General features: G+C 46.7%; 3 protein-coding genes across 3 annotated transcripts; 2 read left to right on the top strand and 1 right to left on the bottom strand.

Annotated features, from left to right (window-relative positions):
* Positions 1–11,358: 11,358 nt before the first annotated feature.
* On the bottom strand, positions 11,359–33,549 carry C15H20orf96 (chromosome 15 C20orf96 homolog). The gene is made up of 11 exons (XM_068986801.1): positions 33,515–33,549; positions 30,700–30,748; positions 30,118–30,235; positions 20,639–20,751; positions 18,215–18,373; positions 17,625–17,724; positions 16,439–16,596; positions 16,257–16,358; positions 15,973–16,059; positions 15,166–15,284; positions 11,359–11,419 (listed from the first exon to the last, which is right to left on the bottom strand). The coding sequence occupies exons 1-11, from the start codon at positions 33,547–33,549 to the stop codon at positions 11,359–11,361; spliced, it is 1,101 nt and encodes a 366-aa protein (XP_068842902.1).
* Positions 33,550–39,523: 5,974 nt separating this feature from the next.
* Positions 39,524–42,015, top strand: ZCCHC3 (zinc finger CCHC-type containing 3). The gene has a single exon (XM_068987701.1). It carries the CDS (start codon positions 39,524–39,526, stop codon positions 40,736–40,738), a length of 1,215 nt encoding a protein of 404 aa, XP_068843802.1. The 3' UTR covers positions 40,739–42,015.
* Positions 42,016–60,390: 18,375 nt separating this feature from the next.
* On the top strand, positions 60,391–62,486 carry SOX12 (SRY-box transcription factor 12). Its single transcript, XM_068987778.1, has 2 exons — positions 60,391–61,393; positions 62,433–62,486. Exon 1 carries the CDS (start codon positions 60,391–60,393, stop codon positions 61,333–61,335), a length of 945 nt encoding a protein of 314 aa, XP_068843879.1. The 3' UTR covers positions 61,336–61,393; positions 62,433–62,486.
* The last annotated feature ends 8,791 nt before the right edge of the window (positions 62,487–71,277 follow it).

Below are 71,277 nucleotides of genomic sequence, written 5' to 3'. Positions count from 1 at the left end.
TGAGAAATACAAGTTGTACTGAAGATGCCATGGGGAGATGTGGGAGAAATTTTGCATCACCCCTACCCAACAAAATTTCATAACAATTCCCTTTCAAGTTTCTTGGTTTGTTTGCTTGTTTTTTTTTTTTTTCAAGTTCTTTTTAGCCACTGACATCTCGGCCCATGGACCCTAGGTCTTGAAGTCACTCTACTTCTCCACTCAGTACCCCCACCCGATCAGATTCTCCCCTTCTTTTGCCATTTTGCCCTCTCTCTGCTTCTCCTAGTCACATCCTTATATTCATAACTAGATCAGCAAACAATAACCTTTCATAGCATTTAATCTTTTTAGAAAATAGCATGCATTATAAATACATTATCATATAAATGCATTTCTGATAGCAAGAGGCCCTAAAGTGATATAAAGATATGGAATTACGAATAGTGTTTTTTATTGATTACTTATATGTATAACTTTTCTACAGTAAACACATTAACAGGAAAAAGTAATATTCTAACAGAGGCACAATAATTATAAAGCATACCACAACTCAGATTGGCCACATGTCCTCCAGTTTTCTACCCATTCCCCTACTCTGTCTTGGATTCCTGAGGATGATGAAACGGAGTGCGTGTATCCATGCTAAGTAGCCAGGCTCCTCTGCCAAGGGGATTCTCCAGGCAAGAATCCTGAAATGGGTTGCCATAGCCTCCTCCAGGGTATCCTCCTGACCCAGGGATTGAACCCACCTCTTCTGTGGCTCCTCCATTGCAGGCGGATTCTTTACCACTGAGCCAGGGAAGCCCCCATGAAACGGAGTTATTTACTGCCATATCAATAAACAAGGAGGATGTCATAGCCATCCGCGATTCAGGCTCTCCAAAAGTGAATTTCTGAGCCCAGAGGGCACCCAGGGAGAACAATGCCATCTATCTGGCAGCCATTAGCCATTCCCCATGGTGACTGTAAGCACTGGCCCTAGATAGCTGAGATGCATATGAAAGGAATGATATCAGCAAGCTTAAATTATTGCATTTTCCCATATGTTAAAATCTTTAACTTGTTCAGTCACTCAGTCGTGTCTGACTCTGCAATCCCATGGGCTGCAGCACAACAGGCTTCCCTGTCCTTCACTATCTCCTGGTGTTAGCTCAAATTCATGTCTACTGAGTTGGTAATGCCATCCAACCATCCCATCTTCTGTCATCCCCTTCTCCTGCCTTCAATCTTTCCCAGCATCAGAGTCTTTTCCAGTGAATCAGTTCTTTGCATCAAGTGGCTAAAGTATTGGAACTTCAGCATCAGTCCTTCCAATGGATATTCAGGGTTGATTTTCTTTAGCATTGACTGGTTTGATCTCCTTGCTGTCCGAGGGACTCTCAAGAGTCTTCTCCAGCACCACAGTTCAAAAACAGTTCTTCAGCACTCAGCCTTCTTTATTGTCCAGCTCTCATATCCGTGCATGACAACTAGAAAATCCATAGCTTTGACTATATGGACCTTTGTCAGCAAAGTGATGTCTCTGCTTTTGAATACCCTGTCTAGGTTTGTCATAATTTTTCTCCCAAGGGGCAAGCGTGTTTTAATTTCATGGCTGCAGTCACCATCCACAGTGATTTTGGAGCCCAAGAAAATAAAATCTGCCACTGTTTCCATTTTTTCCTCATCTATTTGCCATGAAGTGATGGGACCGGATGCCATGATCTTAGTTTTATTAACGTTGACTTTTAAGTCATCTTTTCCACTCTCCTCTTTCACCTTCATCAAGAGGCTCTTTAGTTCCTCTTCACTTTCTACCATTAAAGGGGTATTATCTGCATATCTGAGATTGTTGATATTTCTTCCGGCAATCTTGATTCCAGCTTGTGAGTTATTCAATCCAGCATTTCCGGTGATATACTCTGCCGTTCCCTCCTATCACGCCCTTGTAGTTGGCGACAGGTTCATTTTATTGGGCCTGTACCGCCATCTGCTGGCGATATTCAGTATATACACGCCATGGTCAACACACGGGTTTATTGTGGGGATAATCTGATATTCACCACTGCTCCGGGGCCCCTCTAATTTCCACATGTGCCTTAAACTAGATTCAGATCAAAGCTCACAATGCACTTTACAAGATACACAGAGATGGGCCTTTAAACAGGAAACTTCTGGAACTTCGCTGATGGTCCAGTGATCAAGACTGTTCCCAATGCAGGGTGCCTGAGTTTGATCCCTGGTCAGGGAATTAGGTCTCTCACATGCCACAACTAAGACCCAGTGCAGCCAAATAAATAAATAATTTTAAAAAACAAACAAACAGGAAACTTCCTGTTGTCCAATTAGCTGGCCCCACTGAGTACCAGAATAGGCTTTTCAAACAACCCCTACTAAAACTTAAAAACAGTGCCTGGTCATCTAATATTTTAGCATCTGGTTCATGCCTGCCCACAATTCTCACCTGTTAAATTCTCCCCCTTCGGAGACACCCAGCAAAACTCTCAGAAGACACCCCCAATGGTCTGTTCTTGTCGTCAAAGGTGATACCTAGGCTTTTTCCCCTCCCCTGGTTCCTCATACACATCCTCTCTCGCTCCTGCCACCTTCCAATACTCCAGGAAAGGATGATGGACAGACAACAGGGTGGGATTCTTTCATTATGGAGTGCTCCACCTCCCCCCACCCACAGCCCCAAGTATGCTGATTTGGAATCCTAATCAGCTTAAGGCAGAAGCTTTGCCTAAATTCAGGATACAAGGGCCAACTCAAGCTAGTAATAACTATGAACTTCAACAGGAAGAGGAGGTAATTGTACTCAGCCCCACAGACAATATGGTATGGCTAGTGGTTAGGAGGCAGAATAACCTAAAACTGACGCATGTGAAAAACACCCTCAAATAATATGGTCTGGAAACTCCCCACAAGTGGTGTCACTCGGGATGTACTCGTGCTGAGCCCAGGGTGACTGCCCTGGCCCCTGGCCCCTTCCCATGCACCTGACCACAGTTAAGATCTCCAGGGGATCTTCTCAACCCAGGGACTGAACCCAGGTCTCCCACATTGCAAATGGATTCTTTACCGGCTGAGCCACAAGTGAAGCCCAAGAATACTGGAGTGAGTAGTCTATCCGTTCTCCAGCAGATCTTTCTGACCCAGGAATTGAACCGAGGCCTCCTGCATTGCAGGTAGATTCCTTACCAACTGAGCTATCAAGGAAGCCCCACCCCACCCCCAGTCAAACAGGGACACTAACCTATGGAGTAAATGTTAATGGATCTGCGACCACCCCCACCTCTGCCCAACAAGGCTCTATGTCTCAAGGTTGTTCAGAGGCCAATTTCCCATTATAACTACACTCTGGACTCAACCAGGCCCTAATGGCCTCAATTCAGGGTGTCTCCCCTCTTTCACCTGAGCAGATGAGAGGACATTGCCTCTCCACAGGATTTCACCTAAGGTGGCATCACCCCTTCAGAAGACTCCAAGGGAGACAGCATTGCCTAGGACACCACCATGAGCTGGAACCCTAATTTCAAACTTGGCACAGAACGGACCCTGCCTCACATGGGCCCCATGCAAGCTCTGTCTTTCCTCTTGTTGGGTTTGCTCACCAGATGACACCCTGGAACCACTGCAGCACTGAGACCGCCCCAGCATTGTTCTCAACCAATCTAGGCGGGTCTCACATCTCTGATGATGGTGAATGGCCCCCAACACACCCCAGCATAAACACATTCAGTTAAGACAGGCAGAGTCCAGGCAGAGCTGGCCACCAGCCCTGCTGCCTCAGATCAGTAGTGAAACTTTGATGCACTGGACCAGTGTATTTAAGCTTTGGCTTCTGCACTTAGCCTCTGAATATGTGTCTGCCTACCCACCCAGAGTAAGCTAACCTCTTCTGTGCAAAATCCTGAATTTTCTGATGGACCCCTCCGTGAACACAGCAGTCCCTAGGCAGAGAGGCAAATGGACGAAGCAGACCCACTCGGGCTGATGACTCCCTGCTAGAGAGCTTTACACAAACCTGTTTCATAAATCTACCCCACAGGATCTGAGGGCTTTTAAACGTTTGGAGGCAGAGGTAGATTCTCTAGATCAGGGGTCCCCAACCCCTGGGCAACTGATCCATATTGAATGCGGACAGTGTGGGGGGGCGGGGGGCGGTATACAGCAGGAGGCAAGCGACAGGCAATTGTATTCATAATCTCTTCAATGCTCACACTACCTCCTGAGTCTGCCTCCTGTAGGATCAGCAGCATTAGAGTCTCATATGTGTGAACTGTGCTTACGAGGGATCTAGGTTGTGTGCTCCTTATGAGCACATAATGCCTGGTGATCTGAGGTGGAGCCAAGGTCATGATGCTAGTGCTGGGGAGCAGCTGCAAAGTAAACGTAATGTGCTTGAATCATCCAGAAACATCATCCGTGGAAAAACCGTCTTCCACGAAACCAAGCTTTCATTCCAAAAAGGCCGGGGACTGCTGTTCTGAATAATCTAGATCAACCCCACCCTTTGAAGAGCAAATCAGTGGCGACCCTCTCCTGGGTGGATGATTTCCAAAAATTAAAAATTTCCACAACTTTTGCCCCTCTACCCTCCATTCTTTGCAGGCTATCAAGGACCGCTTGACTGTCAACCACTGCCCTGCCCCCGCATGGCCTCCCCAAAACACTCCAGCTTCTCCTCCTTCCCCTTCTTCCATTTTTAAGGACTCTGTGATGATACAAGCCTAGAGGATTATTCCCAGGCCTAGAAAGCAGTTGAATTTTGAAATCGCTTGTGACCAGTGACTCCTTTTTTCATTTTCTCCCTTTTGAATGAGAAAGTCTGTAACTCTTATCTAATGTCTACCCCACCACTGCATTTTGTGAGCAAATAACTTGTTTTTTTAGTTTCACGGGTTCACAGATGGGAAGGAATTGTGTCCAGGGATGAATAAAGTCTTTTCAGAGCCTCCCTTTACCTGGTTTAAATGATATTTAGGACTTTTGAACTAATGGGTTTTAGATGAGATGCTTTTCCTTTGAGTTGATGCAATAACAGGATGACTTTGGGAAGTGGTGAATGTATACTTTGCCTGTAGGACAGACATGAATCTTTGGGGTAGGAGGAATAATAACCCCCTAAAGTGAAAGTCACTCAGTCATGTCCGACTCTTTGAGACCCCATGGACTATACAGTCCATGGAATTCTCTAGGCCAGAATACTAGAGTGGGTAGCCTTTCCCTCCTCCAGGGGATCTTCCCCAACCAGGGATCAAACCCAAGTCTCCCGCAGCGCAGGTGGATTCTTTGCCAGCTGAGCCAAAAATAGCCCCTTAAAGACGTCCACATACTATCCCCAGAATCTGGGAGTGAGTTATGCTACATGGCAAAGAAGAATTATGATTGCAGATAAAGCCAAGCTTGCCAATGACCTTATAATGGAGAGATTACTCTGCATTATCCTGGTGGGCCTGGTGTCATCATAGAGTCCTTAAAAGTAGAAGAAAGGGCAGAAGAGGAGGCCAGAGTGATGTGATGGGCGAAGGACTCAACCTGCTGTTACTGGTTTTGAAGATGGAGGAAGGACCCACAAGCCAAGGAACACAGGTGGACTCTAGAAACTGGAAGAGGTAAGAAAATAGATTCTCCTCTAGTGCCTCTAGTAAAGAAGACAGCCCTGATGACCCCTAGATTTTACCCTTCTGAGATTTGTGTCAGACTTCAGACCTACAGATAGGTCAGATAATAAATTTGTGCTGCCTTATTTAAGATTGCAACAATCTGTTACAACAGCAACAGAAAACTAATGCCAGGAGCTCAGTCCCTGGCTCTACAGGGAGAAAAGCATGACCGTCTAGTTTACAGTTCAGCACACATCCAACTCCCCTTACCCTCCCGTGGGTAGGTGAAGGGAGGCGGTGGGGGAGAGATCTACCTCCCTCCCTAAGCCATTTGGGCCCTGGACCTGCGACCTCCTTTGCCCAGTGAAATGCTCGAACATTCGAAAGCAGAGGTCTTAAGTGAAGACCTGACTCATTTGCTCCCGGGATCCTCCTTGAGAAAAGCACACCCGAGATCGAGTATCCTGATCCACAGTCTGGAGCCAAACCCAGCTGACCCACAACCTGAAGCAGAGCTGCCCAACCAGCCCAGCTGGGTTCGGCCAAAGTGCAGTCGACCTGAGGCCCTTGAGTAGAGGCTAAACTTTCATTGCCGCAGTCCACTGAGTTCTGCAGGTGCTTCTCATGCAGCCGTGCTAATGGGGACAAAGCTGACTAACAGAGAGTTCTAGACAAGACACACAATCGGTCCTTTTATTGATAAGGGCAGTCCTGGTGTGTATCTGTGTGCACATGTGCACATGAGGATCCACCCATGTGAAGCTCTGAAAAGTGAGAGAACATCCACATAGACCTGTGCACGTATGGGGTCACTCTCTGTCACAACTGGAGGCACCACAGCTGTGCGTGACGCCAGGGAACCCATGTGGTCAGTCGTCCTTTCTTGGTTTTCCCCCTCAAAACTCATTCATCCCCTCACTACAAAGAATCTAGCTTCTGGCCAAAACCTTATGCCTGACTTTTTTAAAGTATTTTTTTTGATTGAAGTATAGTTGATTTACAATGTTGTATTAGTATCTGGTGTACAGCCAAATGAGATATATATATGCATGCATATATATGTGTATGTGTATATATATATATATATGATATTTATAGATATCAGGTTCTTTTCCATCAAACGTTGCTAGGAGATATTGAATATAGTTCCCTGTACTATAGGGTAGGTCTTTGTCGTTCATCTATTTTTATACAGAGTGTGCGTGTGTGCGTGTGTGTGTGTGTGTGTGCTGTCGCCTCAGTCGTGTCCGACTCTTTGGGACCCCATGACTGTAGCCCACCAGGCTCCTCTGTCCATGGGATTCTCCAGGCAAGAGTACTGGAGGGAGTTTCCATGCCCCCCTCCAGGGGATGTTCCTGACCCAGGGATCTAACCTACTTTTCTTATGTCTCTAGCATTGGCAGGTGGGTTTTTTACCACTAGCACCACCCGGGAAAGCCTACAGTGTGTGTGTGTGTGTGTGTGTGTGTGTGTGTGTGTGTGTGTGTGTGTGACAGTGTGTGTGTGTTACCACTAGCACCACCAGGGAAAGCCTACAGTGTGTGACAGTGTGTGTGTGTGTGTGTGTGTGTGACAGTGTGTGTGTGTGTTACCACTAGCACCACCAGGGAAAGCCTACAGTGTGTGTGTGTGTGTGTGTGTGTGTGTGTTACCACTAGCACCACCAGGGAAAGCCTACAGTGTGTGTGTGTGACAGTGTGTGTGTGACAGTGTGTGTGTGTGACAGTGTGTGTGACAGTGTGTGACAGTGTGTGACAGTATGTGTGACAGTGTGTGTGTGACTGTGTGTGTGTGTTACCACTAGCACCACCAAGGAAAGCTTACAGTGTGTGTGTGTAACAGTGTGTGTGTGTGTCAGTGTGTGTGTTACCACTAGCACCACCAGGGAAAGCCTACAGTGTGTGTGTGTGTGTGTGTGTGTGTGTGTGTTACCACTAGCACCACCAGGGAAAGCCTACAGTGTGTGTGTGTGACAGTGTGTGTGTGTTACCACTAGCACCACCAAGGAAAGCCTACAGTGTGTGTGTGTAACAGTGTGTGTGTGTGTGACAGTGTGTGTGTTACCACTAGCACCACCAGGGAAAGCCCACAGTGTGTGTGTGTAACAGTGTGTGTGTGTGTGACAGTGTGTGTGTTACCACTAGCACCACCAGGGAAAGCCTACAGTGTGTGTGTGACAGTGTGTGTGTGTGTGTGTGACAGTGTGTGTGTGTTACCACTAGCACCACCAGGGAAAGCCTACAGTGTGTGTGTGTGTGTGTGTTACCACTAGCACCACCAGGGAAAGCCTACAGTGTGTGTGTGTGTGTTACCACTAGCACCACCAGGGAAAGCCTACAGTGTGTGTGTGTGACAGTGTGTGTGTGACAGTGTGTGTGAGTGTGTGTGTGACAGTGTGTGTGTGTTACCACTAGCACCACCAGGGAAAGCCCACAGTGTGTGTGTGTAACAGTGTGTGTGTGTGTGACAGTGTGTGTGTTACCACTAGCACCACCAGGGAAAGCCCACAGTGTGTGTGTAACAGTGTGTGTGTGTGTGACAGTGTGTGTGTTACCACTAGCACCACCAGGGAAAGCCCACAGTGTGTGTGTGTGTGTGTTACCACTAGCACCACCAGGGAAAGCCTACAGTGTGTGTGTGTGACAGAGTGTATGTGTTACCACTAGCACCACCAAGGAAAGCCTACAGTGTGTGTGTGAGACAGTGTGTGTGTGTGTGACAGTGTGTGTGTTACCACTAGCATCACCAGGGAAAGCCTACAGTGTGTGTGTGTGACAGTGTGTGTGTGTGTGTGTGTGAGACAGTGTATGTGTGTTACCACTAGCACCACCAGGGAAAGCCCACAGTGTGTGTGTGTGTGTGTGTGTGCACATGCATATGTATGTGTGTATGTTCAGTCACTCCTGTGTGTGTGTGTGTGTGTGCACATGCATATCTATGTATGTATGTTTAGTCACTTCGGTCCTGTCCAACTCTGTGACCTATGGACTGTAGCCCACCAGGCTCCTCTGTCCATGGAGTTTTCCAGGCAAGAATACTGGAGTGGGTTACCATGCCCTCCTCCAGGAGGTCTTCCCAACCCAGGGACTGAATCCTCGTCTCCTGCACTGCAGGCCGATTCTTTATGCTGAGCCACCATGGAAGCCCCATAGAGAAGTGTATACCTGTAACTTCTCAGGCACAACCACAGGCCGTTACAAAGGCTCTCCCCAGCAGGGAGGAAGTCTGCCTGCCCCCACACACCAGCGTGGTGCCGCTGCAGCACACGCAGTCTCTGAGGGGTCACAGCCAAGAACTCAAGCCCCTGGCCCATCCTACACTCTTAGCCCAGCTTCCTTCAGAGACCTTCAGCAAGGGACGGGGTAGCCTTTGCCCAAGGCCCTCCTCAGGTCCCTCCCCCTTATCAGGGGTAGAGGAGAAACCCTGAAGACACTTGTCTCCACTCTGACTCAGGACTCAGGACCTTCCTGCTCCTAGCCCTCCCTACACTCCCTTCCCCACTCCACCCACCCCCACCCCAATCCACAGCTCCGGGCCCCAGGTTCACAGGCCCCCAGCAGTGAGAACACCCTGGTACTGACCCACCCCACCCAATGGCGCCATTCATCCCAAGCAGAAAACTCAAGGGAACGATGCCAGAGCTTCTCCAGTTTAGCAGCCTCTTCCTTATGCTACAGAAGTGAGCAATTGAAGCTGGACCGTTACTTTCATTTGGACCCTTTTTTTTGGGCTATGCTGGGTCTTCACTGCTGCGCACGGGCTTCTCACTGTGGTGGCTTCTCGTGTTGTGAAGCATGGGGCTCTAGGCATGTGGGCTTCAGTAGCTGCGGCTGACCGGCTTAGTCTCCCCCCAGCATATGGGATCTTCCCAGACCAGGGATCGAACCTGTGTCCACTGCACTGGCAGGAGGATTCTTAACCACTAGACCACCAGGGAAGTCCTGGACTTAATTGGCTCCTATGACACCTGGTGGCTCTGCTCTCTCCAGCCCGGCTGAGCTCCTGACAGTGCACTGATTAAAAGTGAACTGCCTCTACCACCTTCAGCCTGGTGACCTCAAAAAAGCCACTGAACAGCTTTATGCTTTGGGTTCTTCCTCTGTAAAAATGAAAATGCTCACAATACCCACCTCCTAGGGCTGTTCTTGTGACGATATGATAAGCTGACAGATGTAAGAAGTTCCAGCTAAGCATTTGCTATGATGATGTTCAACACTGTCCATTTCTGTTTGGAGATCCATGAGCTTCTGGGGGCACCTGTTGGCTTAGCCTGGGTCATGTGCCCACCCCATCCACGCCTTCCCCTGCTCCAGGGGGTCTAGACTAAACTAGCAGGTGTTCACCTCCTAGGCTGATTCCTGGTGGGCTTGTGATCTGATCCAGTCATAATGAATCTTAAAGACATTGGCTGAAAATTCTGGGATACAGACACTCTCTTTTTCTAGCAGGACATGAACAAAGAATCATAACCCCCTAGGAGATGCTGGCAGCCATTCTGGGACCACAAGGAGTGCCGACCTTAGCAAAGGGAAACACGTGGAAAACAAAGGAGAAAAAAGGAAACCAGGTCCTTGGTGTCATCACTTGATTTCTGGTTAAAGCCTCACCTCATCTAGAAATATGTACCTGAGCCCTTCACTGTTTAGGCCAATTTGACTTGGGTGTTCTGTCGCCTGTAACCCCAAATCTCCCAACACACAGAGTGGATCTGTGAGTAGTCAGAGGCTCTTGGGAGTAGGAGGTAGACTAGGTCCCCAGGGAGGCCAACTCTGAGACAGCACAGGGTACAAGCTTTGATTACTGCGTGTCCTGGGGATCAGCTGAGGGAGAGAAGAGAGGGCTAGGCAGGGCTGGGAAGACAAGGAAGTTCAGCTACAGTGCAGACCCAGGGGCTGTTTCCGCAACCCTCCAGGGAGCTGTGGAGCCAGAGGTGCCTTTGGTGTTTGCACATTGAGCATCATTAGAACTGGGAAGGGGCCGGGGCTCTCTCCACCTCACACAAACACCGATGGGACTGGCAGCTGGAGGATACCTGCCAATGCCCCTCCCAGTAACCCCAGCAACAAGCCCTTGCTTGAAGGGGGTCCAAACATCACCCCTCTAAGTCTACCTTGGAAGCCTATGTGATGGGGAATGGTGCCCTACCGGGCACCCGAGGTGGTGTTCATGTCCACGTACAGTGAGAATACAGGCGGTGGACAGACAGACGACTGGACTGTAAGAGCGATGGACAGCAGCAGTGAAGATTCAGCAAGTTCCGAGGGGTATCAAACTCCAGGCGTCCCCTCTCCACCTGGGCACTGGTCTCAAAAGATCTGGGCACAAATCAGGGGGAAAACTGGGCTCCCACTGCACCAGGGAGGGGGCGGCTGGAGCCACAGAACCATGGAGCCTCAGGCAGGGGGTCCCTCCAGCACTTGATGAGAAGTTCTGAGCCCCAGATGCAGGCAGCACAGTCATCCACCTCTTAAGACAAAATCTATTCCTACCATGCCTTAGGAAGCCCCAGGCACTGGCAAAGACCAGGGAAAGCCCAACTTTATTGGTAAAAAGGACTCGCCTAGGAATTCCTACCTGGCCCAAGTAGCAGCTCTGAAAGAATGAGGGGCAGGAGAGGAAAGAAGAAAGGAAGGGAGAGAGGGAAAAAAAGGGGGGAAAGAGGGAGGGAGTGAGGAGGGAAGGAACTGCAGACCAGCACTGAATGGGGACGTGGCCTTAGGGGAGAACTCAAGGCTCCAGGGAGGGGGAAGAGACCGGGGAAGGAGGGTTGGCCCCCAGCCCCGCCATCTAGAAGGGCAGCGGCTCTTCCACAGGGATGTTGAGGACGACGTCCATGTCGGGGGTGCACCTGTAGGGAAGAGCAAAGCGGGGGTGTAAGAGGCCAGGCACTAGAGCTGCAGGTAGGGGAGCATGGCCTCAGGGGAACCCTGCTCTTTAGAACACTTGTACTGGGGAGCCCCATTCCGAAACAACCTGTGCGCGCGCACACACGCACATCAAAATGAAACAGGAATTGGTTTGGCAGGACTCGTGTTCCGCTACAGAGGTCTGAGGTGAACGGGGAGCAGGAGCTCAGCTCTCAAGCGCTGGGGCCCTTCAGGATGAGCGCTCCCTCTGGAGTCAGAATGACGGTTTTGGAAGCCTGGCTCTGTGTCGCCTCAAACACTGCTTTTCCTCTCTGAGCCTCCCGCCTTCACTGGGGACAGACCCCAGGCAAGCCTCTGTTTCCTCACCTGGCAAATGGGGAGGGTCTGGAAGAAATGAAGATGAAGCCGATACGGCCAAAACATAACAAATTCTAAATCTAGACGGGTAACTGGGTACTCCTCATAGTATTCTCTCAATTGTTCTATACATTGGAAATCGCTCAAAGTAAAAAAAAAAAAAAAAAAGCATCTCTGCACTGTTGTTCAGTCACTCAGTCACAGTTCAAAAGTGTCAATTCTTCGGCACTCAGCCTTCTTTAAGGTCCAACTCTCACATCCATACCTGACTACTGGAAAAACCATAGCTTTCACTATATGAACCTTTCTCGGCAAAGTGATATCTCTGCTTTTGAATATGCTGTCTAGGTTTGTCATAGCTTTTCTTCCAGGGAGCAAGCATCTTTTAATTTCATGGATGCAGTCACTGTCTGCAGTGATTCTGGAGCTCAAGAAGATAAAATGTCACTGTTTTCATTGTTTCCCCATCTATCTGCCAAGAAGTGATGGGACTGGATGCCATGATCTTTATTTTCTGAATGCTGAGTTTTAAGCCAGCTTTTTTACTCTCCTCTTTCACCTTCATCAAGAGGCTCTTTAGTTCCTCTTTACTTTCTGCCATAAGGGTGGTGTCATCTACCTATCTGAGGTTATTCCAGCTTGCACTGGCATTGCCAAAATTTCCATTTCCAGCCAAAGTCTGTCTTCCGAGATCTACACTTATACCCTCAGCTCCCTACCTGTCAGCTCCACGCTCAGGTCTCCATAACTTAGACTCAGTGTCCACATCAACTGCTGATTGACCTACATATGCATCCTTCACCCCTAGTCCCAGTCTTCCCTCTCTCTGGGTTTGGTACCACTACCCACCCTGTTACAAAAGCTAGGAACCCAAGGGTCATTCTTGACACCTCCCTGTACTGTGCTTCCCATATCCAAATATCACCAAGTCCTACAGATTTACCTTCTTAAATATTTCTCCACTCCGTCCATCTCTCTTCTCTCTTCTGCCACCCATCTTGGCCAAGTCACTCCCAACCACCCCCTCCACACACAACTGCGATCACAACCAACTGGACTTCCAACACGGCCTGTCCAATATCTTCTCCATATTCTTTTCAAAGTGTCTTTTCTTGGAATGCAAATCTGATGTCATCACTGAGCTTGAAAAGTCTTTACTTAGGCCTTCCCTGGTGGCCCAGTGGTTAAGACTCCACACATCCACTGCAGGGAGCACAGGTTTGATCCCTGGTTGGAGAACTAAGATCCTGTATGCCAAGTAGTATGGGCAAAAAAAAAGTTCTTTGCTTTCAGGATCAAATATCTTTGGTCTACAGGGCCCTGCATGGAAGGGTGGGCCTGTCATTACTCTCCCCATCACTCTGCAGTCCAACCTCACTCAGCTCCCCATAAACACCAACTTCCCTCCTACCACACATCTACAGCCTCACTGCTCAGCCTGTGGTCCAGGGATCGGCACCTCAGCCTCTCCCAGGAGCTTCTTAGAAATGTAGACTCTTGAGCCCCATTCCAGGCCTATTGATTCAAAATCTGCTTTTCAACAAGATCTCCAGGTGATTCCAGTGCATGTTTTGGATGGAAAAGTTCTACTTAACAGCGTGCCATTCCCATATTCTAGGAGGAGACAGCTTCTTCCCACTCCTGGCGTCTCCCTGCCCATGGAAGGGCATCAATGGGCATACTGTCATCAATGGGCATACATCATCAATGGGCATACTGCTCCTGGCTTCTCTCCATCTCTTTACTCACTCTGCCCGGGAAGGAGGTATAACAACCAGAACAGCGTCTAGAGAGAGGAATGGGACCTGGGTAGCCCTGCTGCATTCTCTCTCAGTAATGAGCAGCCTGCAAGGACTACAGTCTCCTTTGCTTCCATGCAGCTGACCACGGAACTCCATTTGCCTAATTCTGGGTTAGTATTCAGAAGCAAACATGCCTGGAGATATAAGCTACATTCTCTAAAATCAGCTCTATCAGATAAAAATGAGAGTCTGGCCCATGTCACCCTTTCCCCTTTCATTCTTATTTCAGTGTGTCCAGAGCTCAGGTAGGGACAATGGAGCCTACTTAGCACATCTCGAGATGCCAACACCACTACCTAGAAATGCTCTTCCTTCAGTTTCCCCTTCAGCCCCCTTCGCCCAGTGAACTTCTAGGAATAATCCTTCAGACTTTAGTTTAAAAACGTCACATTCTCAGGACTTCCCTGGTGGTCCAGTGGTGAAGAATCTGCCTTCCAATACAGGGGATGCAGGTTCGATCCCTGGTCTGGGAACTAAGATCCCACATGCTGTGGGGCAACTAAGCCCACGCGCCACAACTAGGGAAGCCTGTGCACCACAATGGAGACTCAGCACAGTCAAAAAAAAAAAAAAGGTCACATTTTTAGGGAGACCTCTTTGCCACTCCAGACACCTCTCTGTCCAGGCCACGCTCTCCTGTCACCACATCCACACCTCTTCTTTAGCAGCTCTCATCTCAGCTACAACATTTATCTGTGGCTCATTATCAATTATGTCTGGTCCTGTCCTCGGCTCTGTGGTGGCAGAGCCAAGGACTGCTTGCCCTCACATGCCTGGTGCTCCATAGGCCCGTCGTAGATCTGACAGCACTTTTTAAGGAAATTTAAGAGAAGGATGGCATCACGGACTCGATGGACGTGAGTCCGAGTGAACTCCGGGAGATGGTGATGGACAGGGAGGCCTGGCGTGCTGTGATTCATGGGGTCGCAAAGAGTCGGACACGACTGAGCGACTGAACTGAACTGAAGAGAAGAATGAAGAGGTAGGGGAGGAAGAAGGGAAGGGAGAGGAAGAGAAGGAAACAGACACAGCTTAGGAGAAGGACAATAATTGGCAGATGGCAGGAACTGCCCCACCTGGAGAGGCATGGCCTGGTGGGATCCCCACGCTCAAACAGGGAGGGCCTGCCCTCTAGGAGGTCGGGTAGGGAATTGATTTTGGAAGGAAGTTCTTCCTCTGGGTCCCAGAAGTCTGCCCCACAGAGAGAACACTGTTCTCTCCTCGCAGGGTGCCTTCCAGGCTATTCTTCCCTGGAGCTAACCACCCTACTCAACACCGTCTTCCTGAACAGCCTGGGAGCTCAGGGGTGCACCCACTTGGTTGAGACACGGAATCTGGAACTGGAAGGGTCCAGGGAGATTACCTAACTCAGCCTGCTACATGCAGATGGACACTCAGGCCAAGAGATAGCAAAAGGTCACAGCTGCCACATGGTCAGTGGCAAACACCCAGTCTCCTGCACCCCTGCACAGGTCCTGCCTTCTCCCCTAGGCTGCTCCCAAGAACAGAGAGATTGCTCAAGCCCAGAGCATGTCTAGTGCAAGAGGTGCTGCTCAAGGACCACCTACTTGGATCTCCGAAGTAGAACGTCCGCAAACACGATCTCTCGGGGTTCCCAGATCTGAAATTCCAGCTGTTCCATCTCAGCCCTTAATCTGGGTATTTCCTCCTCAAAACGGTCTATAAACTGAGGGAAGCAGGTGAAAGTGAGAAACCAAACATCTCCCAACCAATAGAAGAAAAGGACAAATTGCGTGAATAAGGACATCTAGGGAAATGGCCTGGGCTTTGTCATTGGGACTTCTGGACTTCAAAGCGGGGCTCTCTCCTTGCAGGGCAGGGCTGGCTCATAAGTTACTGACAAGGTTTGATGGTGCTGAAAAAGGTGAGGGAGACAGGCTGCAAGGGGGTGGCAGTGCTCGACAGTGAGAATTAGTGGGAGCCAGTGGAGGTGATGAAGGTCATTCACGCAGACAACTGACGAAGGTGCAAGATAACAAAAATTACCGTGAGAGGGTGGTGATCATGGAATTCATTAACATGGTCTTGAGTGATGGTCAATGTCGAGAATGAAGAGGTGAAGACAAGGAGTGGGTAGTGATAGTAAAGTGATGGTTGTTTGGGTGAAGCTTGGTGATGCTGCCAATGGGTCACGGCTGGTGGTGTTGGTTAATGAGGCAAGGCCTAGTCCAGGACAAACTCTCTTCTCAGATGGAAGACGAGTGACATTAATGGCACAGCCAAGCAGGAAGACTAACACCAGAGACCTTGTGAGCCCCAGATCAGGACAAGCCTGACCCCGCCCAGGCTCCTGGGGACCACCCACTCCTCCTGCTCTCGCACAGGGGGGACCACCACCATCGCCACCCACTCACTTCTTGGAACTTGTCCATGTATTTCAGTATAACCTGGGTATTCCAAGTCTTCTGCAGGAGAGTCTCCTGATTGGCACGCTGGATTTTCTGTGGAAGAAGGAAAATCTTCTTCTGGCCCCCTAGAAGGGGCCCCCTAGAAGTCTGGCCCCCTAGACTGGCCCCAGTGTCTACCCCTGCCCTGGGTAGCAGATGGGCATGTGGTGGGCCTGAGGGCAGAGGACAGGGTTAAGAAAGCAGGGCTGGGGGCAGGACCTGGATACCTGCCGCAGTGGCTGGCTACTCACCACCACCAAAGACCTCAGAAGGTTTTTTTTCTTATTCTGAATCTGGTTGGACATAGACGCCAGGACCATCCTGCACATCTCACTGAGTTCATCTAGCTCGTCCTAGGGGTCGGCAGGAAGGTGTTGGCCACCAATCCTGCCTCGCACAAGGTCAGGTGAGGCAAAACCAGGGGCTCACCTACCAACTGGCTGTCCTTCACCTGCTGCAGCTGGCGCACGAGGTTGGCCACCTGTACCAACTTGATGGGGTACTCGTGGTCCTTGTATGTGCTCACGAAGCTCACCTGCTCACGGACCTTCTTGATCTGGGCATCCAGCTGCTCCACCTGCTGCTCCAGGTCTGACGAGATCAGGAGGGACAGAAGGCAGGATCGTCCCTCAAGGACAGCTCCAGGGCCACCCGAGAAGCAAAGCTCTCCTTAGCCAGTGGATTGGGGTCTGGGTCTACGGCTGTACCACCCTGAACGCTCCTGATCTCATCAGGTTGGGGTCTGGGCTGAAACGAGCCCAAACACAGCTGGGAGGTGATGGATGGGTAAGCCCCCAGAAAGAGCTTTGCCTTCACAGGAGAAGAAGCAACAACCTACCCAAAAGAGGAAACAAACTATCCCAGTGCCCAATCCTCGGCACAAAGCCGAGGAGATGGGGAGATGGGGTGACAGGGCAGGATTAAGACAGCCTATCCTGGGACTTCCCTGGTGGTCCAGTGGTTCAGAATCTGCAAGGATGAGGGTTTGATCCCTGGTCGGGGAACTAAAATCCCACATGCTGTAGAGCAACTAAGCCCACACACCACAACTAGAGAAGCCTCCTAACTGCAACTACTGAGCCCTGTGCACTCCAGAGTCTGCGCTCTGCAACTAGAAAAAGCCCACGAGCTGCAACAAAGACCCTGTGCAGCCAAAAAAACGGCAGTCTATCCTGCCACCCTCCACAGAGGGGATCCCAAGTGTCTGAAGCTGCCTGACACACCAGGGGGAAAAAAACCACAGGCTCAACAAATCTGTGACCAGTGACCTGCCTAGCCACCAACTCCCGGAGGAACCTTGGCAGGAAACAGACAGGCTGGGATTGGATGCTGGCTCCTAGCTGTATAACTTTCAGCAGGCTACTTCACTTCCGTTAGCCTCAGTTTCCTCATCCGTAAAATGAAAGAAAAGAAAAACTTCCCTGCCTCATAGGGAGTTGTAAGGACTTAAAGTATGCCCGTAAAAACAAAGCACATAGGGCCTGCAAATGCTAAGTGATGAGTAAGCTGTCGCTGTCCATCTTAGCAGTCGGCTTGTGCCTCAGAAGCGAGGTGGTGGGCCTGATGGCTTCCCCTAGAGAACCAAGTGAGGGTCAACTAATCCGCGGAGATATTCTTACTGTGGATCTTGGATTCCTCCTTCTCCTCCCATTCCTGGAGCTCACACTTCATCTGGTGCAGCTTCTTCTTGTTGGAGTACTCCAAGATGTCAGTGATGGTCTGTGGAAGTTGGGGGCGGGGGGGGGGTGGTTAGCTCACCACCACCACCACCCCACCACCCTCGCTTCCACTGGTGCTGCCAAAGGAAGGACTGTCAGAGAATTCAGTACTTCCTCAGAGGAGTCCCCAGACCCAACCCCACACTGGGGCCCACACCTCCTGTGTGCCAGGTGCAACTCCGTTGTGCCCCACTTGTATGGGGCTCAGAGGTTGACTCAGAGCCTTCCAGCTAACTAGTGCTGAACTGGGATGAGCCCCCACCCTACCCCCAGTCTGATTCCAAGGCCCAGGTAGGGGTGCGGGGGGCGGGGAGAGCGGAGTGTGTAAAAGATGCTATCTTCCAGACGGAGGAAGGAGCTTATGCAACCGGCCGGGAGAGGCCGGGAGAAAGCAGGAGAGGGCGCCCGAGGGCTCGGCAGGGGCGGTGTCGCTGGCTGGACGGCTGCTCAGGGCGGAGGCGGGGCTGCGGGGCCAAGGCTGGGAGAATCACCGTGTAGACGTCCTGCTGCTGCAGCAACATGCGCACTTTCAGGGCCGCGCCGTCCTCTGTGTCCTGGATGGTCTTGATCAGTTCCCCAGAGAGCTTGGTGAGGAAGTCCTCGTGGTCGCAGAGCTCCTGGTACGAGGTTCGCCGGTTCCGGAGCATTGTCTGCGGGCGGAGAGACAAGGAAAGGAGGCGGCGGTGCGCGGGGCCGGCCGGCACCTCCGGGAGCCCAGGGACCACGTCCCTCCCGCCGCAATCCGCCCCCTTGTGGCCCCGACTGATAAATGCCACCCGAGCTGGGCGGCTGTTCTCTATTGTCTGTGGGTCAGAGCACCTTGAATTATTTCATCCTTTCTGAAACACCCATTTTCCCATAATTTCATACTCTGGGGTGGAGCTGTATCTTACAGCTGGTGGCGTGTTACAGTCTAGTTGAAAAATATTTAATTAGTGAGTTATTAAGATAAAGGTGCGCCTTATTACCAGTGGCTTCTTAGAATCAGTGAACCTATGTGTGTGTCTTAGTCGCTGAGTTGTATCTGACTCTTTGCGACGCAAAGGACTTGTAGCCTGCCAGGGTCCTCCGTCCATGGGATTCTCCAGACAAGAATACCGGAGTCGGTTGCCATTCCCTTCTCCAGGGGAACTTCCTGACCCAGGGATGGAATCATGGTCTCCCGCATCGCAGGCGAATTCTTTACCCTGAGTCACCAGGGAAACCCTCTTTGCATTGAAAGAAGTCTTAACCGCTGGACCACTAAGCAAGTCCCAACATATTTTTATTTTCTTCTTTCTTTTCTGTCTTCCCAACTAGAATTTTACAGCCAGGAGGGCAGGGGCTTTGGTTGTCTTGTCACAGCTGTATCTCCAGCACACACACAGAACAGTGCCTAGAGCTCCATAAGGGTGGGCTAAATCAACTGACGAGTAAATATTCTTTGGAGGTTTTTTAATTTGTTATGCGTCTCCGCACTAAAGTATAAGCTCCATCATAGCACAGATTCTGGGATCATGTTCATGGCTATCTCCCCAGCACCCAGCTTGGTGCCTGACACATCGCTGGCCCTCTGAGGAGTTGTTGCTTGAATAAAAAACTGTCCTGAAGCTGACGGCCAGAGACAGAATCCTACTCCAACCCCAAGAACAAACCAACAGGGTCGGTTCTGCGTTCTTGCACTGTTTCCCCCTTGTCCCCACAGCCCATTCTGCACATGGCAACGGCAGCCCCGGGACTCCTATGAACCTCAGGGCCTTTGCAGTTCAGTTCTTCTGCCTGGAGCATTCCTGCCTCAGATGTCACCACCTTGACAGCCTTCCCTAACCACCCTCCTAAAATGGTCATGGCTACCCCCTCCTCTGTGCCCCTTCAGCCCCCTAACCTTATTTTATACTTCACAGCTCTTATCTTCACTACACATATCATATTTTTATCTATCTTGTTTGTTATCTGTCTCCCCTAGTAGACTGGGAGCTCCCTAAGGTCAGAGGCCACATCACTGGTGAATTCCCACACTTAGAACAGGGTCTGGGACACAGTAGATGCTCAAATATTTGTTGACTAAACAAATGAATGATTATAAGAGTATTAGGAACTGGTTAGGTTTTAGAGCCAGTTATCTAGGTTCATGTTTCATACCAAACAAAAACACATAACCCTTCTAAAGTCAGGATAAAAATAACACCAGAAATATGAGTTTCTCCCTTAAGAATACTGGGCTGCCTCTAATAACTCATTTTTGCAAAATTGAAGATTAAAGGGAAAAAATGATTTCAAGGCAAATACATTTCTCCCTATTTCTTTATCAGTCTTTGCTCATTGAGCTATTAAAAACTTTCCTGAAGAAGTTAGGAACTCTTCTATAATATTTTGTAGTAGTTATAGTATTTGGTATGTTACTTTCTGCTATGGACACTAATGCCCCCACTTCTTCTAGTTCATTTCAAGTACTTTGAAACATTGTTCAGAAGCCATAATAAACAACAGATTTTGAGAAAATGAATGATCAAAAGTTCTGTCAGTTGATGTGAAAAGTTTTAATAGGAAGCTCCTAAGTCTTGCTTCAAGATGCACTGTATTTCATGAAAGGTTAATTTCCCGGAGTTTTTAAATGAACAAGCCACTAGATTGTATTCCTAATGCAGTGAAATAATATGATTCCAATCATTTCCCTGAATCTAAAACACAAAGGCAAATCTTTGCCTAACTGGCTTTGACCCCTGGTATTGCATTTTCTAACTGTGTGATCTGCCGCAAGTCCTTTATCTCCATGCACCTCAGTTTTCCCTTCTGTAAAATAGGGCTGATGATAAGCATGCCCATGGGGTTGCTGTGAGAGCAAGACTGCAGACAGGCACCCACGAAGCGCTCAGGGCACGTTTGCTGTCACCATCCCCCACCCCCGCCCCCGCGCCTGTGGGAGATGCTCATACCCTCATTAGTCGGATTGTGGCCTGTGTCTTCCCAGAGTCCAGCTTTCCTCTGCGCAGCTCTACTGGATTCCTCGGCTGGCTTGTCATCCACAAGGTAGGCTTGGATTGCCACCCTAGGGCATGGGAAAGGACAGAGATAGAGTCAGGAGAAAGAGAGAGTCAGACAGCCCAGGCCCCAAATGCATCCACTCATGGCCTTATAGTGTATGACAGTGAGACAGAGGCCAAAGCTTACATCCATCCATAAGCTCCCAGGCCCCGCTCAGGTCCTTGTTATAAAGGACAGCAAAGCCCAGGGAACTTCCACATACCACACAGACTGTGCGGCTGAACAGAGGGGCAGTGAGGGGTGGCAGCGGGAGATGGCCAGACACCCTCATCTCTCCCATCAAGCTGGCCAATGGTAAGCTCAGAAGGGAAAGAGGTTAAAAGCAATAACTAATGAGCTAGATAGCCTGGGTTTGAATCTGGCAGCTCACACGACCTCTCTGCCCCTCACTTCCCCATTACTGTATAATACAAGAATCATCATCATGACTACCTCACAGGATTGTCATGAAGACTAAATAAGAAGTTACTGTCCTTTAAAGTGTTTGGAATAACGCTTAACACATATTCAGTGCAAATATAAATTACCAGTTGTCACTGTTATTACCAGTGACCTGAGAACTGGGATCAGGACCACAGCATCAGATAAAGATAGGAGCCAAGCAAAACACTGTCTCTGAAATACCTGTAAAACCTGTGGTCCTGCCAGATATGAAGTATACGAAAATAATTCAGAGCAGAAGACTCTCAGAAGGCATGTTCCAAGAATCCCTGATTCCTCTTGGCATGTCCTGCACTGGCGTGAGGCAAATCACACAAACCATCACAGATGCTGCCCTCAAAGGCCCTGTTAGAGGTGCAACTCAGTTCATCTTGAAAAATATTATTTCTTTAATGGATTGATATCCATAATTTAGTATTAAGTATAGAGGTGACAAAGCAAATTAGAGTAATTTTGAGTTAAAGTTATGAATTATCTCATATTTACTTGAAACTGTTTGAGAGATGGAGTGATTAATACATTACTCTTGAAATTCTAATTTTTTTGTATTTATATTTATTTATTTGGCTGCACCAGGTCTTAGTTGCAGCATGTGGGATCTTTGATCTTTGTTGCGGCGTGCAGGATCTTCAGTTGTGGCATGTGGGATCTAGTTCCCTGGCCAGGGATGGAACTTGGGCCCCTTACATTCAGTCTTAGCCACTGGACCACCAAGAGAAGTCCCTTGTGATTCTAATTCAAAATACATAAATGAGATTTTGATTTAGATTTAAGTTGCAAGGTTTAATACAATCTTATTAAATGTATATAAATTACCACAACTTTTAAGAGAACATAAGATTACTCACATTTAGAAGTTTATTTATAAGATATACAAGAATTACATTACATGCCCAATGGTTTTGTTAATCAGAACAAGTGAACTTTTTGAAAGTGAAAATGTATATATTAAATTTTAAATGTAGCTTAAACAATTTAAGGGAATTTAATTAACCAAGTTCCAAAAACTCCTTTATGAGGGTTTTTAAAAATTATAACATTTGTAGGTTGAACTTAAATACTTAGGAAGATTTGTCGGTTTAATAACGAGTATTTCTTTTCATTAGCGGTGGTAGCCCTGATTTATCTTTTTTTAATTAAACTTTTAATTTTGAAGTAAATTCAGATTACATGCAGTTTTAAGAAATAATACAAAGAAATCTTATATTTCCTCAACTGTTACTCCCAGTGGTAACATCTTATAAAACTAAGCACAGTATCACAACCAGGACACTGAAAGCCAGCATGTTACAGAACAGTTCCACAAACACAAAGGATTGCTCCTGGGGCCTTGTATTGCCATACTCATTTCCCTCTCCTTCCATCCTCCTCCCACTGCTGGCAATCATGAATCTGTTCTCCATTTCTACAGTTCTGTCATTCCCAGAATGTTATACAAATGGAATCTAACAATATGATGCTTCTAAGATTGGCTTTTCTCACTCAGAGTAATTCACTGGAGATTCATCGAAGTTAGTGAATGTATCAAAAGTTCTTTCCTTTTCCTTCTGAATAGTATTATGTGGTATGGAATGGATGCACCATAGTTTCTTTAACTACTCACTCATTAAAGGACATCTGGATTGTTTCCAGTTTGAGGGTATTATGAATCAGGCTACAGTGAAATTGTCATGCACTGGTTTTTGTGTGACCGTAAGTTTTCATGTCTCTGGAATAAATGCCCAACAGTTTGGTTTTTGTGTGACCGTAAGTTTTCACTTCTCTGGAATAAATGCCCAAGAGTGCAACTGTTGGATCATTATGGGAAATGTGTGCTTGGTTTCATTAGAAACAAATGACCCAATCTCTTGTTGTTGCCAACACTTGGCATTATAACTATTTTTCATTTGGGTCATTCTGATAGATGTTCAGTGACACCCCATTTTGGTTTAATTTGCATAGTCCTAGTGGATAATGATTGGAGAAGGAAATGGCAACCCACTCCAGTGTTCTTGCCTGGAGAATCCCAGGGATGGGGGAGCCTGGTGGGCTGCCACCTATGGGGTCGCACAGAGTCGGACATGACTGAAGCGACTTAGCAGCAGCAGCAGCAGCAGCGGATAATGATGTTGAACATCTTTTCCTGTGCTTATTTACCAGATGTATTTCCTCTTCTGGTGAAATGTCTCTTCAAGTCTTTTGCCTTTAACTCTTTAACTGAATTGTTTTTCTGTTGAGTTTGAGGATTGCCAATATATTCTACAAAGCAGTCCTTTGTCAGGTATGTGGTTTGCAAACATTTTATCCAAGTACATAGCTTCATACTTAATCTCTGTTAAGACTATGAAAAGAACAGAAGCCATACATTTTTATGAAATCCTACCTGTCCATTTATTCCATTTTTCTTTTATGAATCCACTGTTGGTACGAAAACAAAGAACTCTTCACTTGCCATGAGTCCCAAAGATTTTTCTCTCATGTTTTTTTCTAAAAGTTTTACTGTTTTACATTTAATTTTTATTTCATTTTAAATTTACATTTTGGGTTAATTTTTGTATAAGTTGTGAGACTTCAATAGAAGTTCATTTTTTCATCTGTGGATGTCCATCCGCTCTAGCACCATTTGTGGAAAAGGCTTTCTTTTCTCCACTGTTTTTGCACCTTTGTCAAAAATTGCTTGGGTATTTGTGTGGCTGTTTCTGGTTTTTTATTCTGTTCTATTGATCTATGTGTTTCTCTATCAATATGATGCTGTTTTGATTACTATAACCAAGTAGTAGGCATTAATATCAGGTAAAGTGATTCTTCCAATGTTGTTCACTTTAAATTGTCTTATCTATCCTAGGACCTTGCTTTTCTGTATAAATTTTAGAATAAACCTGTCTATGTCTACAAAAAAGTTTGCTGGGATTTTGACTGGAATTGCATTAAACATGAATCAGTCTGAGAACTGACATCTTTACGATGTTGAGTCTTCTAATCCATGAACACAGTATGTTTCTCCATTTACTTAGGTCTTCTTTGATTCTTACATCAGCATTATATAGATTTCAGCTTACAGATCCTATACGTGTTAAGTTTATGCCTAAATATTTCATTTTCTTTGGTGTGACTAAATGTATTGCATTTTTTATTTTGATTTCTACATATTTATTATTAGTACATAGAAATGTGATGGGTTTTCGTGTGTTGTGCTAATATCTTGCAACCTTGGTCAACTCATTACTTCTAGTTTCTTTTTAGATATAGTAGATTCCTTAAGATTTTTTACGTAGACAGTCATGTCATCTATAAATAAGAACAGTCAAATAATTCTATCTGATTCATCTCAGTGTTGGTGTCTGTCTTTTCCCATTCATGTTGTGATTTTTCTCATTCTTGGTATGACGGGTGATTCTGATTGTATCTTGGATGTTTTAGATACTGCTCTGGATCCTATTTCATCTTCTTTTTAGCAGACAATCTCCTGTTGAAATTCAGCATGAAGGCCAGATGATGGTGTATGCTCCCCATTCTAGCAGCTCACTTTCTTCTTTACAGGTTTCAGAGCCCCTCTCTGTTGTGTAGTGTCCAGAGATTTTTAGTTGCAAAAGGGAGGACCAGGAAGGAATGGGGCTACTCCATCTTGGTGGAATCAGCAGGTTTATCTTTTTTTAATACTCAAAAGCTACCCTCAAGGACATGACTTTCCACAAGACATGCTACCAACCCAAGCTTCAGTGTCCTCATTTGTAAAATGGTGATGACACCATTTCCAGAAGTGAATGAGATCATGCATACGTGCTCAGTTGCTCAGTTGTGTCTGGCTCTTTGCAACCCCAGAGACTGTAGCCCACCAGGCTTCTCTGTCCATGGGATTTCCCAGGCAAGAATGTTGAAGTGGGTTGCCAATGCCTCATCCAGAGGATGTTCCTGACCCAGGGACTGAACCCTGGTCATTTGTGTCTCCTGCATTGTAGGCGGATTCTTTACCACTGAGCCACCAGGGAAGCCCATGAATGAGATCATGACCTCCTTCAATTATAAGTGTATTTTTTTTTCTTTTCAGCTGCACTTTGCTGTGACTCGTGGGCTCTCTAGTTGCAGCACAGCAGATTTAGTTGCCCCAAGGCATTGGGACCTTAGTTCCCCCACCAGGGATCAAACCCAAGTCCCCTGCATTGGAAGCAGATTCTTTACCACTGGACCACCATGGAAGTCCCTACAAGTGTATTTAAAGTTTTGTGTAATTACATGTGTGAGGTTGGGACTATGAACTCTACACGGCTAGAAACCAATCTTTCTCCTAAGTCAACAACACAGCCCAATGCTCTGTACACCGGGGGCTCAGCAAATGGCTGCTGTTAAATGGACGTATGAATGAATGAGTGAGTGAATGAATGGATGAATGAACAAATAAGGCCTCTACAATAGAGCCTGATGCAAAATGAGTCCTCAGCAAATGCTAACTGTTGTTATTTACATAGATTACACTTGAATAAGGCAGAAATCTTTGTGCCCATTTCCACAGGGAAGGAAACTGAGGCTGGGATCAGTAACTTAAATAGAATTGCTAGCAAGAAGGGACACTGGAACACCAGCTTAGGTCTACATTTCTCCAGTGGTTGACTCTGGGTCCTGGAGCCAAACTGCCAAATATCACAGCCTGGCTGTGCCCCCTCCTACCTGTGTGACCTTGGGAGTTGCACCTGTCTGTGCTTCAGGTTCCTCATCTGTAAGAGGAGGTGATAACATCAGCACCCACCTCATAGGGCTATTGCGAAGATTAAATGAAGTGATATGCGTAAATTGCTCAGATGGTATCTAGCACATATGTCCTTGGCATATGTTAATTGCTCTTGTTCTGGTTGTGGTTGTATCTATTACATACCTCACTGCTTTCCCAGTGAAAGGAAAGGGCAAGCGTTTCCTTGTAGATGCTGTTTGAATAGGGTCTAGGGCCAAAGACAAAAATTCTGTCACCATCACAATGTCGTGTGCTCATCACTTTACATCAGTGACTCTCAACAGCCCAACAGGGGTATTTACATATACTGCTGGGGGAATCTGTGGTGCACATAAATACTAAGGGTCCAACATCTCCCAGACAGGACAACCCCATAGAACATAAAATTCTCCTATCTTGTTTAACTTTTCTAAGTCCTACTAGATACTGACATAGGTAAAATCCGATTATGATCTGATCCCAGAACCTGATTTTGTTTTACATGTAACTAGAAAAATGGAAAAAAGCAAAAACAATGGCAGATTTTATTTTCCTGGGCTCCAAAATCACTGCAGACAGTGACTGCAGCCAAGAAATTAAAAGATGCTTGCTCCCTGGAAGGAAAGCTATGACAAACCTAGACAGCATATTAAAAAGTAGAGACATCACTTTGCCCACAAAGGGTCATATAGTCAAAGCTATGGTTTTTCCAGTAGTCATGTACAGATGTGAGAGATGGACCAGAAAGAAGGCTGAGCGCCAAAGAATTGATGCTTTCGAATTGTGGTGCTATTGAAGACTACCAATAGTCCCTTGGATTGCAAGGAGATCAAACCAGTCAGTCCTAAAGGAAATCAACCCTGAATACTCACTGGAAGGACTGATGCTGAAGCTGAAGCTCCAATACTATAGCCACCTGATGCAAAGAGCCAAATTACTGGAAAAGACCCTGATGCTGGGAAAGATTGAGGGCAGGAGGAGAAGGGGGTGACAGAAGATGAGATGGTTGGATGGCATCACCGGCTCAATGGACATGAGTTTGAGCAAACTCTGGGAGATGGTGAAGCACAGGGAAGCCTGGTGCTGCAGTCCATGGGGTCACAAAGAGTCATTCACAACTTAGCAACTAAACAACAACATAATGCTGAATTTTCCAACGAAGCAGCTACAATCAGGGGAAGATTGTGCCTTGTTTTGTTTAGAACTTTAGTAAGAGATGACACAACTTTGGAAATCGGGTTGCAATGAAAAATCCCCCTTGGTATTTGAGTCCCCAATTTCCATCGTGTCTCAGTCAGCATTTGCAACTGTTACATTCACCATGACGCCGCATCTATGAGTAAGCTTCTGATGACTTGCTCATGTCTTCCAGTGGGCTCCATCCTGAACATTTACATACTGAAACCTATGCTATTTAAATATAAATAACTTGCCTTTTCCTTTACTTTACAGTTCCCTTCAGTTCAGTTCAGTCGCTCAGTCGTGTCTGACTCTTTGCCACCCCCTGGACTGCAGCATGCCAGGCTTCCCTGTCCATCACCAACTCCCAGAGCTTGCTCAAACTCATGTCCATCAAGTTGGTGATGCCATCCAACCATCTCATCCTTTGTCGTCCCTTTCTCCTCCTGCTGTCAATCTTTCCCAGCACCAGGGTCTTTTCCAGTGACCCAGTTCTTCGCATCAGGTAGCCAAAGTATTGGAGTTTCAGCTTCAGCATCAGCCCTTCCAGTGAACATTCAGGACTGATTTCCTTTAGGATGGACTGGCTGAATCTCCTAGCAGTCGAGGGACTCTCAAGGGTCTTCTCCAACACCACAGTTGAAAAGCATCAACTTTTCAGCACTCAGCTTTCTTTATAGTCCAACTCTCACATCCATACATGACTACTGGAAAAACCATAGATTGACTATGGGCCTTTGTTGGCAAAGTAATGTCTCTGCTTTTCAATATGCTACCTAGGTTGGTCATAGCTTTTCTTCCAAGGATTAAGCGTCTTTGAATTTCACGGCTTCAGTCACCATCTGCAGTCATTTTTGAGCCCCCTAAAATAAAGTGTGTCACTGTTTCCATTGTTTCCTCATGTATTTGCCATGCAGTGATGGGACCGGTGCCATGATCTTAGTTTTCTGAATGTTGAGCTTTAAGCCAACTTTTTCACTCTCCACTTTCACTTTCATCAAAAGGCTCTTTGGTTCTTCTTCACTTTCTGCCATAAGGGTGGTATCATCTGCATATCTGAGGTTACTGATATTTCTCCCGGCAATCTTGATTCCAGCTTGTGCTTCATGCAACCCAGCATTTCGCATGATGTACTCTGCATGTAAGTTAAATAAGCAGGATGACAATATACAGCATTGATGTACTCCTTTTCTGATTTGGAACCAGTCTGTTAGTCTGTGTCCAGTTTTAATTGTTGCTTCTTGATCTGCATACAGATTTCTCAGGAGGCAGGTCAGGTGGTCTGGTATTCCCATCTCTTTAACAATTTTCCACATTTTGTTGTGATCCATAGTCAAAGGCTTTGGCATAGTCAATAAAGCAGAAGTAGATGTTTTTCTGGAACTCTCTTGCGTTTTCGATGATCCAAGAGATGCTGGCATTTGATCTCTGGTTCCTCTGCCTTTTCTAAATCCAGCTTGAATATCTGGAAGTTCACTGTTCATGTACTGTTGAAACCTGGCGTGGAGAATTTTGAGTATTACTTTGCTAGCTTGTGAGATGAGTGCAATTGTGCGGTAGTTTCAGCATTCTTTGGCATTGCCTTTCTTTGAGATTGGAATGAAAACTGACCTTTTCCAGTCCTGTGGCCACTGCTGAGTTTTCCAAAGTTGCTGGCATGTTGAGTGCAGCACTTTCACAGCATCATCTTTCACGATTTGAAATCGCTCAACTGGAATTCCATCACCTCCACTAGCTTTGTTCATAGTGATGCTTCCTAAGGCCCACTTGACTTCGCATTCCAGGATGTCTGGCTCTAGGTGAGTGATCACACCGTCGTGGTTATATGGGTCGTGAAGATCTTTTTTGTATAGTTCTTCTGGGTATTCTTACCACCTCTTAATATCTTCTGCTTCTGTTAGGTCCATACCATTTCTGTCCTTTATTGTGCTCATCTTTGCATGAAATGTTTCCTTGGTATCTCTAATTTTCTTGAAGAGATCTCTGGTCTTTCCCATTCTATTGTTTTCCTCTATTTCTTTGCACTGATCACTGAGGAAGTCTTTCTTATCTCTCCTTGCTATTCTTTGGAACTCTGCATTCAAGTGGGTATATCTTTCATTTTCTCCTTTGCCTTTAGCGTCTCTTCTTTTCTCAGCTATTTGTTAGGCCTCCTCAGACAACCATTTTGCCTTTTTGCATTTCTTTTTCTTGCTATTTTCATTTCTTTTTGTATTTTTTCTTTACTTTACAGTTAGGGCATTATATTAACTTTTAAATTATATATAGGTAGATTATATTATCTGTGAAGTTTATTTCAGGATACTAAAGGAATATTACAAAATATGTGTCATTAAAAGGAGTGCTGAGTCTCATAAGGTTGAATAACAATGGGCTTTACATGGATCTTCTCATTTAATTCTCACAACAATCATATCAGGTAAGTATTAGTGTCCTCATTTTAAAAATGAGGAAACAGAAACTTAGAGAGATGAATGACTTTCCCAAGAGAGTAAATGAGAGAACCAAGATCTGAATCCATATCTGCCTAAGCCAAGGCCTCAGAACTCCCCTGGAAGGCATGACAGTAATGTGGCAGAGATTATCCCAAGTTCACCAGACTGTTTTCTTTTCCTAGCTGGACGACATTTCCCATCTTTCCTTAGGGTTAAGGGTGGGCATGTGGCTGAGTTAAGGACACTGGAATATGAGTGGGCGTGATATGTGTCCCTTCAAGTCTAGGCCCTGAAAAAGAACTGTCCACAAGATCATCCATATTCTTGCTCTCTTTCTTCTTTCTGCTGGATGCAAAAGGACCCAACAGAGGACTTCAGGACCTTACAAGATGTCCTAGTCACAAGGTGATGGAGCCTAGATCCCAGAATGATCATGTGAAAAAGATTATCCCCTTCCCCCAGATCCACAAATGTACTTTGACATAAATGAGAAACAAACATCTATATTAATAGTTCAAATCTAGGGACTGTTATAGCAGTTAGCCTGCCCTGATGCTGTCACCAAGGGCCAAGAACCTCTACCCCATCCTGCCCCCACCTTCTTCTCCAGCGCCCAAGGACCTCTGCCCACCTGGCTGGACGGTAGACCAGGTCTTCCTTTTGCTTTTCTTAGTGCCCACAGTCTGTGGGATTGGAGGCAGAGTAGATGGTTTGGCTCTCTGTTTGGACCGCTGCCATGGAACATAATCCTACCAGACACAACACAAATCAGTCACACAGTTCATGGGCTCAAATCCCAGCTTCACCCCTTACTGATATCTGTAACCTTGACCAAGCGGGTTTACCTGTCTGAGCCTCAATTTTCTCATCTGTAAACTGGACCGAATTTAAAAACCGACCTCCATAGGTTGGTACAAACATTCCAAAAGATATTTGTAAAGCATGTGGTAAGTGCTCCCTAAATGTTATCAAGTTTGCATCAGCCAGCCAGAATTTACTAAGCATATCCAGGCGAGGAGGTGCTAAGAACTGTGAGAAACAGAAGGCATGGAAAAGACCCGATAGGAAAGCAGATATGCAATCAGAGATAAAGAATACAGCAGCATAATATATCCTTACCTCCTGATAAGACGGTGAGAAAACTGAGGTTCTGAGGCACGCCCCGGGTCAGCAAGCCCCACCCCCACACCGACCCTAGCCCTCTTGGACTCACCGGAACCTGGAACTGGGGGACTGTGGAGCCGATCCCAGAGTGGCTGCGTCTGCAGAGTGTTGGGGCGGGAAAATACTCCCATTAGTCCCAACCCATGAGGATGCAAGCAGCAAGCGTGAAACTGGGATGGGGTCTCGAACCCGAAACCTCAGTCACTAAGGACAGAAGCCTAGCGGGAGCCGGAGCACACTCAAGAGAGGCGAGTCTAGGGGAGATATGGGCGGGGAAGAGGGCGGGGTCAAAAGAGCGGGACGACACCCGGAGAGGATCCAGCCAGCGCTAGGTTGGGGGCCACGCATGCGCACTCCACCGCCCTCCTTACACTTTTCACATACTTTGGAAAGTCGCGCGCCATTTGGGAGAATGGAAGAAGAGTCCCGAGGCTTTGGGGCCCCGGGACTGGGGGATTTGGGGGGATGCCTGTTTCTTCGGCTTCTCCAACTTCCTTGTCTCAGCGTGGATCGCGCAGTAACCAAGGCCACTCAAACTTTCCAGAGAGACCTGATGCTTTCTCTCTTGTCTCGGTCTCCAAGGAAACGGACGCAGACTACCGAGCGCCTAGAGGGACCAATATCGCACTGGAAAAAGTAGCTCTCTCCACATTCCACGCATCGCGGTTTCAAATTCCCCTCAGCTGGCCCCGCCTATCATGCTAAAGAATTATGTCATATTCCTCCTCTCAACAAACCTCCATCAAGTCCTTCTCCATTGTTACTCTTGGCTAATTACGTTGCTTCCTGTTTCACCGGGAAAATCATGGGAATCAGTAAACTCAGGTTCACATCACCTCATTCACCCACCCACATGCCTCCCTCCTGAGACTCTGTAAACTGCCTGCTGACCTCGATTCCTACTGTTGTGCACTGAAATCTGTCCGTCCTCATTTTCTCTAGGACTTTCCCCCAGGAATTTCCCCCATTTTCTCCATCACCCTCTTCTCTGTATTATTCTCACTGCTTTACCAACATATTTTAATTTCTTCTGTTAAAAGCGAACAGTTCCCATCCAGCTACCCTCCCATTTCTGCTTCACTTTAAAGCAAAACTTCTAAAGAGGTTTGCCTACTGTTTCCCATTCCTTTTTGCCTCTTCAATCAGGCTTTCTCCCCCTCTCCACTGAAACTGCCACTGTCAGCACTGCCAGTGAGCTCCATTTTGCTAAACTTCTCTGTATACATCTTCCTCAGCCTATCTGCAGCATTTGACACAATGGATCACTCCCTCCTTGACACACTTTCTTAACATGGTGTCCTGGAAACCACTCTCTAGAGCTGCTTCCCACCTCATTTTCTTCTCTTTTCCTGGTTTCTCTTTTTCTCCCTTTACTCCCAGGTTGCCCCAGGACTCGGACTCAGCCCTCTCTTTTTTTCTATCCATTCGTGCTCCCTTTCAGTCTTGTGACTTCAGATGCCATCTTTCCCCAGATGCCTCCTAAACTCACATCTCCAGCCTCTCCATCTTCGTCCAGTCACATACATCCAACTGCCTACTCAGCATCTCCATTTGGGTACCTGAGAGGCAACTAACACTCAATATTTCTCCAGAACCAACTCGAAGTGGCAGGACACCCTCTTCCTGGAGTCTTTTTTTTTTTTTTTTTTTTTGCCACACGCAGGAAGGCTTGTGGCCTATAGTGAAAGTGCGGAGCTCTAACCACTGAACTGCCAGGGAATTCCCCTGGAGTCATTCTTAACTCATCTTTTGACTCATCTCTCATCCCACATCCAAATCTGTCAGCAATACCTTCAAAGTAATGTAGAGTCCGACTGCTTACTCCCACCACCACCCATACAAACAAACACCCCACTTTCCCCCTCACTCCAAGACTACAAGTACCAGCTCCCCCCCTTACCCCACTCCAGTTCTCTCTCCACACCTCAGTTTTGCTAGACAGAGCACAGATTTAAAAGTGCATTCCTGTTTTAAAAAATAATTTGGAAGGAGAAAATAATTTGAACGCAAGGCTTGATGATCCAGCAATTAAGAACCTGCCTTGCAATGCAGGAGATGTGGGTTCGCTCCCTGGTCAGGTAACTAAGATCCCACATGCCAAGGAGCAACTAGAGAACGCACAAGCTGCAACTAGAGAAGCCTACGTGCAGCAACTACTGAATCCTGCATGCTCTGGGGCCTGCATAACGCAACTAAAGACTCCATGCACCACAACAAAAGATCCTGCATTTTGTAACTAAGACCCAACATAGCCAAAATAAATAAATAAAATAAATAAAATTGTTTAAACCTATCATTCTATATGTTTAAAAATCTATTTTAAAAAAAGAGAGAGAACACTAGGCCAGCCAGAGCTCCCAACCTTCTCCCCCTCTTAAAAATCAAAGGAAAATGTTTTAAATAGCACTGCACCCTGTGGTCGACAGAAGAGACTGCTATGGCAAAAAGCACACAATATTGTAAATTAACTACACTTCAATAAATAAATAATAAAGAAAACATAAATAAAAATAAAGATCTCATTTCCCAACCTCCCTTGTAGCTACATGAGGCCATGTGATTAGGTTTTGGCAAATGTGAGCAGAAGAAACGTGCAGTTTTTGGTCATGTCCTTAAAAGGAAAGGAGACTAGATAAACATGGAGACAGAAGGCACTGGGATCACAGAGCTGTCCTGCCAGCTGGAGGCTCTAGTATCCACTGATGACTGGCTTTTCCTGGTTAAAGGTGGAATTCTCCTTGGTACTGATGCTGCAATAGGAATGCTAGCTGGATTTGTTACAACATTATCCTTGGCTAGGAGACAAAGTCCTAAATGGCTCAACAAGGCCACGCATTCTTACTGGAGTGTAGGTATTCCCTTACCTTTCGAGCCCTGGGGTGGGGCTCACTTTATGCATGGTGTGGGGTTGCTGTGATCAGCTTCACATCTGGAAAACTTTGGGAGTTCACAATACATTGTACCAGACATTTAGATATAGCAGATTATTTCATCTTCACAATAACTTTGAAGCAGATGAAAGACTTTCGAAGTAAAATGCAATCAGTATTTCCAACAATTCCCAGGAACTCTTTTTTAAAAAAATATTTGTCAGCACTGGGTCTTAGGGTCTTAGTTGCAGCATGTGGGTTTAGTTCCCTGACCAAGGATGGAACCTGGGCCCCTTGCATTGGGAGTGCAGAGTTCTAGCCATTGGACCACTAGAGAAGTCCCTCTGAAGAACTCCTGGATTGACTGTTGAGTGGGAGGAAGCATTGAAATGCAGATGAGATGAACATGGTGGATAAAGTCCAGAATAACTGTTATGGGAAGGGCTGTCTTTGGAGAAGCCACAAGAGCAGAGGGACTCAGTTGATTTCTCCTCAGGAACACACGCAGATTGCTGACTGACTTATGGGAGAGATGGCACTCAGTGTCCTCACAGGAGGCTGACAGTCATTTCTGTGTGCTGTACTTTACAGCTGATTTGGTTATGTTCATGTGTGTGTGTGTTGGAGGGAGGGCAAAGTCTTCCCAAAGCTAGGAAGACTGTTTAAAAAAAGTTATATGGATAACTTCTCTATGTGGAGAAAATCCCAGAGGAAATACTTTTAGGACTACAAGAAACAGTTGAAACCAAGTTTCTTACCTGAAAAAAATTATACTAAGCTATAATGGAAAGTCTTCAGAAACAGACTCCAAACAGCAATAGTAACTCAATGTGCCTAAATAAATAAATTTCAACAGCCTTTCTTGTCAGTAGGTGGCTATCAGAACTTAAAGGACTTTCTGGTGTTAGGCAGACTCCAAAATGATGGGGTTAATAGGTAATCCTGTCCATCAGGCAGTGGGTGTGGCTTTGGTCTCCTGAAGGCAGTCTTTGATTTTTACTTGCTAGTCATTTACCCCAAAACCTCTCACCTTAAGGCCCTGTATATTCTTAGACAAGAAGCCAGTAACACATTATGATACCTTGAAAGGATAATCATGCTAAAATAATAATAAATTGGTTCTGGGTCCCTAAACATTGACGGTTTATAGTTTTATCTCAGTTGTCAAGATAAAAATAGCCCAATTATCACCTATCTTAACAAATGATTTTAACCAGAAAGTCATCTGAGTATTGAGTCTCAATATTGATGAGCACCACCTCCCTGATGGAAAGAGCTACTGGTCTATTCTTATAAACACTCTTCGTTCTTTCCTGTCCTCCTAGATCTCTCCTAGAAAGCAAACAAATATCTGCTTTTGCTGGAGATTAACTTTTTTTAAGAAAACTACATTCATATGTCAATATGCCCAGAAAAATAACTTTTGATTGAATATTATTGTGTAATTTTTTTATGATTGCTTAGGCTCTAATTAGCTATCAGATTTAATAAAGTACATTTGAAATCTATCTCACAATGAAACCTTTCAGTTTTAAGAAAAAATTTTTAATGAAATGTCAAGTGCGTAATGTAACAGTTTTCTCTGGACCACGTTACCCTGTTAAAATTGCTGCAGTGTTAATTAATTAAACAATGTTAATAAGCACCTGGGAAAATAAAGAGCCTCAGCTTGTGTGCTGATAGAACCATGAATGTAAGTTGTCGGTAAACAGTAACCTTGATGTAGGCATCGTTATCTCCATTTCACAGACATGTGGCAGAAGTATACAAGAGAATAACCATATAAGCTTTGGAGCTTATATAGTTGATGGGGGCACAGATTTTGACAATCGAAAAAACAGAACTATGTTAAACAACATGGAACTGAACATTATTTTTCATACAAAGGTAAAAGCACATTATATTTCCTTCCTGACCACTTACCCACTTGCTTCCAGAGAAATAAGCTTCATCTGAATTATTACATCTGATTGATGATTGTCATTTATAACTTTATTGCTACTCCTGTCAGGCATTCCTTTGGAAAAGGAGTATGGATTCATTCCATATTCTGGAGATTATAAGATAAAGTTAAGCATGTATCTGCTGATACTTTTTAAGATGACCTGTTCTGTTTTGTTTGATCTGTCTTTATACTTCAGTCGCTCAGTCTTGTCCAACCGTGATCCCATGGACTGCAGCACTCCAGGCCTCCCTGTGTTTATACTTAGAAGTGTCTCTTAATAGTAGGCTTCCCTGGTGGTTCAGATGGTAAAGAATCTCCCTGCAATGCAGGAAACCATGTTCGGTGCCTGGGTGGGAAAGATCCCCTGGAGAAGGAAATGGCAACCCACTCCAGTATTCTTGCCTGGAGAATTCCATGGACAGAGGAACCTGGCAGGGGACAGTCCATGGAATCACAAAGAGTTGGACACAACTGAGCGACTATCACTCACTCAAACTACTACAAGCTTTGTGACACTGGGCAATTCACTTCCATGACTGAGCCTACTTTCCTCATCTGTGCATAGGAACAGTAATTCTAAGTCACAGATTTTTTTTCTCTCTTGTTCTCCAAAACCTGCTTCTTTTTTCAAAGGCCATCTCAAATCACACCTCCCCCACAGTCTCCTAACTAGCCTTTTAATAATAGTACAAATTCCAAAATTCTGTCCGTTAAAATCCAGACTGAGATACCAAACTTACCAATTCTACTAACCCTCTCTGGCGATAATCTGCCAGGAATGAGTAAGGGCTGCCCTCTTCAGATGCCCTTGGTGCCCATCTGGACTGTTTTGCTCACAGGATACCTGCCCGGCCCCACAGCTTCTGGTTCAGCGATCTCTACCGTCTTCAGCGATCTCTGACTATAGACTTGGTCTACAGTCAGACCAAGCTGACTACTGGACAGTGCTGAGGGGAATGGTTGACAGTTTTTTTAATAAATTCAGTGAGAAATCAATATAAATGTTTAGCCTTTTATCCAATTCACAGTGCTGATAGTGATCATCAAGAAAAAAACCTAAAAATGACCAAAAGAGAATAGAGAAAACTTGGATCTGCAAAAGTTGACGAGAAAAAAGGCACTGATGGAAAGTGCCTTTACCCATACCAGCAAAATCTTATGACAGAAGAAGATACAGTTAGTAAAACTGAGAAGTAGCCAGACCCCAGTCCACAGATCAAATCTTTTCAAAATACAAACAGATCTCTCAGTAGTCAGAAACAAAACAAAAATGCCCAGTATATCTTGATTCCGTGAGGGGTCCTGTCTAGTGCAGTAAAACAAGAAAAAAGTGTTAAGATCTGAACAGAAAGATGTTCGTTATTTACAGACAATATAACTGTCAACAAAGAAAAGGAAATTGATTCTAAAAGCCATTGGGAACCTTAAGATTTCAGTATTGTTGGCAGATATGAGTTCAATACAAAAAAATTCAAATGTGTTCCCTTTAAACCCCAACATCAAATATGTGATCTCTAAAGATACCATTGACAATAGCAACCAAGGTGCCTTGGAATAAATCCCTCCCAAAATTATACAAGATCTTTATGAAGAAAACCATAAATTGCTATTGAAATTCATAAAATAAGACTTACATAAATGAGGAATCCCAGAGGGTCATAAATGGGGAGACTCAGTATTATAATATGGTAATTCTGTATAAATGCAATGTAAACCCAATTAAAATTCCCAAAAGTGGTTTCCTGGAATTTACTAAGCTGGTTCTAAAATTTATACAGAGGATCCAAATATAGCTGAGACAACCTCAAAGAAAAAAGAGAAGAAAGAATGTTTGCCATTTAAAAAAAGAAACTAGAGTTAGGCTTCACTTTAAAAACAGGAAGATCTGGCCACAGTGGGAGCAGTAATTAGCTGGAGTTGACTATCAGCTGCCCCTTCAGATAGACTATGCGCCCTCCAGCTCCCCCATTTCTTTATTTAAAGTACCTGCCTTGTAGATAAATTATTGTGTGCTAGTTACCTGGGGTGGGGAGTTAGGGTAAGAGGTACAAAAGAAATTATTAAAAATGAATAGGTTCTAGGACTTTCCTGGAAGTCCAGTGGTTAAGACTTCACTTTCTAATCCTGTGGGTGCAGGGTCTGATCCCTGGGAGGGAAGCTAAGATCCCACATGCCTCAAGGCCAAAAACACCAAACATTTAAAAAAAAAAAAAAAAAGACGCAGTGTTGTAACAAATTCAATAAAGATTTTTTTTTTAATGGTCCACATCCAAAAAAGAAAAACTTAAAGAAAATAAAATACATAGGTTCTATTTGGTTATGTAAATATCCTCACCATGAAAAAGATATGAGCAGGCGAGCAGAAAGAATAAAAGAGTGGAGTGTGTGAATCTAAGATTTTGATACTTCCGGTTAATGATCCCAATACATATGATCCTGGGCATTTGGGGCAGAGAAGGGATGGAGGAAATCAGGTCAGGAGTTATAAAGTGAAGGAATAGGAAGCACAAGAGTTGGATCCTGAGACCAGTACTGGAAGTGGAGTAAAGGGAACCCTCTTAAAGAACTCACAGGATTCCCAGATGGTAGGTAGAACTGCAAGAGAAATAGGAAAGAATCCAATACTGGCAGAAAGGAAAAATAACCTTTTCTGGAAACCCACGGTGGACTAACCTCTTTGACACAGATTATCTCCTAGAAACCCCACTTTAGTCCTCTGAGAGTAGATATTAATATACCCTTTGCTATGAATGAGCAAACTGAGCTTTGAAAACCAAGCTCACTGTCCCCACGTGACAAAGCTGAGATTGGAAGCAGTCAGATTCAAACTAGGGTCTCCCTGACTCCACAAATCATCTTTTCTTTCACTAAACCCAGAAAGATCACTGAAGCACCCTGAAATACAAGCAGTTATGGTAAAGAAAACAAGATGACAAAAGATATTAAACCCATTGCCTTCCAGCACTCAAATTTTATCACTGCTTCCAAACACGAGTTGAGACAAACAGGGAGGAATAACAGATTGTGTCCCGTGCTAGCTTTAGTTAGGGAATCTGTGTGAAGGAGGTTTTCTAGGGAGTATAATCGAAAGAGTCACTTTCGACAATGTCAGAAGCAAAAAAGTGGAAGAAATACAAGCCACCCTCGCGTGGAGCTGCCTGTTAACTCTGCCACTTGGCCAAGTGATTTAACTCCTATCTCCAACCCTCTGCTTCCTATATAATGGGTGTAATTACAGCACCGTTTTGGAAGGTTCCATGTGATAAAGCCTGCGATGTGCTTAGAACAATATTGGACATTTACGCCCTCAATATAATTGCCATCACGAATATGATGGAGGTCTTTTTAAAAAAAAAAAAAAAAGCAATGTCACTTACTTGGAAGTGTCTCAAAAAATGAGTGACGGATAGAGGTGTAGTGTGATATGGTATAGCAAAATTTTAATCATAGAAAGTTAAAACAGTTTAAATGTTAAAGGTAAAATGTTCGCCGCAAAATTCTACTTTCTGCGTGTTTGAAAATGTCCATAATCCAGTGTTGCAAAAATAATGCATAGTGATCTGCTTTGGGAGGAAGGAGAGCTAAGTTTTGTGTTTTTTTTTTAATAGAAAAGGTACAAAAACGAAAACAAAATGGGCGAAATCTTCCTCAACTCTGTCCCGCCTTCGGACTGTGGGCCGTTAGCAAAGCCACTTGAATGAAATCATCGAGGACCGCTTGCGAAACACCAAATCCTCGAGAGCGAGGGCAAAGCTGCCAAACCCTCGCGACGGACAGGGACGCGCTCCAAGATCCCCATCCCGCTTCGGGGCCGAGGAGGTGGGGTTGGAGCGAGCACTAGCGGAAACGCGGTCCAGCCCTTACCAGGGGGTTCCCGGCCCGCAGCCGCAGGACGCCCGAGCGCCTCAAGTAAATACTTTGGCGGGGCGGGGAAGAGAAGCATCGAATTTCAAAAAAAAAAAAAAAAAAAGCCCAAACCCCCACAACCCCGGGCGGGCGCGCGCGATGGGCGCACTTTGGCTGCGGGAACGAGTGGAGGATGCTGGGAAGGAGGTAAAATGGCCACCGGCGGCGGCGCGGAGGAGGAGAGGAAGCGGGGGCGGCCGCAGCTCCTGGGCCCCGCGCGCCCGTCGACCAGAGCCGAGGAGGCCGAGGGCGGCCGCGAGAAGATGGGCTGGGCCCAAGTGGTGAAGAACCTGGCCGAGAAGAAGGGCGAATTCCGTGAGTCGCGGCCGCCGCGGCGGGAGGAAGAAAGCGGCAGCGGCGCGGGAGGCGGGCTTGGTGCTCCCGCGGGTCTGGCGGCGCCGAGCCTCGGCGACTTCCCCCCAGCCGGCCGCGGGGACCCGAAGGGCCGCCGGAGAGACCCAGCTGGAGAGGCGGCGGACTCCCGCAAGAAAAAGGGTGCAGCCGAGGCGGGCAGGAGGAAGAAGGCTGAGGCGGCAGCCATGGCGACCCCGGCGAGGCCCGACGCGGCCGAGGACGCAGCCGACCGGCCCCCCCAGGACGAGCAGGCTACGGCGGCTGGCCCCGCTGCGGGCCCGGGAAAGGGCCGCTTCCTCGTGCGCATCTGTTTCCAGGGAGACGAGGGCGCCTGCCCAACCAGAGACTTCGTAGTGGGCGCGCTCATCCTGCGTTCCATCGGCATGGACCCGAGCGACATCTACGCGGTCATTCAGATCCCGGGCAGTCGCGAGTTCGACGTGAGCTTCCGTTCGGCGGAGAAGCTAGCCCTGTTCCTGCGCGTCTACGAGGAGAAGCGCGAGCAGGAGGACTGCTGGGAGAACTTTGTGGTGCTGGGGCGGAGCAAGTCCAGCCTGAAGACGCTCTTCATTCTCTTCCGGAACGAGACGGTGGACGTGGAGGACATCGTGACCTGGCTCAAACGCCACTGCGATGTGCTGGCCGTGCCCGTGAAAGTGACCGACAGGTTTGGGATCTGGACCGGGGAGTACAAGTGCGAGATCGAGCTGCGCCAGGGGGAGGGAGGGGTCAGGCACCTGCCGGGAGCCTTTTTCCTGGGGGCCGAGAGGGGCTACAGCTGGTACAAGGGGCAGCCCAAGACGTGCTTTAAATGTGGTTCCCGGACCCACATGAGCGGCAGCTGCACACAGGACAGGTGCTTCAGGTGCGGGGAGGAGGGGCACCTGAGCCCTTACTGCCGGAAGGGCATCGTGTGTAACCTCTGTGGCAAGCGAGGACACGCCTTTGCCCAATGTCCCAAAGCGGTTCACAATTCCGTGGGAGCTCAGCTAACCGGCGTGGCCGGGCACTGAACACCCGCCTACCAGCCAGGGTGAACACAAAGCCAGCTTACCCCTCTTAAGTGCCAAAACTTTTTTTTAAACCATTTTTTATAGTTTTTTGAAGGAGATCTTCTTAAACCTACAAGAGACATCTCACTCTGCCTTCCTAAATCGAGTTTACTCCTTTCGGCCTTTCCTGAATTTGGTGACTCTTGTCATCAGTAATGACTACCGAGAACTGTAGTGTGCAGATATGTTGCCCTGCCCTTTTTAAAATTTTATTCCATTTTTGTATTCGGAGATTTTTTTTTTTCTGGTACTTTTTTACTTCCTACGCCTTGTCTTCTCCCTTGGTTTTTACCCTTGGAGCTGCCTTGCTCATCTTTATGGCCCAGTGCTAGGTAGGGGCCCAGCACATGGTAGGCACTCCATCAGTGTTTGTTGAATTGAGAACATCGTTGACTCTGGCTTCTGTCAGGGTGTTTATCTTTTGCAGTTCATCCCGTCCCTTTTAATTTGCTGCTTCTAATCTCTGTGGTCTGAGAATTTTGTGAAACCAGTGTTGTTAGAAGTGTATGTAACCTGAGTCAATAAGCTCTGAATGGTGGCCACGGGCCTCTCCTATGGCATTAGAATGCATGGACTTTGTGACAGCGCTTTCAGTGGCTCAGAAGCCATTCTTCACAGAATCATGGAATCTAGTTTTCCTGCTGAAAAGGACCTAAAAGTTGGTTAAGACCAATCCCCTGGTTTTCCAACAGATGAAACAGTAACAGAGAGGTTATATGACTGGGTCGAAATCACATAGCTGTCTGGTGCCAGAGCTAGCCTAGAGTAGAGTTCCCTGACCCCAAGCCTGGTGCTCATTCCACTACCTCTCACACTTCACAACATTTTCCTCAACACTTGAGGGCCCAGAAAGTCTGCTCTTTCCAGAATGAGCCCAGGGGAATGCTAAGACATCATCTGGGGGAGGAAGCAAAAGATTTGGCAGGGGCTTCAGAACACTTGGGAGATATGGAAGGGACAAAGGAACACAATCCAGGGTGCACTCTGATGCCCGGGTACCACATCTGGATTAAAGTGGTCCAGGTCTTTGTGACCTTTCCCCTCCCCAGTCATCACCATCAGTGAGAAGTAGAAGCCCTCCTGAGTAAAGAAAGGTTTACATTTGTACCTTAGCTTCAGTAGCCAGAGCCCCTAGAGAAGCAGCTACCTGGAGCTCATCTGCAACCTCCTGACTCACAGGAGAAAATGGAATTCTACGTGAGCTGTTAACTCTAAAATGTACTTGTTAAATAGGCCAAGCGAGAGGGCATTGGGTCTACTAAGTGTTACCGAGTTAAAGTAGAAAAGACAGTACACTGCTTTTCTTACTGTTTTTGTCTTTGCTTTATGTTTTGCTATTTCCTTGTGGCTTAGAATGTAAAATTGATTTGTTTAAAGTTTTGTTCTGAATAAATATTTATCTTTTGTATTGCTAATGCTGCTGCACTATTTCCTTTCAAAATATTGGCTGCAGAGGTTCACAGGCCCTAGTTCAACCAAGGCTTGCCACACACCCTTTGTTTACCTTGCAAATACATGTCCAGGTCCACAGGCAACATTTTACACCTACTATGTTGTCCCCTGATGCTGGGAAAGATTGCAGGCAAAAGGAAAAGGGGGCAGCAGAGGATGACATGCTTAGATAGCATCACTGACTCAATGAACATGAATTTGAGGGAACTCTGGGGGAGTGGAGGACAGAGGAGCCTGGTGTGCTGCGACTGAACAACAACAAATGTTGTCCCAGGCCCTTGGGAGCTGTTACCTAAACCTCTGCATCAGAATCACTTAGTATATAAAATTAAAGTGTTAAGTCCTTACCTCCAAGGAATCAGAATCACTGGAGTGAGTGGAAATATGTTTAATAAGCACCCCAAGCAACTCTTGACGGGCAGCCAAGTTTGAGACCACAGTTCTGAATAGTACTAACAGGAATGAGTGGGACTCTGCTCTCTGGAGATTACAAACCAGTGGGGTAGACAAAGGTAAGGTGTCAATTTCACATCTTACAGTTATTGTAATTGTACTAAATTGGATACAGATTGTTCATGGGCTTAAAAATAAAATGCTGTCTCTTCCAGCTATAAGGGAGGAAGAAAGTCCAGGAAACTTCCCATAGAACTCCTCCAAGCCTCCCTGGAGACTAGACACAGCCTTCTGAAGGAATTTCTGTCTCTGAGATGATGAGATGATCTGATCCTAAGAATTGTTCCCAGCGTATTGATTCTCTGACTCAGTGATTTGAGGGTATTTCCAGAGCTGATCTGGTGCAGTTGAGGCCTGGATGGCTTTTGGGAATCATGAGTTTCAGAGCCAGCTCAGCCCTTCTTCCCTTCCTGTCTCCCAAGGCAAACACACTCTTCCCTCCTCCATCCCTCCCTCCCTCTGTCCTCTCCCCCAACCCCCCTCTTCTACTCTGCCACAGGTTTCCCTCCCTCACAGTGCTGGAGGCCTGATGGGGGTAAAAGCCTGCATTCATCATAGTCCCCTCCCCCTTCCTCCTAGCAGGCTCTGGGCCAAGGAGCCTCTTTGGAAGGAATCTTCCCTCTCTCTGCTCCTCCCCCGTAAATGGAGGGAGCAGAGGAACAAACTGTTTCCCTGCCCATGCTCCCCACCCCCTGCGCCCCCACCAGGATCTGCTCCAGGGCCTCCTGCCTGGCGGTGTCCGGACTGGGCCATGGGCTGGAACAGAACAAACCTCCCCCGACTTCCTCTCCTGATCTAACAGTCCCCAAATTAACAATCCCTCACTGTTCATGGGCTCCTGGGGAGGGTGTCCAGATCCCCAGACTGAGGCTGATGGGCTAGCTGACATTCATTTCTTCAACTTTCAACAGTACTGAAGGCCATTAGCGCAAGGCCCCAAACAAGGTGCTTTTATACACCTGTGAATAAGTGCACTTGCAGAGGGAGCTACAGATAAGAAATAAGCCATTTTTAAAATAATATTAAGTATTTTTTGTGTTGAGTATAGAGTTGCCTCAGGAACAGGTCTGGCAGAAGAAATGATGATGTCTGGACTGAAACCTGCAAGATGAAGAGTCAGGTGAAAAAGGAAGAGAGATTCAGGCAACAGAAGCAGTCTGTGCAAAGACCTGGAGACTAGAGCACAAGGTGTGTTCAGGCTGGCTGTAGAGTCACGGGAAGATGTGGTTGGGAAAAGGCCCAGAGGAAGTGACACAGGGCTTGTCAGTGTTAGAAGAGGCTTGATTTTGTCCTAACACCCTCCACTCTGGCCTCCTTCATTCTGTTCATTTAACACACCCAACTCTTTCAAGGCAATGGATTACAGCAAAATAGTCAAGTCCTTTGGGGCTCGAATTCTAGAGTCCTGCAAATATGTAATTATAAGAGTGATATGTTTAATAAGGCATATTGATCTGTTCTTGAGGATGAGGGATACCTTCCCAAACAAAATGTTTGAACTGAGATCAAAAGACTATATAAGGAGTTGAGAGATGGGGTTGGAGATTAAGTGGCATAAGGATATGAGCCTAGGTTTCCATTAGGATAACAAGTATAACAACCCTATAGTGGGAGGAGGCATGGCAGATTCTAGAAACCAAGTGAAGTCCAGTGTTTAGAAACAAACCACTCTAGACATTGAGGAAAGTAATGGGCTCTGGGCTGGATATTAGGAAGAATTCCTAGAACACCACAGAACTGACATACCAGGGGAGCTACTACCTCTCCCAGAAAGGAGCCAGGAGGCCATCACTGAAAAGATCGGAAAGCTGCTACCCAAGGACGAGATGTCCCTGCCAGTGCTACTGCTAGAGCAGTGAAATGTCAAAGACCTGAAGCCAGAAACCATATCCTAGAGTCTCCACAACCTTACTTCCAAGCAAAAACAGCCAACATTGTTTGACTTCGGCCTATCTCCACCTCCCAAACCTCATGCTAGCATACCTAATTGTTGGAGCCCTAGCTTCAGTGGAATCAGGAAATGCTTTCGCTTTCCAGCACGTGTAGCACAGAGGCACATAAACAGTCGGAATGGGAGCTATCTGCTAACCAACCACATCTGGCACAACCAGTGTGGCAATAATGCAGAGAGGGGGGCAGGGGGTGATGGTGCAAAATAAGACTGCAGATTTCTTGGGGAGGTCTGGTCAGCCATGTTTAGAATTTGAGTCTAAGAATGATGAGGTGCCATTGAAAGATTTTTAAACAAGGAAGTGACATGTTCAGGGTTATATTTTTAAAAGACCATCCAGGATACTTTGTAGAGAATGGGACAGAGGGAAGCCCAAGTGTAAAAAAGTCCATCAAGGTGACAGATCAGGGCACCTTGGACCTGGGTAATGCAAACAGAAAAGCAGGCAGGATTTCTAGAAGTTGTTAAGTCAACAGGACTTAGACATGGGCTGGAGAAGAAGTATCAAGGATGACACCCAAGCTTCCAGCCTCTGCACTTGGATAGATAGTGGGGCCATTCCCTGAGATGGAGAATAGAGGAGAAAATCCAAGTTTCAGATGAAGGTCTTGAGTCTGATTTTGGCTGTGTTGAGTTTGAGGTCTCTGTAGAGGATGTCTAAAAGGTGTGGAACGTGTGGTTCAATATCCACAGGTCTTAAATTGTAACCAGATCTCGGGCTTGAGAAATAAACACAAGTGTCCTATAGCAATGGTTTTCAAACTCTTTACCCACATTCCACAGAAGGATGTACATTTTACATTGCAGCCATCCAACATATACATGTGTATACTTAAATATAAATGAAAAAGTATAGAAAGAATATTATCTCCGTGGGTGGTGATGCACTCATCTTTTTATTGCTTCATTCTTTTATAAATGCTTACATGACCCACATATTTGTTGAATGGGTACCCATTGGATTGAATAACGTAAAGGTTATTGGTGAAGGCATTTTAGAGTGTTGTGAGAAAGAGGTGGGCTAAGGAACTAATAATCTTCCTATAATGCAGTCTAGCACTCTAACTCTTTTACTCCCTGTTGCTCTTGGAGTCAGCCTAGCATACAACTCTTTCGAAAGGCTTCTGGGCCCCTTTGGAACCTTGTTCTCAGCCAGAGTGCCCATTACCTTATTCTTTGTCAACTCCAGGTATGGCTGACAAAGAGCTACCAGGAGTTCAGTATGATGAAGTATGGAGTGGTACAAGAGGAAGCTAAGGGTGACCAGGGGTCTCATCAAACCAAGTTGAAGGTAGACTTCCGTGAGAGCATTATCAGCCTTGGGCAAGGCCAGTGGATCTATACAGCACCACTTGCTGGCTTGTCAGTGTGACTAAGAATATTTGGGGGAGGATATGTTTTGCGAAAGTAAACAGATACATTATGGAGGAGAATGCAAACTTTGCGGAGTTGTAAAATAAAACATGGACCAGCATCTTTGGAAAGCAGTTTGTTTGGCACTATAAAAACTTTAAATTCACATAATCTTTAACACAGCAGTCATTTATAGAAGATGAATATATAGCTAAACTTGGACACAAAGATGTTATGTATCATGACATTCACTGATGCATTATTTGGAGTACCAAGGACTGGAAACAACCTGATTATCAATTACCTATCAATAGCAGTTAGATAGGCTATGGTATATTCAAATACTGTAACTAGGAAGTTGTTAAAAGGAACAGCTATTAAAAACCACCTAAGACACATTTTAAAGTGAACAAAGCAAGATATGGTATGCTTCTGTTTACATTTCAGTTTTACTTTTTTCAGCTTTGTTGAGGTATAATTGACAAAATTGTAAGTTATTTAAAGTATACAATATGATAACTGATATACATATTACATGTTAAAATGGTGGAATAAATACATACACATGCTTATTTATGTATAGAATAATCTGGAAGGATATTAGTGAAATTGATAACTATTGTAGCTTCTGAGTTCAGTTCAATTCAGTTCAGTCGCTCAGTCGTGTCCGACTCTTTGCGACCCCATGAATTGCAGCACACCAGGCCTCTGAGAAGAACCTACTATTCAGGATTTGGGATGGAAGGAAAACATTTTCCACAGTATATCCCTGGTAGGGGCTGTGGGAGGTTGTTTCTATTTCATGTATTATCTCTGGCAAAAAAAAAAAATTAACAAAAACAAAATGCAAAAGGCAACACAAGCCTTGAAAGAAATTCTTGTGGAATCCTTAGAAACAGGAGTCCATTTTCTCTCTCTTTAAAAATAAGACATTTTGATATGAAAGTTTAAGACTCTAGAACAGCCAACTCACTGTCTCCCTACTTCCAAGCTTCGCCTCCTTCCACCCAGGAAAACTGTCCCCCAGGTGAAATTTGATCACAGTAAGGCCCAGCTTAAGGACCTTCAAAGACTCTGTGTCCCGGGTTGGGGGGTGCCCCCAGGCCTTGCCTGGCTGCCCAGCCTCCTCTGGGCCTCCCCCGCTCCCCCTGGCTGGGCTCCCAACAATCATTCCAGGAATCCACCCTTCTAGACCCATGGTTAACTCTTTGACTTCCCTGGTGCTCAGCACTAATGCTACTTAACAACAGCCTTCTCTAACCTAGACCAAACCCTCTTACACTCTCCCCTCCTTTTTGTGGTCACTGCAGGTACAATATGTTTATTTACGCTGTGGTTTGATTAATATCTGCCTTGAGTTCCCTAGGGCAAAGAACATGACTTTTTTTTTTCCCCTTGGTTTTAGTTCCAACATTCTGTACTGTACCTGGCATATAGTAAAAGTCCAATAAATATTTATTGCATGGATAATCTAGAGATTACTTGGCTACAGTTACAGATCAGGATATGTACCTCCTTATCTTTTTTTTTTTTACCTTTTTTTAAATTGAAGTGTAGTTGATTTACAGTGTTGTGTTAGTTTTAGTTGTACAGCAAAATGACTTTAGTTTTACATATATATATATTCTTTTTCAGATTATTTTCCATTATAACTATTATAAGATACTGAATGTACTTCCCTGTACAGTAGGTCCTTGTTGTTTATTTTATATACAGTAGTCTGTAATCTTCCTTGTTCTATGTACATGACATTCAAAATATCCCTTAGCACACCTGTTGCTGACTCTACTGAATAAGGGCTTATTCATTCATCTTTAAAAAGCAAATGCAAATTTTGAGATTAACAAATACACACTACTAAATATACAACAGACAACAAGGACCTACTGTGCAGCACAAGGGGTAGTAACTTATAATAACCTACAATGGAAAGGAATCTGAAAAGTTCTCTCTCTCTATATATATATATATGTATGTATGTATATATATATATATATATATGTAATTGAGTTCTTTGCTGTATATCTGAATCACTGAAAATCAACTACATTTCAATTTTAAAATAATAATAATTTTTTAAAAAAAGCAATTCACTCCTTCGGTCTTCTCACCTTAGGTAAGAGTTTCCTTCAGCCTGAAGGTCAGACCATTCTCCCCATTCCTCTGAAGGCATATCATTGAAACTTAAGCCTGCACGGCTCCCACACTATGAGGCCCAGTGGATTGTGAATGCCTAGCTTTAACAAAACACTTCCTTACCCCTGGCAAGAGTAGCTCTGGCCCCGAGCCCTGCCCCTCCTCAGGGAGGTTGGGGTGGGAAACTGTGGGCACAAGAGGAACTGCCCACCCAGAGTCTGTGCCCTCCTTTTCCAGACCATTCTCTGAAGCCTCAGAAGTCCCTTCCAAAATATCCCTACGGTCACTTAGAGCCTCCATGGCCTCATCCCTGGGTTCATCTCAGCTGAGGGCAGTGCAGCCTGATACACCCCTTACAGACCTGACGCTTAGGTCTCAGAGTAGCTGTTTGTAAGAGTCAGATGGATGTGGGGGCCGGGGTGTTCACTCATGCATGCTGGGTCTCGCTGATGGGGTGGGAGGTAGCAGGACAAGGGTTAGAAACAGGATCCAGTGGGCAGCCCTCCCTGGGCAGACACATCCCCGCTCTGATCTTCAAGGGTCCTGGAATTCTAATTTGAACCCGGCCCTTCCAGGTGGTGGTGAAAATAGATCCCTCAGGAGGAGAAGATACCATATTTAACTTAACACATTAAATTGATGGATCACTTCTAACTATAGAGACACATGGTATATGGGCCTCCAGTTGCACACTTGTCCTGGGCACTACAAATATCCCTGTTTGGTGGTGTCATTTCTTAGCTCAGACAAGCCATTTCCTTACCAGAAAAATGGGTTTAATGGTAACTGCCTTATCAGGGCTGATAAGAAATTGAAATAAAGATTCATATAAAGGGTTTGGCAGAGTGCCAGGCCCTCAGTAAACAGTAGCTATCATCGTTATTTTTTCCTTTTTGCCCTCTGGCTATCATCTCCCATGATTTTTTTTTTTTCATCTCTCAAGATTTTCTAGGTGACATCCAAACTGGTTTCTTATGTAAGATTTCCACACTGCTCTTTCCTCCTCCCTTGTTTACCTATGAACTGATAACCTCCTATTCTCTCCACCTAGTCAAATCCAGTCCCTTCTTCAATTACAGGAATAGCTGCTGGTGACTACAGTTTACTGTGTTTCAAGCACCATATTAAGAGGTTGCCAGGCATTATCTCAACTCAGTTCTGACACCGACTTAACGAAGTGGGTACTGTTTATCATCCTCCAAACACAAAGACACTGGGAGCTGGAGAGTCGAAGCATTGACATCTGGTAGGTGGTAGGGCCAGCGGGAATGAGAATCCGAGGGTCTTACTGCAGACAGGTCTCCCAAATGCCTAGTCACGATCCTGTCTGCCGCCCCCTCCGTCCTTCCAGTGTACCGGCCAGCCCTCTCTGCTCCAAGCTCAACTCCAGGCTCTTACACCCCTTCGGGTCTGTCTTTGGACTTTCCTCCCCAAAGGCAGGGCGCTCTGTCTCACGCCACGTTGCACACCCACGTTGCATCCCACATCAGGGATCCTCCCTCCTTCTGTCCTCTTCCTTCCTCCCTACTTAAGTATCGCTTTCCTAGTCTGCTAGGCTTTGTGTTCGTTCACATACTGAATGTTATCAATGAAAGGTCAAGGGAGGATGGAATTATTCGTCATTTTTCTCTTACATCTTCAACGGGCTGTTTGATTTATTATTTTTTTTCCAGTGAGCACGCAGGCCAGGTTTCTCGAACCCAGTTCAAATGCTGCTTGGCTAGGTTGGTTTGGTCGGAAGAAGGCCCTGTCCCCTTAACTCCCAGCCCCCACGCCTCCTCCACCAGCCCTCAAATCCAGGACGCCCATCCCCCTCCGGAAGGGGGGAGTTGGGAACGAACGCCGAAATATGAGTGGCTCTTTCAAGCCTCCGTTGCCGTAGAAACCGGCTGCACAGGCCTTGGCGGTCCTTTATACCATCCTCAGCGACGCAGCCAATGGGCCACGAGCTCCATCCAGGCGCTGCCCAGCAACCCACCAATGGGCAGGCCTCTTGGCTTAGAGTCCTGCCTTCCGCTTAGGGACACCACCAGTGAGCTTCGATCCTGCTCCCTCCTGATTCAATGTAGCAACAGACTCGATTTTTCAAAAGAAGGAATTCTCCAAATTAGAAGGAACTAGAAGTAACGCCTCTGTCAGTTGCAGCCTGAATAATCTTTGGCTGCTATTTTATTTAAGGAAAACAAAAGTGTTCCAATTACACAGTATATGTTGTTCTCTACTAAAACAATTTTAGGCAATGAAAATTTAGGCAGTGGGGTTGATATCATCTCTATGTGGATGTCTTTCTTTATGGGTATTTTCATTTAATTTAAAATGATCAAGAAGCTAGTCATCTTTCTTACTTTGTATTTCAAATGCATACAAATGAAAGACGCTGAGGTTTGTTACTGAGTTCCGAGACATTGACCTAAGCAATGATAGTCGACTTTTACTGGACAAAACATACTGAAACTGTAGGATAAATGAATATTTCTTTTAATCCATTGAAGAAATTCCATTTTTAAGGCAAGCTGTGTAATTACTTTAACACGCTAAAGTCTAAATAAACTAAACGTGTTTCTAAAACCTTAAGCCATCTTTTTTAAAACAATTTTTGAGAACAGTTTCAGATTTACAGAAAAATTGTTAGAAGATAATACAAAGTTCCTATGTCCTCCACTCATCCGGTTTCCTCTGTTATTAACATCTTACATTAATATGGGCTTCCCTGATAGCTCAGTTGGTGAAGAATCCGCCTGCAATGTGGGAGACCTGGGTTCCATCCTTGGGGTGGGAAGATCCCCTGGAGAAGGGAAAGGCTACCCACTCCAGTATTCTGGCCTGGAGAATTCCATGGACTGTATAGTCCATGGGGCTGCAAAGAGTGGGACACGAATGAGCGACTTTCACTTATATTAATATGGTGTATTTGTTACCATTAATAAATCAACATTGGTGCATTATTAACTAAATCTCATAGCTGATGCCAGTTTCCTTAGTTTTTACTTTATGTCCTTTTTCTATCCTGGGATCCCATTTAGGATGGCACATTGCATTTATTTCATGTCTCCTTAGATTCTTCTTGGCTGTGCCCATTTGTCAGACATCAACAGGACTTACCACAATTGATATTGACCTTGATGCCCTGACTAAAGTAGTGTCTGTTAGGTTTCTCTACCTTAAAGGTACCCTTCTTTTACCCCTTTCCTTGCTCTCCTCTTTGGAAGAAAGTAGCTATGTTTAGCCCACACTAAATAGTAAGGAGGAATGTTCTATCGGAGTATCTATTATACTTCAGTTATTTGAAAATTTTCTGCACTGAAGGTGTGTTTCTTTTCCTCTATTTATTCAGTCATTATTTACATCAGTGGACTCACAGATGTTTATTTCATACTTTAGGTTATAATCCAGTACTATTTAATTTTGTCGCTCAAATTGGTCCAGATTTGGCCTTTGGGAGCCTTTTTAGTTGGCTCCTGAGTCCCTCTGATATATTCCTATCTTTGTATGTCTTTTTGTTGTTGTTGAGCACTTACTTACTTTCTGGTAGTATATGTTATCTCAGACTCATCTCGTATATTCCCTGCCCCAGTCCTAAATTAGCTGTTTCTCAAAAACCCAGATTCCTCCTATTAGAGAATGGCATTAGAAACCAAAATTTCGACCCTAAGTGTGCTTATTGCTACTCAGATGTTTCTTTTAAGCCTTCCCAACTAACAAAACAAAGAAATAAATTTATATATGCTAACCTGTGTACATACACATATCTATGAATAGTTCTGTATGTAACCATCTACATCTATATTAAGCTATTAGTTATGAGGTTCTATTTATATTTTCAACTCTAATCTATTACCACATGAATCATTCTAACCTCCTCCCCTTGCTTATCTGTAAATTCCCACTCCAACAATGAGAAATCTGGCTCCCATCATCCACCAGCCATTTACTTAATTGTTTAATTCTAGTATATATGTATATCAGTATCAGTATTGTTAACCCATACCCCTGTGGGAAAAGTTATCAACTTTCTGTACACTTTCTTTTGCTTTTAGTTTTACAGACTCTGCTCATTTCTAAAATTACTTAAATCAGGGTCCTCCCCCACCCCCCACCCCCCACCTCACCCCTGCCTTTAGTGGGGTTGTTTCATATGTTTGTGATACAGTTTCATTGCTTTGTCACATTCTGCCTTCCATTTTGGGATTCTCCCTATGTTCTAAATTATTTTTTATAATTTTTCATGCATTAAGATTTGCTCTTTCTATTGTATAGTTCCATGGGTTTTGACAAATGCGTAAGGTCTTGTATCCACAGTTATACTATATATTAATAGAAGAGTTTTACCACCCTAAAAATTTCTCTGTGCTTCACCTTTTCAACCCTCTCTCCCCCAAAACCCTGACAACCATTAGATCTTTTTGCTATCTCTATATTTTGTCTTTCTGTACCTTTTTTTTTTTTTAAAAAGGGAATACACACAATAGAGTATTTTGGTTGTTGCTCATATTACAACTCACTGACTGTTTACCATGTCCCATGTCCTAAACTATTATGCTCTCCCATTTTGCAGATGAGAAAACTGAGGCACATGAGTTGAAGTAACTTTGTAAAATCTCATAATATTGAACAAAGTTTGACTTCAGATCCTGGATGCTTTGATTGTTTAAAGCCCCAGTATGTCCATGCTTGACTTCTCAGTCATCTATGGGAGTCCTCTATATATAGCCAATAAGAGGAGAATGACTTATTTCCCAGTTTACCCAGGCACTCTCAGTTTATCTCTGTTGTTCCAGCATAATTAGTAATAGTATCCCCTTTCATGATAAAAAAAATATGGTCACCTCCAAAGGAAAAATCTAATGAATTTCAGAGTCAGGTTGTAGGAGTAAGAATTATATTCTAGGAGAAGTGGAAGTGTGCCAATGGGGTGTGCCAGATATCCAAATAAAGTCAGCTCCTCATCTAGTCTCCTTCCCCTTCCTCCTCCCAATCTGATTATTCCCCAAGTCCACCAGTCCTGTTGGTGCTGCTGAAATGCCTCTGATGCTATCCTCTTCTCCGCATGAACATGCTCCCAGTTCTGGTCTTTCCTCTCTGTCTCGTGCTTCTCTGAATTTCAAACTGTATCTCATGGACTGGCAACCCATAATTCCATTAGGATCTTTAAGATTTGGGGGATTTCACAGAGAAGTAAATAAAATCCTCCCTCCCTTGAAAAAAACTACTTATTTTAAAATTTGGAGATGGACAAAAGATTGCCAGCTTTTTATTTTGCCAAGTAAAAATGAGGGAAACCTCCATCTTTTGTATTCGTACTGCCTATTAGAAATATAATACAAGCTCTAAGTGTTATTTTAAATTTTCCAGAAGCCACATTTCATCTTTTTTTTTTTTTTTTTGGCCATGCCACGTGGCATGTGGAATCTTAGTTCCCTGACCAGGGATGGAACCTGCACCCTCTGCACTGACAGCCTGGAATCTTAACAACTGGACCACCAGGGAAGACCCCAGAAACCACATTTTAAAAGGTAAAATAAAGTTTTTGTTGTTTAGCTGGTAAGTCATATCCTACTCTTTTGTGACCCCACAAACTGTAACCCACCAAGCTCCTCTGTCCATGGAATTTTCCAGGCAAGAATACTGGAGTGGGTTGCCATTTCCTTCTCCAAGAGGATCTTCCCAGCCCGAGGACTGAACCTGTGTCAGCTGTGATGGCAAGCAAATTCTTTACCACTGAGCAACCAGGAAAAACCGCAAATAAATAGACAGGTGAAATTAATTTTAATATATTTGATTTAACCCAATATATCCAAAATGTTATAATCTCAAAAATATTAACACGATAGTTTACATTTTTTGTGCTGTTTGAAAACCGGTGATAATTTTGTACTGAGCACATTTCAATTTGCAGGAGCTGTATTTAAGTGCTCGAGAGCAATGCAGTTCTCCCATGTGCAGTTCTTTCCTGTTAGTCAGTAAAAGAGCCCTGGAATATATACACACATTCACATATGATCATAATTGTTGAATTTTTCAGAGAAGACATTTAGATGAATCAAAAAATGAATTCCCTTGTTCCTATTGCTTTCTCTCTTTATTATGAATGTCTTTGAGGACCATGCCAGTTCAAAGACTGATGTTTTAGAACTAGACTCAGGGTGGGGAGAGTTGCATGGTGCTGTAACAGCCATGCCCACAGTCGAGTTGGCACCTTCCTCCTTTCACTGCATGGATATTAACAGGCTGGGCTGTCCCAAGATGTGCTAGGTGCTGGGGAAAGTGGAAATCAGGTGGGTCCTCTGAGCCCATGGAGCTGCTGCTCTACCATGGTGTACCAAGTAGGACCTTGCAGGCAATGAGAGGGTGTATTGTCTGCAGAGAATCTGAAAACAATAAAACTGATTGAATGTCTGTCTGCATTTTATTATTACCATGTGCCCACAATTCTAAACCATGCCACTGATTAAGACATTCCTCCCTGAAAATCAAGTAGTTGGTCTAACCTGAGTCCTAATGATATATTTATAAGCTTTGAATTGGCATATTTTAATCACTTGTACACTAGTCGACAGTATCACCCACCAGGGATTTATATCACAACACTCCCAGCTATACATTCAGCCCCTAACACACACCAAGCCAGACACAGTTATACGTGTTAGTTTTGAGAATAAGTTCATAACAGTCCAGAATTGTTCAAGCTTGCTTCCTGAGTACTTGTGTCTCTAGCCCCTTTGGTACAACATATGGCTGTGTTTAAACAATAGATTGAAAATAAACAATGATAGCCCAGTGATTAGGAAGCTGAAGAACCAGAACTTGAGTTGCTTCAATTCTGCCATTCTATGTGACCACTTGAAGCTTTTGTATTTAAAATTCAAAACAGTGAAACAGTGAACTGCAGAGTGTGGTAACTGCAAATTTTATTATTTAGTAAAACAGTATTATATACAATATTATTATTTAGAAAAATTATGTTTTACCAAATTTGAATCATATATTTAACATTAAAGTTGATTCTTATTTTTAAAGTATTTTCTTATTTGTTTTTTAATTTTAATGTAATTAATATAATGGAATTATTGCAACAGACTGCTATGTGGGTACGTTTTTTTATTTTCTTTTCTTTGCAAGGAAATAAAGTAATTGGAAAGTATGGATCAAATACTCTTTCCCTTTTTTTGTACTATAATATTTACTTTTACTGACATGACTACATATACAAAGTTTAATAAAGGAATATTTTTACCATCCACATTTCTTATCTGGCCATTACCATTAGTATTATTCACTGTGTTTCATGCTTATTGAAAATACTGTCATTTAACAAAAGTGGGTGTTAAAAAATTATCTGTTCTGGGACTTGCCTTGTGGTCCAGTGGTAAAAGATACATCTTGCAATACAGGGGACACGGTTCGATACCTAGTCAGGGAATTAAGATCTCACATGCCTTGAGGCAACTACATGCACCTCAACTACTGAGCCCACAAGCGGCAACAAGTAAATAAATAAAAACCTAAACCTGAGCACGCGAACTAGAGAGGAGTCCCCACTTCCTACAACTAGAGAAAGCCCAGGCACACAACAAAGAGCCCGTGCGCCACAACTAAGACCCAGCATAGCCAAATAAATTTTTTTTTTTTTAATTTTTAAATTTTCTGTTAAAGTATCAGACGAGCTAGGCAGGTCACTGGTGCTCTGAAGAAAAGGAACATGGGGTTAGGAGAGCTCTAAAGAGGCAGACACAAGGCAGGAGTGCTGGAAAGGCGAGAGAACGGACTTCCTAGCACCCTGTGTGGGGAGTCAGCTCAGCCTTTTCCACAAATTGAAAGTGACTCAAGACTGAGAAACTCAAAGAGGAGAGTCAGATAGGTGAGCAAGGGTCAGATCATGCTTGGCCTACGTGAAAGTCCAGTGTTTATCTTGAGAGTAATGGGAAAACCACTGATGGGTTTTAAGAAGGGAAGATGCACAAGCAGTTTTGTGACTGAAAAACAACATCCTTCTAGCTTCAGGGAGAATGGAATGGAAGGAGACATGCTGGGTACAGGGACCAGAAAGGAGGCTGGACAGGTACCAGATAAGAGATGATGGCGGTCTAGTAGGGCAGTGGTGGCGAGCATCTCTCTGAGAATCTTTTTAAAGATTTTTTTAAGAATAATTTTTTGGGGGGCTGCACTGCATCCTCATTGCTGCGTGCAGGCTTTTCTCTAGTTGCCATGAGTGGGGACAACTCTGTAGTAGTGGTGCTGGAGCTTCTCACTGCGGTGGCTTTTCTTCGGATGGACCAGGGCTCTAGGGCTTGGGGGCTTCAGTAGTTGCAGTTCCCGGGCTCTGGAACACAGGCTCAACAGCTGTGGTGCATGGACTTAGTTGCTCCTCAGCACATGGGATCTTCCCAGACAGGAATCGAACCCGTGTCTTCTGCACTGGCAGGTGGATTCTTACCATTGAGCCACCAGGGAAAACCCTGTCTGAGAATTTTAGCGTCTACCTGCCACAGTCTGGATTAAACAGTTCAGTGGTGAGCCCGACCTTGAACTCCTGTGGCCTGCAAGGTTTAGACTCTGGGACTCCTATGTGAAATGATTTAGGGTAATCTGTGTGCACAGGTAAATACCACATCTCAGTGGCAGCCAGGAGTTTTGGGGTTTGGGTTTCAAAATTTCACTTCCTTCCCTTGGCTCCCAGAGGAATCTGACCACTGACTGTGATTCATTTAATAAATATGTATTGAGTACCCACTGTGCACCAGGCACTCTCCTAGGGACAGAGCAGGAAACAAAAGACAAAAATCTCTGCTCTCTTGGAGCTGGCAGTTCAGTGGAGGGGAGATGGGCAAAAAACAATTGAACAAATAAAATATTCTGAAATGTGGTGAGTGGTATAAAGCAAAGAGAAAGGGTGAGGAGTTAGAATAATGCAAGCAAAAATTAAAGAGTCTAACAATACCAAACTTTGGACAAGATGTCCAGATGAAGAGGATCTCTTCTATGTTGTTGGTGGAAAAGTAATCTGGTACAGCATTCATGTATCTCAGAGGCAGCCACCACACTTCCCCTAAGATACCTGGGAGACCTTCCAGCACTTGAACACCAGGAACACATTTAGGATTGTTAACAAGAACATTCTTCATAAGACCAAAAACCTGGCAATAACACAAATGTCCAAGAATAGGACACTAGATAGAAAAATTGTAGTACATCCCTGCAATGGAAAAATGAATGAACCCTACACAGGTGCAATCATTCAGATGAATCTTACCACTATAATAATTAGAAAGTAAATAGCAGAGTATTACATACAGCATGGGAAAATTGCTCAGTCATGTCTGACTCTTTGCGACCCCATGGACTATACAGTCCATGGAATTCTCCAGGCCAGAATGCTGGAGTGGGTAGCCTTACCCTTCTCCAGGGGATCTTCCCAACCCAGATCTCCTGCATTACATACAGCATACCTTTATGCTAAAACTAAAGGCAAGATAATGTATTTTTAAGAAAACATTTTAAAAAGAGAGAGGAGAAATTGAAACCCTCATACACTGCTGATAGGAATGTAAAATGGGGCAGCAAATCTATTGAGACAGAAAGTAGATTTATGGTTGCCTAGAGCTGGGGGTTACAGAAGAGGAAGAGATGGAGGAGTTAATGAGTAGAGTTTCTTTGGGGAATGATGAAAATATTCTAAAACTGATTGTGGTGATGGATGCATAGCCCAATTAATATCTCATTGAATTGTATATTTTAAATGAGTAAATAGTCTAGTATATAAAGTATATCTTAATAAAGCTGCTCATCTTTTTTGAAGTATAAGATTTAGGATAAACATTACATCAGGTGAGAAGAAGCAGGGGATGGGATGGGAAAGGAGTTCATAGGAGAAGGTAGGTTGTTATCCATGTTCCAGTTCTTGTGTTGAGCTGCTGCTGTCACCAGGTTTTACTGTATTATATACAAATAAGTATATACAACCATGACCCGAACCAATCATGGGCAATGATAAAACTGTCACAGACCTACAATTCTGTGTAGCTGAGACACGGGAATGGGTGGGCAACAGCAGAGAGTGGTCAGGGCAGGCCATCTCCGGAGTCAGTGTGAACTGAGGCTAGAATGAGATGGACCAGCCATGTGGGGATGGGGGAGAAGAATTTTCTAGGCTGAAGAGACAGCGTCTATAAAGGCCCTGAGGTTGGTCCAAGCCTTCTGTGTTTGAGGAATATTCAGGAGACCAGTACTTGAAATTCTAATATCTATATCCCATTTAATCTGTAAAATAACCATATGAGGAAGAAACTGCTTTTTTCTATTTTCAGGGCAAGCAAAAGGAGGCACTGAGATATGAATACAGGAATCCTGACTCCATCGAGCATTGAGCCGTCCAGGCTACCGTTGTGAAGGTTTAAACTCGGGGATCGTCAGATCTCAGCTTCCAATAAAAGGCCGGAAGAACAGTTTGGCTGGGTGTAGAACCTTTTCCTTCCGAGTGCCCTGTGCCTTTAAGAGTCGCCCCCTCCCGCCACCGAAGCTCCAGTTTCCCTCCCGGGCACCCAGAGCATCACCCCGCCCCCCAGCATCTGCGGAGCCGCACCCCGACCCTTCCTCCCCACCCCAGACTTTCCGGCTGCGCTCTCAGCCCCCGCCCGTCCAGGGGTGGGTGAGGTCTACAGCCTGAGACCCGCACCTTCCAGCCTGGATACTGCCCACTATGCCCCCAGCAAAATGCTACCCTACAGACCCTCACCCCGGCCCCTCCCAGCTCTCGACTCCGTGGAGCGACGCTTCAGCGCCCCATCCCATCGCCGGGCCCACGTGCGCGCGGTGAAGGTGACCTCCCCCAGGGGCAGCACACGCCCCGCAGTGCCCGAGCTGGCTCACACGTGGTGAGATGGGAGCGCGCAGCCCCTCCCCGCCACGCGCCTCGAGCGTGCGCCTCGTACACGCCCCTTGGCCGGGCTCCGCCCCCGTGCCCGCGCACGCTTTTCCAGACTCGGGAGGGGCAATCGCGCCCCAGTCTGGCACCGGGCTGGCCGCGATGTGGGTGTGGGACCTGAGAATGGGGCACCCACGTATCTTCAAACCTCGCCTAATAACTGTGAAAAGCGGGAAGTTCGCCCTACTCAGGACCCTCGGTTGGTAGGCGAGGTGTCCCTTCGTGCGCTGAGCAGGGAAGAGAGAGCTGGGACCGCGAGCCTAGGATGAGTCCTAATCTGCAGATTTTTGGTGTTTTGTACCTGGAAAGTGGGCGGCATGTGCCCTTCTTTCTCAGGACTCGCGTGGTGCCTCAAAGGAGGAGAAAAATGTGAAGAGGTTTGGTTCATCGGACCCAAAACATTTGTTGAGCCCCTGTGTGGCTGGATACTAGGAAAGGGTTACATCAATGACACGATGAGGTTGTCCCCTTAAAGAGCTTTCCTGAGCCTACGTCTCCTCACCTTCTGCTCTGGGACGGTTCAAAAAGACGCCCCCTAAAAAGGAGGGAGCCGAGGTCCTACCTAGCGGCAGGTGTCACTGAGTAAGCTAAAATTTCAAAGGCAACGCGGGGCGGGGACTGACTTTGGGAGCCAGATGGGAAGCCTGCTCGGCGTCCCCTCACCCTCCCGCTAGTCCCCAGCCTAAGAAAAGAAACCGACTTCATCCGACACCCCCAATCCCAGCCACCAGACCGCCCAGCCTGGCAGCCCGAGCCCCGCCCCGCTTCGGCAGCCAGCGATTGGGAGATGCAAATACCAGGTTCTCTGCCCAGCAACGGGTGACGCGCAGCCCGAGCGCGAGGCGTGGCCCGGCCGTAGCCCGAGCGGGCACCTCGGTGTTTACACGGGGCGGCCCCGCGCGCGCCGCAGCGGCCCGCAGACGGCGAGGGGGAGGGGTGGTGCGCGCGCCGGCGGGGCCGCGCGGGGAGAAAGACACTGGAAGGCGGCAGGGTGGGGAGCGGCGCGCGCGGGCCGCAGCCGAGCAGGAGGCTGCAAGAAGAGCCCGCCGGGGCCTGAGGGGTGCCGTTCCTCCGCCCCCCGCAAAACAATGTGTGGCGCGCTGCGGGGCACAACTTGCCGGAGGCGGCGGGGGCGCGCTGAGCCCGCCTGAGACCGCGCCGCTGACCTTCTCCCCCCCGCCGTCCGTTGGGCCGGAGCGCCCAGCTCTTCGCTCCCTAGCTCGCGGGGGCCGGGCTGAGCTGCGGGGCGGGGCCGCCCCTCAGTCGCTGCTGCCTCCTCCCCCACCCCCAGCCGCGGAGGATGCGGACGGCCCCCGGCGGCGTCTAGCGGCCCCGGGCCCAGGCGCGATGGTGCAGCAGCGGGGCGCGAGGGCCAAGCGGGACGGCGGGCCACCGCCCCCGGGGCCCGGGCCGGCCGAGGAGGGGGCGCGTGAGCCCGGCTGGTGCAAGACCCCGAGCGGCCACATTAAGAGACCGATGAACGCGTTCATGGTGTGGTCGCAGCACGAACGGCGGAAGATCATGGACCAGTGGCCCGACATGCATAACGCCGAGATCTCCAAGCGCCTGGGCCGCCGCTGGCAGCTGCTGCAGGACTCGGAGAAGATCCCGTTCGTGCGGGAGGCGGAGCGGCTGCGCCTCAAGCACATGGCGGACTACCCGGACTACAAGTACCGGCCGCGCAAAAAGAGCAAGGGGGCGCCCGCCAAGGCGCGGCCCCGCCCCCCCGGCGGCGGCGGCGGCGGTAGCAGGCTCAAGCCCGGGCCGCAACTGCCTGGCCGCGGGGGCCGCCGAGCGGCGGGAGGGCCTTTAGGGGGCGGCGCGGCGGCGCCCGAGGACGACGACGACGAAGACGACGAGGAGCTGCTGGAAGTGCGCCTGGTGGAGACCCCCGGACGCGAGCTGTGGAGGATGGTCCCGGCGGGGCGGGCCGCCAGAGGACCAGCCGAGCGTGCCCAAGGGCCGTCGGGCGAGGGGGCGGCTGTCACCGCCGCCTCCCCAACTCCGTCGGAGGACGAGGAGCCGGAGGAAGAGGAGGAGGAGGCGGCGGCGGCCGAGGAAGGCGAAGAGGAGAAGGTGGCGTCGGGGGAGGAGCCGTTGGGCTTTCTGTCCAGGGGGCCCCCCGGCCCCGCGGGCCTGGACTGCAGCGCCCTGGACCGCGATCCGGACCTGCCGCCCCCCTCGGGCACGTCGCACTTCGAGTTCCCGGACTACTGCACCCCCGAGGTTACCGAGATGATCGCGGGGGACTGGCGCCCGTCTAGCATCGCCGACCTGGTTTTCACCTACTGAGCCCATCGTCAGCGGGGCGCGCACGCCCCCAAACCAGCTGTTTACATACAGGAATCAGGTATTGGGGCCCCTCGGAGGCCGAGGCTGGCACCCCATCTCCCGCACAGCCTCCCCCCTCCTAGACGTGCCCATCCCCCTTCAAATCCAGACAAGCCCTTCCCCCGCAGACACACCCCAAGACAGCCCAACCCCCACCCTTTCTCCGACATCCGAGCCTTTCCCCATCTTGCCCCCTCCCGCGAGCCACCAGCAGCCAGCCCCCCCCTCCGATACACCTCCCATCCTCTCCGAGAGACCTGTACCCCTCCCCCATTTTGCACACGCCCCTCCTCTTGGCCGGAGGACACGCCCCTGCCCTTGGCTCTAGACTCCCTCCGCCTGCTCCCAGCCCGCCTTCTGTCTCGTTTAGGGGGGCGCTGCAGCTGGGCGGCCCTGCGCCCTCCTCCCTTGCCCTTCCCTCCCGGGGAGGGGGAGGGGCACGCTGCTTTTCCCCCGGGAGCACTGGGACCCCGCCCCCTTCTTGCGCATGCCTAATGCTTCTTGGGAGGAGGGGGCTGGTCCCTGCTGAACCACTAGCCTCGGTCAGCCGCTCTGGGAAGAAGGGGGGCGGATATAGAGCGATCCTGAGAAATCGTTTGATCCAGGAGCCACGGCTTCCGTTCAACCCGACGGGGCGTCACTGCCTTAAATGGGAGGAGCAGTCGGAAGGGGGAGAAAGACTAGCCAGCCCGGAAGGGTTGGTGTGGAGCTTGGAACTCCCAAGTGGCATAGCCCCTTTCCCCTTACGGGGTCGCCCAGCCCATATGCACCCCCGCAACTCCCCACCCCCCACACCGACTGCTTGACTGCCTCAACAGCCTGTCTTGGTTCCAAGAAGCCAACCTTTCTTTCCCCCACCTGGGAATTGAGGGGCAGGGTTTTTCTCTGGAAATCCTTCAGGAGAGAGAAAGAAAACTCAGAATCAAGACATGTAGTCGTTTGTGTGGGGACAGGGTCCTTTTGTCCGCCCCACCCCCTCCCCAAGTGCCCTTATCACCTCAGGGCACACTCCCAGCCTGGACTCCCTCCTAAGCCCACCGCCCCTTCCTGTCATCCAGATCCCTTTGCCTACAGTGACAGTATTCAGTGGGAGAAACAAACACGTCGGTACTCAACTAGGGGGTTGCGACTGAGGCATGATAGCAGATGAAGAAGCAAGAAAAGACCCCCGTTCTCAGCAGCTGGCTTGAGAGACCATCACCTGGGCCAGTGAAACTGAAGGGAGGTTCAGAGTAGTGGTGTGCTGTTGGCGCCCAGCTGCTACTGTGTCCAGTTTGGGGTGCCCTTGGGAAACCCTGCCCCTGATGCTGTTACCCTCTCCCTCCAACTCCCCGCTCAAGCTCCGCCCCTCCGGCCTCCCCATGCCCCCTTTACCCTCACTACCTGTATCTCACCGGCGTGTGTTCACCCTCCTGGGTGTGCACACACTCTCATTCACACACACAAATCTCAGGAACAAACGGTCCCAGAGTCCTCCGGGACCCCTGCCCAGGGTCTCTGCAGGGCTCTGCCCCACGCGTTCCCGTCGCTGACAAAGCCACCAGCTGCCTCCTTTAAGCTTGGTGCTCCGGCTCTGGGCCTTTTTGCGCGCGCTCTTTCTCTCTTTCTCTTTCTCTCTCTCTCTCTCTTTTTTTTTTTTTAAAGAAAAATAACAACAAAAAAAGACAATGAAAAATCCCAGAAAACGTCATGTGAGTGAAGAGATGTCACTGTCTGTGGTCTTGGAGAACTAGTCTCGTAGCTGAGGGGAGGGGTCCCTCTGATCTGGGGCACTGGCACCCACAGCAGGACTTACGCCAGGACTGAATAAAGTGTATTTGCCCCATCTCGCCCTGTGGTTCTACATGTCTTTGCCTTTCCTCAACCCTCCCCAAACAGTCTGACAGATTCAAGTCCCTGTGACTTAGCACCATGCAGGAAGAGCTCGAGGTTCCAGGCAAGGAGGCACCTGGCCCCTCTAGGTCTCTCTGCTCCCCCTGTCTCAGGACTCCTGGTCTTCATTAAGGATGGCAGGCTTGTCCCTGCAGAGGCCAGGCAGGTGACATGAATGAATGAGAGTCTGGGTGGACACTGGCTTCATTACCCACTTCAAGGGGAGCAATGGCTCACCTCCTGCCAGTTGTGACCCTGTGGGAGTGCAGCCCACTGTGCCCAGGGGGCTAAATTTTTCAAGAGAAGATGTAAATCTGGATGTTTCTGTGAACATCTCAATTTCAAAATGAAACCTGGTTCAAATATATTTTTTAAATCCTTAGGGACCAAGTGAAACAGTTGTGTAGGCACACCTGGTTCCAAGGGCATCAGTTTGACCCTGACCTTAATGAAGATTAAGAATCAGGGTTGACCATGGCTGACTCATATTGATATTTGTTAGAAACCAACACAATACTGTAAAAGCAATTATCTTTCAATTAAAAATTAAAAAAAAAAAATCAGGGTTGAGCCACAATGTCTGGGCCCAAAGCCTGATACCACTGCTGAGCACCTGTGTGCCCCTGAGCACATTAACTTTACCCTGACTCTTTTTTTCCATTTATGTGACATGGGGATGTTAATAGCACCTGCTTCAGAGTAAAGTTTGAGGTGAGAGGCATTTAACATGGTGCTCCATAAATTGTATTACTCCACTGTCCAGAGGAGGGATATTAGGGCAAAGATGCAGAAGCAACTTGTAAAGGGCCTTCAAACAGCCTGGGTCAGAGACAGGGCCCTAAATTTTGGTTTCTGTCTCCTAGTGAAGTGCTGTTTTAGGGTGCTGCCTCTCCCAGTTTGAATCTGCAGATGGTGTTAGGCGGTAGCTCGGGGTCTGGAGCTGTGGGGCTGGTCCTCACGCGTAGCATGTAACTGGCCCCTCATGCAGATGTACTGGATGATTGAAGAAGAGCAGCAGAAGCCGTGATGATTCCAGTCCTTGAGATTCTTACCAGTGTGTTTTGGGAACTGAGACCAAGGCTTTTCAAAACTTTTGTCCCACTGACCCCTGTCCCCCTTATTCTTCCTCTACCAGATCCAGTGAATTCCTTAGGTTGGACAAAGTGTGTTTGCCCAGTAAGAACCAAGGCCAAGTGTTCAGACCTCATTTAGAGAGGGTATTTGGGACTGGAATACCATAGATGTTTTAAAAGAGGACTAGAGCGGGTTTGGGAGGTCTGGGCATCTACAGAAGGGGTCTGGGAGTACAGGAATTATAGTGAATGCTTCCTCATAGTCTGTGATTGGAAACAAGATGGCCACAAACCAAAACAAAACCTTTAAGAAAGAAAAGGTGAGGAAGAGAACTGATTCACCCCAGGGCAGCCTGCATCTGGTGTCTGAATGTATGCAAGTATAAATCCCTGCCACTTAAGTTCCAACCTTCAGGTGGGACGGACACAGTATCTGCCCTGCCCTGCACCCCGGGGTACTCATCCTAGGGCCCCTTCAGGGTGGCTTGGGCTTGTCCACGCTGGCAGCACAGTTTGACCTCCTGTACCCAATCCTGCCTCCACCCTCTTCTTTTCACAGGTCTTTATCCCTAATAAATATCTTGCTCCTGAAACTTAGTCTCAGTGTCTGCTTCTGGAAAACCCAGTCTGCAACAGAGGGTGGAAGGGACAGGACAAAGGGAATAGGGTCACTGACCCAGCAACTGCAGCTGAGCTGGGCACCTTTGATGCCCACCCCATCAGGAGGAGTTCAACTGTCTCCCCACCCTGGGGCTGCACACATTCCACTCTTTCCTGTCGGCGTCAATTAGAAACCCCAGCTTCAGCCTACAAGTCACTCCAGAGTCCTCTGCTGGTGGTGGTCTCATTTGCAGTCCCTCCTCTGGCCTAGGCTGGAGAGAGAGAGGCTAACGGTCTATTTGCCCTTCACAATGCCCTGGGAGGGGGCAGGGCAGGGAGTGTATAAAACCCCAAGCCAGAGATGGTGCTAGAGCACTGCGGGCCTTGGGCCAGCCGCCTCCCCTTCGGAGGCCTTAGTCCTACCCCCACTCTCCCACCCTGCTGCTCCCAGGGTGATGCGGGGGAGAGGGAACTAGGAATAGAAGAGAGATCATTGTTTTGGTTCCTTCCATTTCAGAAGGAAATGGATTCTGACCTGTGAAAGGTGCAGGCATACCTGCTTATGTGGACTCTGGGGACACCTAGTGGCTGAAAGGAGTAGGACGCATTGGTGGGGGGTTGGCAGGGTGTGTCCCACCCACTCCAATCCTCCATTCACGCTCTCTGATACAGCTCTGGGTCAGGTTCCTGGCATAGGCTGTTTGAACCGTTTGGTTCCAGGGCTTTAAAAACGCCTATAGGCTGATGTATTGACCATCTGTTCCTATGTAACAAAATGCAACAAAGTTGATGGCTTAAAACAACATGCATTTCTTATTTCATAAATCTCCATGGGCCTGGAGTCCTTAGCTGGGTTCTTTGCTCAAGATCTCTCAAGGTTGCAGTCCAGCTGTTGGCTGAGCTGTGTTCTCTTCTGGAGCTCAGTGTCCTCTTCCAAAAATCACGTGGCAGTGGGCAGAACTCAGTTCCTTGTGGTTAAAGGACTGAGGCCCGTTTTCTTCCTGTCAGCTGGTGCCATTCTGGATTCCTAAAAGCCACTCACAGTTTCTTTCCTCACAGGCCCCCTCTCAGCATGGTGGCTTATTTTGTCAAGGCCAGCAGGAGAATCTCTGCAGCTTCAAGCCCCTTGGCTCAAGGAAGAGGGCTTTAAAAGGGCTCACCAAAGGAAATGGCCCTTTTGATTCAATAAATTTTGACTAATTTAATCACATTTATGAAATTCCTTCACCTTTGCCAATAATGTAACAATCAAAATAATGCTGATTAGGACTGGTGCTGAAGCTCCAATCCTTTGGCCACCCGATGGGAAGAACCGACTCATTGGAAAAGACCCTGATGCTGGGAAAGATTGAGGACAGGAGGAGAAGGGGCCGACAGAGGACGAGATGGTTGGATGGCATCACCGACTCAATGGACATGAGTTTTAGCAAACACCCCAAGATGGTGTAGGACAAGGAAGCCTGGTCTGCACTCCATGGGGTCACAAAGAGTTGGACTGAACACCTGAACAGCAATCACAATAACATCTATCATGCCCCTTGGTCTCACCCACACTGGGAGGAAGAGTTTGTGTTAGGCACACACAGAGGGGAGAGGGGAATCTTGGGAGCCATCTTAGAATTCTTTTTATCAGAACTGTAGAGTCTCAAGCCTATGTCTCCAGCCCAACACTGTTAGAATCAGTATGTCTACTTGCTTTTTGGTCATCTCCCCTGGGATACCTAATTGGCATCTGAAACTTGGTATATGTAAAAATGAAGTCTAGTTTCCACAATCTGGCCAAGCCCGCTGCTCCACCCACATCTTCACAACATCTTATATAGCTAATAGGCCAGCAACCTACAGACCATGGGGTTGCACAGAGTCAGACACGACTGAGCAATTAAGCACAACAACCTCTGGGTCATCCTTGACTCTTCTTTTCTTCACAGCTTCCTTATCCTTATAGACCATTGGTTTTATCTTCACAGTGTGTCCTATATCCTATTACCTCTCACCTTGTCCAAGGCCACTCTCCTGGTCCAGACCCCCACCATTTCTTGCCTGGTATTCTGCACCAGCCATTTCACTGAACTTGCTTTGCCCTAATCACAAAGGCTTGTTATCCACAAAGCCATCAAAGAAATCTGTTTCAACTATAGATCGGACTATATACTGAACTCTGCTCAAAACTCTCCAGTGGATCCCATCTCATTCAGACTAAAAGCCAAATAAAATCCTCATCATGGCCTGTGAAACCCTGTGGGATCTGGCCTGTGGCCTACCCTGGGACTCATCTGCCACTTTTCCCTTCTCCCACCACACTCCACACTGGCTTCCTTGCTGTTCCTCAAAACTGCCAAGCACACACCCACCAGAGGCCCTTTGCACATACTGTTCACGCTGCTTGAAATGCTCTTCTCCCAGATATCCACTGGCTTACTCTCTCACTTCCTTTGGTCTCAGCTCCAATGTCACTAACTCAGAGTGGTCTTCCCTGACAATTCATATAAAGTATTACCCTCCCCCTGATGCTAGCTCCTTACTTTGCTTCATTTTTCATAATAGCATTTATAGCTATCTGGCATTTATCAAGTACAGTTTTTATTTTGTATGTATCTCTCCAACTAGTGTGTAAACTTGATAAGGAAGGAATGGCTTCTGCATTGGGCTCCATGCCTTAGATCATTGAATCACTCATTTGCTTACCCAAGCAACAAACATTTATTAACATCCTGCCTTGCCACACTCTGCTAGCAGCTGGGTGTACAAAGGTGAAAAAAACAGACATGATCCATCCTCACTGAACCCTCAGGTCAGAGGAACAGAAAGACCAATAAACACAGGGATGGAAATGCATTGATGGAGATGGACAGTGGGGTTTAGGGGGACACAGAGGAGTGCCTTAATCCAGTCATGGAGCAGGGTGTGGTTAGGTCACCTCCTTGAGCAGATGATGTGTAAGCTGTGACTGAGACCTCCGTGGCTTGTTGTGATTTTAGGACATGGCTACAAGTTCTTTGACATCCCTCCCACGAATTTCCTTCCCCTTGAATCTGGACTGGTCTTTGTGATCCGCTTGTTACTGCCAGGATGCAGGAATGACGCTATAGGTTTCCAAGCTTAGGTCACACTGAACTACTGTAAGAAGTCCAACAACCCTGAGATTGTCATATGATGAAGAAGCCCCCAAACACATGGAGGGACCACGTGCAGTTGTGCCAGGTGATACAGACACTGTCAAGGCTCCAGAAACATGAATGAAGCAGACTTCAGATGATTCCAGCCCCCAGTCACTCAAGTCTTCCCAGGCGAGGTTCATAGAGCAGAGAAAAACCATCCCCTCTTATTGTTGTTATTTAGTTGCTAAGTTGTGCCCAACTCTTTTGTGACCCATGGACTTTAGCTTACCAGCCTCCTCTGCCCACTTTATTCCCAGGCAAGAATACTAGAATGGGTTGCCATTTCCTTCTCCAGGGGAATCTTCTCGGCTCTGGGATCAAACCCATGTCTCCTGCTTGGCAGGTGGATTCTTTACCCACTGTGTCACCTGGGAAGCCCCCACCCTTACTTGCGCTGTCTGAATTCCTGAACCACAGAGCCCATGAGCAAAATGAAACGGCAGCTATTAATATTTGTACTATTTAATTTTGGGGACAGTTTGTTATGCACCAATTAAAGTCAGAAGAGCAGGATGAGGCAGATGCAGGGGAAGGAAAAAGCTTTCTAGACACCAGTAAATTCAAGAGGGAAGACTTGGCAAGAAAGGCTGATATGGGACTTCCCTGGTGGTTCAGTGGTGAAGAATCCACCTGCCAATGCAGGGGGATACGGGTTTGATCTCTGATCCTGGAAGATCTCACATGCTGAGGGGCAACTAAACCCATGCACCACAACTACTGAGCCTGTGCACAGCAACTACTGAAGCCCAAGCACCCTAGAGCCCATGTTCTGCGACAAGAGAAGCCACCACAATGAGAAGCCTGCACACCGCAACTAGACAGCAATCTCCGCTCGAAGCAACTAGAGAAAGTTCTGGCACAACAACAAAGACCCAGCACAGCTAAAAATAAATAATTTTTTTTTTTAAAGAGAGAGGCTGACATGGAAGGAAGTTGGTTGTGGCTAGAGGGAATGGTGGGGAGAAAGGAGATAGACTGGCAAGAACATCAAGGGCCCTGAAGGCATTTAGACTTTATCCTGGGTCTCCAGATTGCATCCCAAGGATCTTCTGAACACACAAATCTGACCACTGTCGAAAACTGTCGTGACTACCTATCACCTACAGGATAAAGTCTAGATTTCTTGGCCTGGCCTTCAGGGCTGTTTGTGGTTGATGTCTTTACTGATTTATAGACTTTTTCAGCTACCAGCTCTATCCAGTGACAATGCCCTCCCATGCCATTTGTCTTTACTTTTCTTGAGAAATTGGAGGGACTTTGGGCTAATCACCTTGCCGTCTGAGGCCTTAGTTTCCCCATCTGTACAGTTAGGTGGTCAGACTAGACGTCTTTAGGAGAGCATCCAGCCTGGCATTCCAGGAACCTACGAAACCTGCATGTCTAACTTCTTCCAGGTTGCCTAGCAATGGACACCAACCCTCTCCCCCATCCTCAGAGGTTTCTTAGCAACCCAGTTTCTCACCCTCGGTTGTTTTCGGGGTTTCCTGTTAACTAAATGAATCTCAAGTTCTGCTTTTTCTCCTCAAAAAAAAGTCTAAGACCAAGGAATCTCTTTGGAGACCTGGATACAAACTCAGAATGAAAAAAAGCCTTTTTGAGTCAGTGGAAGATTTGCTATGAGAAGTTACACAACCCCCACATAATTTAACATTTCTCCTGCTGAGTGTCTCCTCTTGAATCTGGCCTCTGTGACCAATAGACTAGAGTCGAAGTGACACTGGGCCACTTTCTAGACTTTAGTCTTGAGGAACTTGCAACTTTCACCTCTTCTTTCCTGGAATTCTCATTTTGGGGATCCAGTCACCAGGCTGTGAGGAAGCTCGAGAAACTGTGAAGAGTTCTGCATGGAGAAGAACTGAGGCCCTTGGCCCTCAGCCCCAGCTGAGCTCCCACTTGAGAGCCTTTACCAACTACTTGCTGGCCATGTTAGCAAGCCATCTTGGAACTGGCTCTTCCCAGCCTCCAGTCAAGCCACCACAGCTGATGCTAAGTTGAGCAGGCTCAAATTTTCCCACTGAGGCCTGCCAGTTGCAGATTTGTGAGCAAAATAACGATCGTTGCTGTTTTAAGTTACTAAGTTTTGAGTTGGTTTGTTATATTAATAACAACCAGACAAATGCTTTGGCCCAGAAGTGACACCCATCACTCTGTTTATAGCTCACTGGCCAGAACAAATCCCATGGCTTTGTCTAACCTCAAGGGTGAAGCACGTGGAAGTTTGGTGAGTAGTATATGTCTCTATCACAGTGATCCAATAAAACCTCTTTGATAAGATTACATATGAGCAGAGCTCTGAATAAAGCCAGAAACTAGCTATGCAGATAGCTAGAGAAAATAAAGAAAGAAAGACATAGAAGCAAACAGGTGCAAAGTCTCTGAAGCCTTGAGGTAGGAGTTTGCCCAGGGTGCTGGATTCATTCAAGGAAGAACAAGGAGGCCAGTGTGGCTGGAGCCCAGTGAGTGAGGGAATGCAAGAGATGAGATCAAAGATGGAAGTAAGGTTGGGGTTCAGCTCAGTTGCTCATCTGTGTCCGACTCTCTGCAACCCTATGAACTGCAGCATGCCAGGCCTCCCTGTCCATCACCAACTCCCACACTCTACCCAAACCCATGTCCATTGAGTCGGTGATGCCATCCAGCCATCTCATCCTCTGTCGTCCCCTTCTCCTGCCATCAATCTTTCCCAGCTTCAGGGTCTTTTCCAATGAGTCAGTTCTTCGCATCAGGTAGCCAAAGTATTAGAGTTTCAGCTTCAACATCAGTCCTTCCAATGAATATTCAGGACTGATTTCTTTTAGGATGGACTGGTTGGATCTCCTTGCAGTCCAAAGGATTCTCAAGAGTCTTCTCCAACACCACAGTTCAAAAGCATCAATTCTTCAGCACTCAGCTTTCTTTATAGTCCAACTTTCACATCCACACATGACCACTGGAAAAACTATAGCTTTGACTAGATGGACCTTTGTTGGCAAAATAATGTCTCTGCTTTTTAATATGCTGTCTAGGTTGGTCATAGCTTTTCTTCCAAGGAGCAAGCATCTTTTAATTTCATGGCTGCAGTCACCATCTGCAGTGATTTTGGAGCTCAAAAAAGGTTGGGGGGGCAATTAGAGGCCACAGTAAGGACTGGTTTGCAGTATCTACTGCTGCATAAGCAAACTATTGCACAGCTTATACCTGAAAACAACATTGTTTTG

Source organism: Capricornis sumatraensis, chromosome 15 (assembly GCF_032405125.1).
Source record: "Capricornis sumatraensis isolate serow.1 chromosome 15, serow.2, whole genome shotgun sequence".
Taxonomy (NCBI): domain Eukaryota; kingdom Metazoa; phylum Chordata; class Mammalia; order Artiodactyla; family Bovidae; genus Capricornis; species Capricornis sumatraensis.
This window is presented reverse-complemented; position numbering and strand designations above follow the sequence as displayed.

What these genes read in the sequence shown, in the direction of transcription:
- C15H20orf96 (XM_068986801.1), bottom strand. Translation starts at nt 33,549, where the DNA reads ATGCATAAAGTGAGCCCCACCCCAGGGCTCGAAAG. An exon ending in CTGGTCTACCGTCCAGCCAG is followed by an intron (nt 20,752 to 30,117) that starts GTGGGCAGAGGT and finishes CCCATGCCCTAG; the next exon opens with GGTGGCAATCCAAGCCTACC. An exon ending in GGAGGAATCCAAGATCCACA is followed by an intron (nt 16,597 to 17,624) that starts GTAAGAATATCT and finishes TGATCTCGTCAG; the next exon opens with ACCTGGAGCAGCAGGTGGAG.
- ZCCHC3 (XM_068987701.1), top strand. Translation starts at nt 39,524, where the DNA reads ATGGCCACCGGCGGCGGCGCGGAGGAGGAGAGGAAGCGGGGGCGGCCG.
- SOX12 (XM_068987778.1), top strand. Translation starts at nt 60,391, where the DNA reads ATGGTGCAGCAGCGGGGCGCGAGGGCCAAGCGGGACGGCGGGCCACCG.